Source organism: Rhamphochromis longiceps, linkage group LG3, assembly GCF_057381845.1.
Source record: "Rhamphochromis longiceps isolate RC_006_pf linkage group LG3, R_longiceps_female_GT1.1, whole genome shotgun sequence".
Taxonomy (NCBI): domain Eukaryota; kingdom Metazoa; phylum Chordata; class Actinopteri; order Cichliformes; family Cichlidae; genus Rhamphochromis; species Rhamphochromis longiceps.
Window position 1 is genome coordinate 40,087,596 of NC_140559.1, and position 57,355 is coordinate 40,144,950.

Below are 57,355 nucleotides of genomic sequence, written 5' to 3' on the forward strand. Positions count from 1 at the left end.
CCCCGGAGCTCCCTGTTCTGAGTGACCTCCTGTTCCAGGTGAGGGGGTCACTGTTCCATCTTTTCCCAGTAGGGCTCAGGGTGACAGCCTGTACCGTGAGAGGGAGAGGCTCCATGCCTGGCCTGATCTAAAAGTGAGAATGCTGCAGGAGTTTTGTGCGCCATCCACCAGGACTGCCTACTGCTTTCTTCGGGGGCTGTTTGCCTCCTGGTGTTCGGCCCACCAGCTGGACCCCTGCACAAGGAGGCAGCTGGGAGCCAGGTTGCCCTGTGCCATCTCTGTGCTTTGGCACAGAACTTCTTGCTTATTCGGCCGTTCAGGAAGTCAGACCAGCCGTTTGTGAGCTTCCACTATGGAATTCTGGTCAGACCCTTGTCTAAGTCTCGATTGTCCCACAGGGTTGTGGAGGCCATTCAGCAGGTGTATGCCTCTTCGGATGTTCCCCTCCCTTCCAGAGTGCGGACCCACTGTGTCACAATATTAAAAATTTTAATCACTTTCAGCCAATAATCAATATACATATATTTTTTAATTAAAATCATTAACCTATCACAGAGAGAGCTATGTGTGCATGCAGCTAAATTTGTCCACCCCTACAAACAGTCACGTGTTAGAGAGCACAGCTCATGCAGTGAAAACCTTGTGTGCTGTCCATGGTGCTGAAATTATATCAGTTTAATGAATTTAATATCACTACTTATTAGTCGTGTGCAATACTGCAAGATTTGGTATCAATCTAATACCAAGTAAATACCAGGGCTATATAGGGGAGACCGGGGATAGTTGTAACGTGGGTCAGTTGTAACACTTCCAATTTCTCCAATCAGGGCTAAGTTTCAAATGATGTGACTCATCCTGTACATGCCCAATTCAGTTCTGCTATCACATGTGAAAAATCAGCACATTTTGTCAAACACAGATAATTTAACATGAAAAAAAGTAATTTGTATGCCAAAAAGTAAGTTTTTCTACTTTATTTCAATTTCTAATAGCATTATCTGCTTTGCAGTTAAACTCATCAAACTTAAATTATGTTATTTGTATGTCTATGGGGATATATTCTGTGTAGGTCTTTAGTGCTAATGTTTTAGCCGTTGGCTGTAATGTTAGCTAGTTCATGGCTATAGGAGTCTGGGTCAGTTGTAACAGCAACAGTCTGAGTTAGTTGTAACAATAATGCAGATGTTACAACTTACCACACTATTACTTTAACTTATATTAAACACTTTGGGGCAATGACATCAGCAGAGAGAGGCTCACTGGTCGCTTTTGTATATGCGGTTAATGCCATTGGCAACACAATTCCTCCACTGTTTGTGTTCCCACACATACATTATGCAAACCACTGTGTCAGAGATGGACCAGTAGGAAGTACTGGTAGTGGAAATAAATCAGGATGGGTGCAAGAAACAGATTTCCTCATCTTTCTGAAGCACTTTGCAAACCACACCAAGGTAAGCCATGATAAAAAGTAATGGAATTGCGATGCTGGTGAACAACTACATTTTTTCAGCTTCATTGTTATGTTCAAAATTGGTGCAAGAGCTGTAGGTTATAATGCCCACTGAGCCAATGAGGCCAAACTCAAGGAAGACCAACCAAAATGAATGAAATATTCAGTTGCAGAAATTTCCATAATTTGTCTTTTTTGAGGGGTTGAAATATGTTCAAAAGCTAGATTTCTGCATTCTGTCACACACACACAGCTACATAAATGGATGTAAGTGCATTCATGTGTTGAATAAACAAAGATTACATGTTAATGTTTTGTTAGTACCCTTATTTCATTGTGTTACATTTTACCCCAGGATATGTTACAACTAACCCAGACTATGGGGTTAATTGTAACATTTCACTGTTCGTGTTTGAGACCATACCATGCAATGGGTAATTGTGCTGCAGAGAAAATAGCTGCACTATTTAATAGCAGAGACATGTAAATACTTTGCATTACATTTTGAATCCACTACCTTAAAAGAGCTTCAATTTACAGACAGAAATGTCAAAAATGTTACAACTATCCCCGGTCTCCCCTACTGGTACCAGTACCAATACTTTTTAATAATTACCATCATCAGTGTTGCTAATTCTGAATGAATTTTCATGACCTTTAAGACAGCCAGGTTGCTTCTTAGATGAAACTGCAGCAGTGCGTACAGGAAAGAAACAGAAAGTAAAGTATCGAGTTCATTACACTCGTAAGGAAAAAGAACGTGTTGGTTGACCAGGAGGACTGGGAGACCATGACAGATACAATAAATTATAAATGGATTATGTCTCCCTCTATTGGCCACCAGCTGTAAACACAGCCCAGTGATTGTACTTGGAAGATGTGTTCAGAGTCTGACATGAGAAATATGGGAGAGGAACTATATCTGTATGTCCACACTGAAAGCTGAGGATTTTCTGGGGAAAAAAAGGGCAAAAGCTGTCACTTACAGTATGATTTCTGACACTTTTACAGCCAAGATTATGATACCTGGTAAAGGGTCTTTTAAAGGACCTTTGAACAATGATATCTGCTGTTTTTTGTCTGTACCATTCGGCACTGTATTTTTGTCTGACATTTTTCTAAATAAGAGTTTTCATCAGTTCTCACAGTGTGGTATTTTTCCTAGTACAGGTAGATCATATAAAATGTGCAGTCCACACAGAGAACAAGCGCAGTGCTACAGGGGCACACCTGACACTTTTGTATCCCTTGAACTAAGGAAATACTTTATATTTATATCTGACAATATCAGCATGTAGCTGTCAAGAGAACAACACTGTGCTGTTATTGTCTGCATTTCTTGTTGCCTGTTTGCTAAAACAAGTCATTTACTTTTTCTCTTCAACCACAGGCTGCTTTTCCTCTTTTCTGGGGGCTCAGGCAGAAATCATGAGTCATTTTCAGCTGATTAATAAATAGGATATAGCAGACAGTTAGAAAATACATTTTTATCCACATATAAGCATCACGGGTCACTCAGAAGAACAAAGACGTTTTGTCGTGATATTATTTGATTATTTTTAAAAGCACCACAATTATTTTACACACATCAAACTGTAAACAGCATAAAAGACACAAACATCACCTACAGAAAACAATTTGATCACACACAAAATGTTCTCTGTCATGGCCTCAGTGATGACATGAATAACATTGTAAAATCTGAACATTGACAATAAGTTTTTGTTTTCTTATAAATCAGCAGTATAATGCATCATAAGACAGTGTAATATTTCATTCCTGCTTTTTCTCAGAACAAATAATCAACTAATTTTATTACATGTACATGGGGATTTTCACAGTTCAGCATCAATCATCAAAATCTGCTGGGGCAGTCCCAACAGCACACAGAGGTCAACAACCTTTGTCTTCTCAAAACTAGGCGCCTGCTAATGTCTCTCTATCTGCTGTCTCCCTTTCTCGTGTCCTTGCTGCCCATTTCTTCACACACTGTGTTCTCCTTTCTGTCGCCTCTGCTTCTCACATACACCTCTGACTTATTCTCCCAATTCTGTGTGTCTGCTCTATGTGTGAGTGTTTAGCAGCTTGACCTATGGCCTACTTAAATGAATAACGAATATAATGCTTTACTATCGTTAATACAACTAAATCCCTGATACTAAAATAATCTATTCTTACACTTTAAAGATAACATGTAAAATTCAGCAGGAAGTGAGTGAACATCTTATAGAAATAAAACAAAGAGACTGAAACAAACTCACAGAACCAAATCATGAAATTGTGTCTTGATGGAAACAATGTCCCACACCATCCACCCTCCACTTATTACAACAGAAATAAACACAATAGGATTTTAATACAAAGATGAACCATATAATCAGTCTTCCAGTGTTGATATTAAACCAAGAGCATGTCATTGCTTACACTGACGTTGCTCATGTTGTTCGTGAGTCTTGAGTTTTGTTGAAATAATCTTTTTATGGACCTGAAACAAAATCAGAACAAATACGAGTTTGAAAGTGAAAAACAAAGAAATAATGTTGCCAAAGATGTGATGATGCTTTCTGACCTTTTACACGTTCATGCTTTAATCACACAGAACTGATCTCATCTATTTTATTCAGACATCACAACAGCAGCAGAACACAACTAAAGCCAATCGTATAAAAAGTGATTCAGCTCATCAGCTCCACAAACTTTAGCAATGATGTCACACATTTAACTGCACATGTAATCTGATTACTAATGACTCAGTGTGTGTAGAGTTCACATTTGCACCTGAGGCTGATTCAGGATTCACATTATTGTAGTCAGAGCTCTCCTCTGTGCCATCATGTCTGCCTGTAGTGATGATGGATTATTGTGTTTAATAACATGGAGACTGTCTTCCTCTAAAATGACACAAGTTACAAAAACATTCGACCAATTATTACATTTCATGTTTCTTGTACTCACTCCTTTTATCAAGACCTTCAAGCTGAAATCCAGATGTGACATTGTTGTATTCATCTGCTGAAATAATGAAGTTTGATCAGTCAGAATAAATATTTACATTTCTTACAGCTCTGCTATTATCAAAGTTTATACTGTTTGTACCACTTCCAGTGTTTCCAGAGCCTCTGATTGAGTCATAGACTGAAAGATCACCTACAAGTCATTGAAAATAAGAAAGAAGGAAGAAAAATATTATTTCTTTTTGTTTTTGTCACTGTTTGCTGGAAAACTGAGTGTTGAAAACTGTATTAAAGAGAAAAGTAATAATTTCTGGTCTCACCATGAAGAAGAGAGGAGTAAACCTGAGTTTCATTCTGGTTGGATGTTTGTTGTGAAGCAGAGCTTTGATTGGTGCTCTGAGACTGAGTGCGACTGAAACAAAAAAATGTAAGTTTAATGAGGAATAATTCAAAGTTAGCTTCATTTGAAGTTATATAAATGAAACTAAACTGCTGCACCAACCTGTTACAACAGGGTTCTGTAAAAAGCACAAAGATTATTACATCAGTTTGTTTAAAAGTGTCACAGCATTAAAAAAAATATTTTTCTTGTAAATTTTCAAACAGAAAGTCTCTCACCCTTTATCTGTTTATAGCAACACATCAGCAGCAGCACGACAATAATTCCACTAACAAGTCCGATGATGAACGGAACGATAAATGAACTTCTTTCACATCCAAAACCTGAAACTAGAAAATGTCAGATTTTGGATCTGAAATCTTAATATAAAGAAACAAAAACTGATGTTTATATTGAGATTTTCTGTTTCCTGCCAGAAACTGTCAGCATGACTCTGCTCTGTGGTTTCATGTTGTGACTCCTGTTCTACACTACTTGCAGTCTTACTTGTAGAATTGTTACAGAACTAATTGTGAATTTATGTTGATTTGGAGATTTGCTGAAAATAATTGTTTCACATTCACAATCCCACCTAGTCTCCCCTCCTTGGATCACATTCCTGACACTGATTCTCTAGACTCCACATTTTACATGACTACTCATATTCAACCATTTCCAGTAAGAACATTTTTACAATGCCAAAGAGGTTACCATGAGATATAATGCTGTTTGACCTTCATAGTAATCCTCAATCATCAATCGTTTTGATCAAAGCTGTGAAAGTTTTATATTTTCTTTGCTGTATTTAAAAAGTACTTGAAGATTGATTAATAAGCTGGTCCGTCTTTAGGACCTGGGAGTTTAAAGGGATCAATCTCAATCAGCCTTCTGCTAAAGGTGAGTGGCAGTGACTCAGAGTTATGAGACTGTTAATCATAGAAACAGTACCACTATTTTTGGTGGTATGTCTGTGTGTGTTTATTTATTTGATCAGATGATAGTTCAGAATTACTTTTATTCTTTTTATAGAAATTGTAGATCAATTGTTATTTGTTTGAATATATTATTTATTTATCCTGTTTATATCAGTATTGTCCTCAGGTGATGGAGCAGCAGGTCAGCATTGGCGTCTCTATACCAGCTGAAGGTTCATGACACAAAGTGGTGACAAACTGTCTACAATGAGGCTACTATCAGCTGCAGCTCTTTGTCTGACTAACAATGTAACATGCTTTGTAGACCATTGAATTCATCCTGTGCTGACCATTATGACATTTGTCAAATGGAGATCACACAACAAACATGACTTACTTGATACTGACAATGTGAAGGCTTCACTCCACTCTGTTGAAGAATATGAGTCATCTCTGCGTCGACTCTTACACATGTAGTCTCCACTGCTGGACTCAGAAACTCTGAATGTCACATCATTATTGTGTGTCCACTGTGTGGGTGTCCTGGGTCGTCTCCATTCATACTCCCACTCAGTGGTTTCACCTCCTTCCTGCACCTCACATGTCAGAGTGATCGTCTCACCTCTGAATATCTGAGGCCAGTTGGGTTGTTGTTTTACAACAACTTTATTGGAAACTGTTCACACATATTAACAGTTGAGATACAAACAGAAACATGAAATCAACACAGAAAACTCAACATTGTATGTTTGATAATCATGAGTGAATGTATATTTCAAACTAAATTACTGAACTCACTGGTTTTCTCAATGGTGACATCATCACTTATATCAGTGTAGTAAACTGGGTTTCCTCTTGTTCCTCTGCAGCTGTAGATTCCTCCTTCAGATACTCTGATATCTCTGTTTTGTTGATCTCTGATTTTACCTTCATAGATTCTTTGGGTTCGTCTGAACCACTCATATTTCCATCCATCAGAGCTCTGCACAGAGCAGGTCAGTGTCACACTGCCCCCTACTGGTATGATTGTTGTTCCTGCTGTCAGTGTGGCCCTGGGTTTATCTGCAATTAATTTACAGGAAAAAGTAGAATAGATTGTCACTTGTCTCAGGAAGAAATTTCTTACAACACTGATCACACTTTAAATATTCACTGAGTAGTTTTGTATAAATGAGTAATCAGCAAATCAGACATATTAGACTGTGTTACAAAATCAAATTCCCTCTGATTTATTACCTGCCTATATTATATAATTTCCTCCTCGCCCTCTGTGGGCGGTCTTCTTTCAAGGTCAGGTCCTCTGCCAGAGGCCTGGGAGCTTGAGGGTCTTGCACAGTATCTTTCCTGTTCGTAGGACTGCACTCGTCTGGACAGAGATCTTGGATGTTGGTTCCTGGGATCTGCTGGAGCCACTTGCCTAGCTTGGGATCACTGCACCTAGCGCTCCGATTACCTCTGGGACCCCTGTTACTTTCACCCTCCACATATTCTCAAGGTCTTCTCTGAGCCCTTGTTACTTCTCCATCTTCTTGTGTTCCTTTTTCCTGATGTTGCTGTCATTCGGTATCACTACGTCTATTACTAAAGCCGTCTTCTTCCACTTATGTACCACCCCTGTGTCCGGTTGGTTAGGCATCACCATTTTGTGCAGCTGTAACTGGAAGTCCCACAGGATCTTAGCTTGGTCATTCTTGATCACCCTACGGGAGGTCTCCCATTTTGGCCTCAGAGCTTCCAGGCCATACTCGGCACAGATGTTTCTGTACACTATGCTGGCCACTTGGTTATGGCGTTCCATGTGTGCCCTGCCTGCTAGCATCTTGGACCCCGCTGTTATGTGCTGGATTCTCTCAGGGGCATCTTTACACAGCCTGCCCCTGGGGTCTTGCCTGATGTGGCAGACCCCAGCCTCTATGGATCTTGTGTTCAGAGTCTGTGCCTGTGCTGCCCTGATTAGTGCCTCTGTGTTGTGTTTCAGTCCAGCTTTGTCCAGCCACTGGCAGGACTTCTGGATGTCATCCACTTCCTCTATCTGCCGGTTGTACATAACCTGCAGATACTATACTATATTTTCATCCTGTTTATTTATGTCATTATTGTCCTCAGGTGATGGAGCAGCAGGTCAGTATTGGCGTCTCTATACCAGCTGAAGGTTCATGACACAAAGTGGTGACAAACTGTCTACAATGAGGCTACTATCAGCTGCAGCTCTTTGTCTGACTAACAATGTAACATGCTTTGTAGACCATTGAATTCATCCTGTGCTGACCATTATGACATTTGTCAAATGGAGATCACACAACAAACATGACTTACTTGATGCTGACAATGTGAAGGCTTCACTCCACTCTGTTGAAGAATATGAGTCATCTCTGCGTCGACTCTTACACATGTAGTCTCCACTGCTGGACTCAGACACTCTGAATGTCACATCATTATTGTGTGTCCACTGTGTGGGTGTCCTGGGTCCTCTCCATTCATACCACCACTCAGTGGTTTCACCTCCTTCCTGCACCTCACATGTCAGAGTGATCGTCTCACCTCTGAATATCTGAGGCCAGTTGGGTTGTTGTTTTACAACAACTTTATTGGAAACTGTTCACACATATTAACAGTTGAGATACAAACAGAAACATGAAATCAACACAGAAAACTCAACATTGTATGTTTGATAATCATGAGTGAATGTATATTTCAAACTAAATTACTGAACTCACTGGTTATCTCAATGGTGACATCATCACTTATATCAGTGTAGTAAACTGGGTTTCCTCTTGTTCCTCTGCAGCGGTAGATTCCTCCTTGAGATACTCTGATATCTCTGTTTTGTTGATCTCTGATTTGAACTTCAGAGGTTGTTTGGGTTCGTCTGAACCACTCATATTTCCATCCATCAGAGCTCTGCACAGAGCAGGTCAGTGTCACACTGCCCCCTACTGGTATGATTGTTGTTCCTGCTGTCAGTGTGGCCCTGGGTTTATCTGATGTTATGAAAAAGGAAACATGTACATTTTTCATCCTCTTGACTAAAAATACAAGAAAATACATTTAAACTTTAAAAACTCCCCAGATGAAAGAACAAACTTTTTTCTCTGCACTTTAAGACAGTTTGATTTTCTGTTGCTGAATTGTGTCTATGTCAACATGATGCCAGAGCTGCAGTAACTCTTACATCACAAAGTAAGGATAGTAAAACTATTTGTCCATTTTCTGGCCTGAAGAAGTTACACTGAATGTAAACTAATGGAGTTCACTGCTGAAGGAAACACAATGATGTGTTAAGAGGGAAATGTTTGGTGTTTGTTTTATACTGTATAATAGAAAGAAGTCACCTTTTGTGAAGGTTTAAATGTTTCTTTTCCTTTTTAAAACTATATTTTTATCTGCTGTTGCTGTTATTATACATTAAAACACATACATGTAGTAATGATCGATTACAGCATTTGTGAGCAAAGTAACAGGTAAAATACAGCAGTCCTGGTTAAAGTTTCAAATTTCACAGCATGAAAAAAGTTTCCATAACAAAATTAATTAAAGATACTCTGTATTTTATACTATTTCTGAATATTTGAACACACATTATGAATAAATGCTACTGGTTACAGTGATAAAGCAGGGAGGTCTTCACTGATACAGTCAGAGACAGTAACTAACATCAAATATCAAAAATCACATCATTAATAATATCAGTAAATCAAACATATCCATCACTTATGTGGTTCTACATTCACACACACACACACACTGAACTGGACCATCTTCAGGTTCTGTGAGTGACTTTAAAGGGCTCAATCTCAGTATCCTCCTGCTGGAGGTGACTAGTGGTGGAGATTATGGTAGTCATAGTAACAGTAACAATATTTTTATGTTTATGTTATATTTTTAACTTCCCTCCCTCGATTCTCCTCCATCTGCTGCTTTGCTCTGGTGTCTTTTTTGGAGTGAAGCTGGTGTGGCTCCAACCATAAATGTTTTCAATTGAGCTCTAAATCTAATTGGTCATCATTGCTTTTTGTATTAAAAACAGTCATGTGTGTGTTTTATTTTAACAAATGGCAGTGTTTTATGAGAGGACAGGCCAGAATGACTTAAAAAAAAATACAAACTGTAGATTTATTGTTATTTGTTGTAAACTACTACTACTACTATTATTATTATTATTATTATTATTATTATTATTATTATTATTATTATTATCATTATTATTATTATTATCTCTGTTTATTTCTGTCAGTATTGTCCTCAGGTGATGGAGCAGCAGGTCAGCATTGGCGTCTCTATACCAGCTGAAAGTTCGTGACACAAAGTGGTGACAAACTGTCTACAATGAGGCTACTATCAGCTGCAGCTCTTTGTCTGACTAACAATGTAACATGCTTTGTAGACCATTGAATTCATCCTGTGCTGACCATTATGACATTTGTCAAATGGAGATCACACAACAAACATGACTTACTTGATACTGACAATGTGAAGGCTTCACTCCACTCTGTTGAAGAATATGAGTCATCTCTGCGTCGACTCTTACACATGTAGTCTCCACTGCTGGACTCAGAAACTCTGAATGTCACATCATTATTGTGTGTCCACTGTGTGGGTGTCCTGGGTCCTCTCCATCCATACTCCCACTCAGTGGTTTCACCTCCTTCCTGCACCTCACATGTCAGAGTGATCGTCTCACCTCTGAATATCTGAGGCCAGTTGGCTTGTTGTTTTACAACAACTTTATTGGAAACTGTTCACACATATTAACAGTTGAGATACAAACAGAAACATGAAATCAACACAGAAAACTTCACATTGTATGTTTGATAATCATGAGTGAATGTATATTTCAAACTAAATGACTGAACTCACAGGTTATCTCAATGGTGACATCATCACTTCTATCAGTGTAGTAAACTGGGTTTCCTCTTGTTCCTCTGCAGCTGTAGATTCCTCCTTGAGATACTCTGATATCTCTGTTTTGTTGATCTCTGATTTTACCTTCAGAGGTTGTTTGGGTTCGTCTGAACCACTCATATTTCCATCCATCAGAGCTCTGCACAGAGCAGGTCAGTGTCACACTGCCCCCTACTGGTATGATTGTTGTTCCTGCTGTCAGTGTGGCCCTGGGTTTATCTGATGTTATGAAAAAGGAGGAAAATTATATAAATATGCAGATGATTCATTAAAATTGCATAAAAACAATCAATCATACCTAAAACAGATCTGAAGATTTTCAGTTAGTGACTCTGGGTAAATGGATATGGCCCTGGGTCTATATGCTGTTATGAAAAAGCAGGTAAGAAAATATACACCTGATACAATGTAAATGTAAAATATCCTAAATTTTAAAAGATTTCTTCAAGTGACTCAAATTCCAACAAAACAAAATCTACACAAATATTTTCTTTATATTGTTTTTTCTTTCCTCTCAGTTTAAGACATTTCAAATTTTCTCTGATTTCTGTCTCAACATGGTAACAGAGCTGCAGTATAATGAAGGGAATGAGACACAGCAGGAGAGCACAGCTGGGAGTAATAGACTATGTGCACATTAGCATATGCTACTTCCGGTGGGGAAACTCCTGTAGGGCGCTTCGTTTCCGGTGTTATATTCGCTCCTTGTTTACTGCCGCTTTTTCCAAAACAAGTCAACCAAATTGATGAATCGAGGTGAGATTTACATTTCTCGAGATGTCTTGGGCATTTACGGAATATGTATGTAGATGCTGTTCATAGACCTGTCGATATTTTTCCCCCCGCGCCTCAGAGCAGAACAGAGAAAGGATTTAAATTCTATATTTCTCAGTATTTGTAAACAGCGGTCCCTCGTTTATCGCGGGTGTTATGTTCTAAAAATAACCAGCGATAGGTGAAATCAAGTAGCCAATTTTATTTTTTTGATGGTGGTAAACGTTTCGTCGACATTGTTGTGTTTGTTGGGGAAAAAGCAGTGTGACTGCACTTCAGAGTCACACTGCTAGCCATCGATGCAGCGATTGTGTACTGTGCAGCAGAGACGGCACAGAGGAGATCGTCTGCAGCGATCAGGACGCAGGACACAATGTGATGTAAAAAAAAAAACGTGCAAACTTGCACTAACAAATCTGCTAAACAGCGAGTTGAAAGGTGAACCGCGTCATAGCGAAGGACCACTGTAATTTTGAAGGTAAGTCACAACATACCCTTCATAAATACTAATGTATAGAAACCCTTACCAGCAATCATTCATTTTTTGTGTGGCTTTTTTCACGGTTTGTTAACATGCTGTGTAGGTGTGTGTTTGACTAGCTGATATCGACATAACAGGGAAACATCTGGTTTGACTATTCTTCACCTGTAGTTTGAATGCTGAACATTTGCCTGTTTAAATCATGAGACCAGTCACTATACAGAGATGTGCTTCTGAATGTGGATGATGTGTCTTCTGCTGCAGTGATGCAGTTCTGCTTGTGTTGAGTGATGTAAACAACTGATTGATCTAAACTCTTTAAACGTCAAAATTGATCATTAGATTTTTTTATGACACACAGTGGTGAGTGTTCCCACCTTCTGCTCTTTGTAACTTAACGTGATCTTTCAGTTTTTGTGTTTTGGACATGATTTTGGAGGATATCTTCGCAGTAGCGATTGACCGCAAAGTAAAGCTACCAGAAATGTACAACCCCAGATCCGGTCTCAAACCAGGAAGTTATCATTTTCTCGTGCACAGGGTCTATTAGGGGGACGAGACAAGGGAAACAAAACTAGAAACACTGACATGAGACGCAGACCTTCAAAGTAAAACAGGAAACACACCGACTGAACTCTAGACATGTAAACTTAACAGAGACTGAGACAGAACATAGAGACCTGAAACGTGGGACAGAAATGCACAGAGTAAACACAACATGAACACATAAAACAAAACCTAAGAACTAAAACCGTAACAGCCATAACTGATCCTGGGGTAATAATAATAATAATAATAACTACAATAATCAAAACAGCAAAGGACTCAGAACATAAAACATATTATAAAATACCAAAACACACGAGACTCAAAATGCTGAACCGTGACAACTGGAGCATCAGGGGCCAAATCACAAAACACGTTTATGAATGACTGAGCCACACATTTAATTTCTGACTGATTAACATATTATCATTAAAAATAAAAACAGTATTATCAAATATTATAACCCCATTATTGTTTATTATTTTTTAACTTTATAACACTTTATATATTCAGAAATAACTTGGCAGGTTGGGGCCGTAAATCACTTTGTAACATAAGTTTTTGTCATAATATTATCCCCCTCTGATCTCCAAACTTTGGGGAATCCATGTTGTTTTATTTCTTATGACATTTTTAAACTCACCAGTTTCCTGAATGATGACTGGATCACTTTCTACTGTGAGTAAATTTGTCCCTTTTATACGTCCTCTGCAGGCGTAGATGCCGCCTTTAGAGGTCACAAGTTCTCCCTTTGATTCACCAGCTACTTTGGTCTTCTGGTTAGAGTAAACACTGGGTTCTCTGAACCAGTCATATTCAAAGTCAGCAGAGTTCTTCACATCACAGGTCAGTGTGATGTGAAGAACAGCAAAACTCAGTGAGATAATCTGCACTACACACACTGTTGATGTTTTCAGATCAGATAAACATGAAAAGAAAATCCACATGTATGAAGCCACAGCTCTTCAGTAAATGTACAGTTTGTATCGTGGGTGTGTGCTTGATTGCTCACACAGTTAACATGGTTATATTAACATTTTAACCAATAAATCAATGAAATGTTTGGTTCATGATACAAAATATAACACAGAGGACGTCATTTAGAGCAACACAAGAAGAAGAAAACAGTTTCTCACCTTCAGTGTTTCCATGTCTGACTGTACCGAGCACTAAAATAATGAATGAAACATCATCAGACATTATACAACTGACAAAATCACAATAAATATATAAACTGAGTTTTTTTTTTAAATCTTCACATGGCACAGTTATTACTCATCACCAAATATATGTGTTTCTATTAGCTGTGAAACAGGCTGGAAACATGAAAAAAATCTAGTCTGCTGTGTTGAAGCTGTCAGGTAAACAGGTTAAAGCAGTGAAACACTGTAATTGTCACCAGTGAGAAACATTTTCCTTCATCGCTGCCATTCAAACAGTAAAGGTGTGTATTGTACTCACAGAATAACCCCAGCAAACAGAGCAAAGAGTGCCCCATCCTCATGTCCAGCCCTGCACGCTGATCTGCATCTAATCTCAAAGGTTTCGACTTTGCCTTAATAAAGAGAAGCTGCACTTCATGTAGATAAGACCAGAGTTTATATTCAGCTCCTTCTTCTATCGCCTCTCTGTGCTTCCTTCCTTTTACACCAACCTCAAACAGCTCCTGTAGCTTTGACCACAGCAGTCGTGTGACGTGTTCACATTTCCTGTCCACTGCAAACATTTAAGTTTCTTTCCTGTTTAGTGTTCCTACCTTTCTCTGTGATATACAAAGGTGCTCTGTTGCTTAGTTACTGACACACTTTGCAGGTCATAGTTTTATCTTTGTTGTCGTGTCCTGCCTCCACCCTTCAGTATCACAACTACAGACTCACTGATCTGTCTGACTGAATGTGAACAAATTTATCTTTGTCTCCTCTGACAGAAGAATATCCGACCAACATTCATCAAGTTTCTTTTCATCCTCTTTAACAAAGTTTGTTGCTTGGCTTTTTCTGCTCACGTTAAAGAACCTGATGTCTACAGACACACATGCAGTGCACAGATTAACCAGCGGGGATCAGCAACTCATGCAGAGCCCTGAGCTGAGACATCCAACATGGCTGACATCAGTCAACGAGCCTTCAACGATTCCTCAAAGATATTTTCACCAGTTTTCTAAAAGATTTGTGAACATTGTGAAAGGAAACTCAAAGTTTAATGTGTTAAAAAGAAACTTTAATGTTTCTATTTGAAGATAAACTGAGCAACAAATTGTACAAAAATGCCAGATGCAGCTAAAAAAGATTTTTTCCACCTCATGTGAAAAATATTTATTTTTTAGAAGGTTCAAAAAAACACACCAGCTTTTAAAAAGTTTTCATTTTATTTATGATTCAGGCTTTAGAGGGTTAATATCTGAGCTTCTAATAAACAAATAAACAGAGGTCTGATATCAGGACTGTAATAAAACAATTATTAGATTTCTGCCTTTTTTCATTGATGTTGCCACAGTCTGTCACAGCTCCACAGCTCTTCCTTGTCAGTGGGATGTGTTAGTCATCTTCCTCACCTGCTCCAGTCAGCTCAGGTTGGCACATTTGTTCTCCATCCTCAAATAGCTGCACATAAAAGGACCGACTGTTCATCCACTCACTGAGTTACAGCACACTGAGGAAACTAGCCTGACTGCAGAGAATCACCCTTGTAGTTTATCCACTTAATCCAGTCTTCTTCTGTCTCTGATCTTCTCCAGTGTTCAACCTGCAAACCTTCAGTTGTGCAAACACACACCTGCTGTGCAAACACACACCTGCCTGTTCACTCTCTACTCATCTGAGCTCTGTGTGATTACATTTAGAGAAAGTTGGCCCTGTTTTAGCATCTTGTTTTAGATTTTAGATTCTTATGGTTTTCTTTTTCAGATAATAATAATAAATATTAACTATTAACAGTAAATTAGCAATCAAGGCAATTTACACACCGAGGTGTTATTTATAGTAAAATGAAGATCAGTAAATATTTTCTCATGTTTTAAGGAGTGTGAAAACAACAAACCAGAACGTGTAAAACTCTGAGCTCTGTATTCTGCCTGTTTAACGTCTCACAGTCTCCTCATCATCTGTCTGTGCTGTCAGAGCTAAAGCATGTGATCTGGAAGGCAGCTCATATTTAGCTTCAATTGTTCTTCCTCATTTTAGTTCTGCAGGCTGATGGAAATAATGAAGTCACTGTAACGTTTAAGTGCAGAGATGGTGCAGATAAGCCTGCAGCTATGAGGTCACCAACAGTTACAGAAATATTCACACGTTAAAGAAAAAACTTTTCTTAAAGTGCAAAAAATGAACAAAAATATGAAGAAATTTCATTTTGTTTTCAATTATTAGCTTTGAATAAATTAACTTTGGTGCAAATGATTGTTTGATTTACGGATTTATTACATTGATTAATGAAAAATGATGAAGAAGAGGCACTATTTTATAAAGATAACTGAATATTTGATGATCATTACTGTTATTCCAGTACAGGCACATCATGTAAACATGTGTCATGTACACAGAGGTCAAAGTGAAATTCATACTGTGCTCTTTGTCTGTGCTCCTTGTTAACTCTTTGCTGTGAGCTGATAACATAAAACTAAACATCAGCTACACCGAAGACTTGAGGTTGAAACCACAGGCTGCATTTCCTCTGTTCATGGTGACCCAACCAGAAACCATGAGGCCTGTTAGTGGATAAAAAATAAGCCTGTGGCAGAAAAGATGGTGACCACCAACAGTCTTTCACACACATGTAGGCCAGTCAGAAGAGTAAAGATGTTATTCTTTGCAGTTTGATCTTGTGATACTGTTTGATATTGATTCTTGAATAAAACATAATCAATGCATTTCTTTGCAGATCTGAATTTATTTAAAATTTCTTTCAGTGTTTTAAAAGTTTTACATCCGTCAGAAATATACAACATTTTCCACTTGCAAAAACTTCAAGAGATTTATTCAAAAACACAAACACAGGTCAAAAATAACCTGCACTGGTGCTCAACAGCTTTAAATGTTATCAAATCTTTAACTGAGGTTGTTGAGTTTGACTGTACGCTGTGTATTCAGACACATGATGGCAGTGCTGAGAAGTAAAACAGAAAGACTGTAACAGCAGCACAATAATCACACACTCAGAGTAAATGCATAAAACAACAAGAACAAAAAACACTTTCAGCTGTGATTCAGTCATTCAATTTATTTCAAACACATAATAAACTGAATTATTGCTGATCAAATAAACAAAAATACACTAATATAATAATCAAAAACACAGGAGCACTGAGGCCTCGATCCTGTAGGATAATATTTTAACTGGTAATTTAAAGATTAATTTAAATTAATCTATTTTAAAGGCTTAAAGAAAGATAAATTAAAAACATTCAGTCTATACCTTGAATCTCTGCTAAAGGGCAGTATGCTCACTTATATGGTGACACGATCTCCTCAGCACACTCTGTTCACACTCCAAAACTTTGCAGCATCCCAAAAACACCACAGTCCACAGCCTCACATCAGAACAAAGGAGAGAAGAAGAAGAAGAGCACCTGCTGCTACTTCCTTTTTTATACCCTCTGTTTGATCCCCTGGGTCCTAAAGCCATTACACTAATCACAGTAATAATAATGAGCAATAACACTAATAACATTTCAAACACTTTAACGACCTGAATTATTGCTGATCAGATAAAATAAAAATACAATAATAACAGTAAGTTATGAAGAGCTGTAAGAAGCTCACTTCTTTTTCATTAGTAGCTGAGAACCAGCATAAAGTTGTATTACTGCCACCTACACAGCTGTGATGGTAACAGCAGACTCCAAACACTGTTCGTCTTTCAGACTCAGAGTCTGTGCAGAATTTCTCTCACACCACCATTTATTAACCCTGCAATAAAACCTCTAAACTCTCTGCTTCTGCATCCTAATTCACAGATTTAATTAAATCAGGGAACACAGGACTGCATGACATTTTATTAGAAACTAAAATGACATAAAGTCAACAAATTAGTTACAAATGGTAACAGGACAAAATGAAAAGTCACCAGTGTAGTTGTAGTTGCTCTCCCACTTTATAGGACAAAGACATGATTGATAGTGAAGAGGGAAACCCATCTACAGCACAGCTGAGCTATTAGAGTAAGGTGACCACTTGTTGACTTGTAAAAGACTATATGACATTTTTTATTTCACCATTCATTAACTGCACAGAGATGTTATTGTTTAAATATGTTTTCTTCATGTAAACAGTATTATAAAGGTTCTTCATGACTGGCACAAGTGTCCTCTTTTTTGGAAATCAAATTATGGTCACCCTGTATTAGAGGATATGATCAGCACTGTTTATCACCGTCATGCTGATTTTGCAGAAAAATGCCAACCAGGCTCAACCCAGCTGGTTAAGTTTACACCTGACTGACCTGTGCCTCCTCCTCACTGTGACTAAACAATCAGACTCTGCAGGGTCAGACAGATGTTTTGTTGCTGTCTTGTTCTTGGTTGAACCTGTCTGGATTTTTAGCTCTGATGTTTGTGTCGTATTAATGAATTTTAATACTGCTACTTCTCTGAGTCGTGCTGACCGTGATTGATGCAGAGCTTTAATTCTCGGTGATGTTCTGTCTCCATGCAATCTGTCATATGAGATTTAGCCCATGTACAAGTTATCTTTTCATTTAACTATCAGCACATAGAGAGATGATCTGATTAGTTTGTGGATAATTTCATACAGGAAACAAAAATCAAACATAAACATGAAATGTTCAAATGTAAAAAGATTTTATTTCTACCTTCTAACTAAAAGATGCAAAAAATGATCAGAAACACAAAAATACACATGAAATACATTCAAATGTATTCACTGCCTATGATATAATTCTTATTTATATAATGTAAACAAACACAGTTAAAGTATTTGTTGGTGCCCATATCAGTATTTACACTGCAAACACTGACTGTAAATTGTGCTGTCAGATATTAAACATCACATATTTCTCACTGCTGTTGGAACATGTTAGATACAGTCAAGGTTTATTACAATTTTTTTATAAAAGTAACAGAAGATAAAGAGCATGAATATTGAATATGAATACACCTCCATTTGGTTTATACTGAATTATATGATATTATGATGTAATATTGTAACTGCACATAAAGCTGAGCATGTCTGATATTTGGGCAGCAGAGGAGCAAGAGTGGCTTCATAAAAAGCTTCTTCTTGGCTTTGCTGCTACAGCTCTCCTCACTGACCTGTAAGACAAGCACAAAGAGACAAAGTGATTTCCAACATGTAAAGATATTATGAGCTGAAGACATTTAATAATGTGAAGAATAAATCAGCCTGCATGGCAGCAGAATTACTGAGAGAGCTTCCTGATGTGACTTCAGAATAAACTGCTGCATCAGCTGCAGGACTTGATGTTCCTGTGAATGAAGAGAAGATCATTGAGAACAATAATATCATTAACCAGGAGGAAACTGGATGTCTCCACTGATGCAAAGATAAAAGAGAAGATTTTAAATAGCTGACAAAGTGTGAATACATAAATATAAATATTAAAATAAACAGATTTACATTGTAAGAGCAGATAAACATGTTGAACAATATTCAGTGGAGATGATGGCAGACTTTGCTCACCTTTGTTTTTCTTGGCTTTTTCTTTTTTGGGCTGTTTGACCTCAGCATACATCAGACTGTCCTCTAAAAGAGACGTCAGAGCTCAGCACACATTTGTTCAGCACAGATATGATGACAAGAACATTACAGAGTAAAAAACATGAGAGAAACTATTTAGTTGGGGGACATATAGATGGACAATACCATACTGTACAATAACAATATCATTCTGTATATGAAGCAGACAAACTTACACTAAACTCTGAACGGCCCTCGATGTGTATAAGATTCAGTCTGCTGATGTGTAGTGGTCGTATGTAGTAGCTAAGCTTGGTCAGTGAATAACTAAACTCCATGTTGACCTATAATTACCTGCAATATAACGATGTGATGACACATTCAAGTACAAACGCTGAATGAGACTGTTGTGACTGTACCTGCAGCTCCCGTCTTCACCTCAGAGTAAACAGCACTCTGCTCTGGTTTATGATGCTTCTCTGTTAAGATGATCAGATTAATGAAAATAATTAAAACATTTTAAACACTTTAAAAACTTCCCAGGCTTTTTTCTACACCGTGTTTTGTGTACTCACTCTTCTTTCTAAGGTTTTGAAGTTTAATAAGAGAGTATGTGACGTCTCGAGGTTCATCTGCACCTGAAATGTAAAAATGTTTGTGAACACATCACATTCAATTTCATTAGTTGTGTTTAAGTCAAATCCAGGACTGTCAGATATTTTCAGAGCATGAACCCATCATGGTGTTACTGTTTGTGTTGGTCTGATATGAAACAATAACATTTGTGGATTCTTTCAGTCGAGTTAAAGATACAATCAGGTTGTAAAATCCTGTTTGTTTCTGATCTTTTGTGCATGTAGTCAGTTGGTTATTTGGATGTTTGTCCAGCTGGATTTTGATAAATGTTCTTTGAAAAGCTGCTGAGCACAAACTGAACCTAAGAAATGTTCCTGTTAATGGAGACTGAATGAAAAGTCAATATTAATAATGATAATAAAGATCGGTTTAAGTGCTGACCAGGATGAACAGAGTTGTATTCATGAGTTTCATTCTGGTTGACTCCATGATTTGTGGAGGAGCCCGGACTGTGACTCTCAGACTGGATCCACCTGAAACAGGAAATAAACACAATAAACTCAAAAGTAACTGATGTTTGTTTAAAATAATAATAAAAAGTATATAACCAACCTGGTGAAGCAGGAATCTGTGAAAGAGACAAATGTTATTACACATGTTTGTCATGTATAAATTGTTCCACTGATATTTTGTGTCATGAGATCAGAATACATGTATATGTGTGAATAATTAAAGTGTGTGTAGTAAATAAACTCTCTAATACAGCATGAAAAGAAGAGGCTCTTACACTTGGACTGTCTGCAGAGATACAACAAGAGCAGGAGAATAATAACGAGAGAGACTCCACAAACCAGTCCAACCATCAACCACACAGGAGATGAAAATTCTGCCAAAGATAGTGACAACAAATAATAAAGTTTAATTATATTTGATATTTTATAAGATAATTTTATAATAAATCCAGTTCATCGATTTTCCTTGACTTGAAACCACTTTGAGTCAACTCCTGCTGTGTTTAAATGACTTGACTCCCCACAATGAACACATAAACACAAGTCTCTTAAATTTCCTCTTAAATGTTGACTTCAGTAAATCTGCGTTACAAACTTTTACTATATAAATATGTCAAAGAGTCAAATCTTAATATAAAGAAACAAAAACTGATGTTTACATTGAGATTTTCTGTTTCCTGTCAGAAACTGTCAGCATGACTCTGCTCTGTGGTTTCATGTTGTGACTCCTGTTCTACACTACTTGCAGTCTTACTTGTAGAATTGTTACAGAACTAATTGTGAATTTATGTTGATTTGGAGATTTGCTGAAAATGATTGTTTCACATTCACAATCCCACCTAGTCTCCCCTCCTTGGATCACATTCCTGACACTGATTCTCTAGACTCCACATTTTACATGACTACTCATATTCAACCATTTCCAATAAGAACATTATTACAATGCCAAAGAGGTTACCATGAGATATAATGCTGTTTGACCTTCATAGTAATCCTCAATCATCAATCTATTCAATATTGTTGCTGAATCCAAACTCACCAGTTGTGTTAATCTGAATTTCTTGGCTGTCCTCTGTGTAGTAAACTGGGTTTCCTCTTCCTCCTCTGCACCTGTAGAGTCCTTCCTGTGAGACATTGATTTGTCCATTTGATGTGGGGACAACATCCACTGTGGTATTATCTCTGTACCAGTAGTATTTCCATCCAGATGATGATGATGATGGGTTCACAGAGCAGGTCAGGGTCACACTGCCCCCTACTGGAACAGTTGTGTTATCAGCTCTCAGTTTGGCCTTTGGTTTATCTGCAGTTCAGTTTAGAAAAAGAACAAAAGTCAATGACTGAATCGTGTACATACGGATGTTCACTGTTCATAGACACAAACTACATCTTTCTTGGCTGCTACCTCAAAGCAGATTGTGCGCTGTCAGTCCTGTGTGCTGCATGTGACTGAATCAAAACCGTTTAAATAACTAGATGTAAATGGTGAACATCAACAAATCTTGGTGATCTTGAAGAGATACAAATTGTACAATCGTTTTGATCAAAGCTGTGAAAGTTTTATATTTTCTTTGCTGTATTTAAAAAGTACTTGAAGATTGATTAATAAGCTGGTCCGTCTTTAGGACCTGGGAGTTTAAAGGGATCAATCTCAATCAGCCTCCTGCTAAAGGTGAGTGGCAGTGACTCAGAGTTATGAGACTGTTAATCATAGAAACAGTACCACTATTTTTGGTGGTATGTCTGTGTGTGTTTATTTATTTGATCAGATGATAGTTCAGAATTACTTTTATTCTTTTTATAGAAATTGTAGATCAATTGTTATTTGTTTGAATATATTATTTATTTATCCTGTTTATATCATTATTGTCCTCAGGTGATGGAGCAGCAGGTCAGCATTGGCGTCTCTATACCAGCTGAAAGTTCGTGACACAAAGTGGTGACAAACTGTCTACAATGAGGCTACTATCAGCTGCAGCTCTTTGTCTGACTAACAATGTAACATGCTTTGTAGACCATTGAATTCATCCTGTGCTGACCATTATGACATTTGTCAAATGGAGATCACACAACAAACATGACTTACTTGATACTGACAATGTGAAGGCTTCACTCCACTCTGTTGAAGAATATGAGTCATCTCTGCGTCGACTCTTACACATGTAGTCTCCACTGCTGGACTCAGACACTCTGAATGTCACATCATTATTGTGTGTCCACTGTGGGGGTGTCCTGGGTCCTCTCCATCCATACTCCCACTCAGGGGTTTCACCTCCTTCCTGCACCTCACATGTCAGAGTGATCGTCTCACCTCTGAATATCTGAGGCCAGTTGGGTCGTTGTTTTACAACAACTTTATTGGAAACTGTTCACACATATTAACAGTTGAGATACAAACAGAAACATGAAATCAACACAGAAAACTTCACATTGTATGTTTGATAATCATGAGTGAATGTATATTTCAAACTAAATGACTGAACTCACAGGTTATCTCAATGGTAACATCATCACTTATATCAGTGTAGTAAACTGGGTTTCCTCTTGTTCCTCTGCAGCTGTAGATTCCTCCTTGAGATACTCTGATATCTCTGTTTTGTTGATCTCTGATTTTACCTTCATAGATTCTTTGGGTTCGTCTGAACCACTCATATTTCCATCCATCAGAGCTCTGCACAGAGCAGGTCAGTGTCACACTGCCCCCTACTGGTATGATTGTTGTTCCTGCTGTCAGTGTGGCCCTGGGTTTATCTGCAATTAATTTACAGGAAAAAGTAGAATAGATTGTCACTTGTCTCAGGAAGAAATTTCTTACAACACTGATCACACTTTAAATATTCACTGAGTAGTTTTGTATAAATGAGTAATCAGCAAATCAGACATATTAGACTGTGTTACAAAATCAAATTCCCTCTGATTTATTACCTGCCTATATCATATAATTTCCTCCTCGCCCTCTGTGGGCGGTCTTCTTTCAAGGTCAGGTCCTCTGCCAGAGGCCTGGGAGCTTGAGGGTCTTGCACAGTATCTTTCCTGTTCGTAGGACTGCACTCGTCTGGACAGAGATCTTGGATGTTGGTTCCTGGGATCTGCTGGAGCCACTTGCCTAGCTTGGGATCACTGCACCTAGCGCTCCGATTACCTCTGGGACCCCTGTTACTTTCACCCTCCACATATTCTCAAGGTCTTCTCTGAGCCCTTGTTACTTCTCCATCTTCTTGTGTTCCTTTTTCCTGATGTTGCTGTCATTCGGTATCACTACGTCTATTACTAAAGCCGTCTTCTTCCACTTATGTACCACCCCTGTGTCCGGTTGGTTAGGCATCACCATTTTGTGCAGCTGTAACTGGAAGTCCCACAGGATCTTAGCTTGGTCATTCTTGATCACCCTACGGGAGGTCTCCCATTTTGGCCTCAGAGCTTCCAGGCCATACTCGGCACAGATGTTTCTGTATACTATGCTGGCCACTTGGTTATGGCGTTCCATGTGTGCCCTGCCTGCTAGCATCTTGGACCCCGCTGTTATGTGCTGGATTCTCTCAGGGGCATCTTTACACAGCCTGCCCCTGGGGTCTTGCCTGATGTGGCAGACCCCAGCCTCTATGGATCTTGTGTTCAGAGTTTGTGCCTGTGCTGCCCTGATTAGTGCCTCTGTGTTGTGTTTCAGTCCAGCTTTGTCCAGCCACTGGCAGGACTTCTGGATGTCATCCACTTCCTCTATCTGCCGGTTGTACATAACCTGCAGATACTATACTATATTTTCATCCTGTTTATTTATGTCATTATTGTCCTCAGGTGATCGAGCAGCAGGTCAGCATTGGCGTCTCTATACCAGCTGAAAGTTCATGACACAAAGTGGTGACAAACTGTCTACAATGAGGCTACTATCAGCTGCAGCTCTTTGTCTGACTAACAATGTAACATGCTTTGTAGACCATTGAATCCATCCTGTTCTGACCATTATGACATTTGTCAAATGGAGATCACACAACAAACATGACTTACTTGATGCTGACAATGTGAAGGCTTCACTCCACTCTGTTGAAGAATATGAGTCATCTCTGCGTCGACTCTTACACATGTAGTCTCCACTGCTGGACTCAGACACTCTGAATATCCAACCATTATAGTGTGTCCACTGTGTGGGTGTCCTGGGTCCTCTCCATTTATACTCCCACTCAGTGGTTTCACCTCCTTCCTGCACCTCACATGTCAGAGTGATCGTCTCACCTCTGAATATCTGAGGCCAGTTGGGTTGTTGTTTTACAACAACTTTATTGGAAACTGTTTACACATATTAACAGTTGAGATAAAAACAGAAACAGAAATCAACACAGAAAACTTCACATTGTATGTTTGATAATCATGAGTGAATGTATATTTCAAACTAAATGACTGAACTCACAGGTTATCTCAATGGTGACATCATCACTTATATCAGTGTAGTAAACTGGGTTTCCTCTTGTTCCTCTGCAGCGGTAGATTCCTCCTTGAGATACTCTGATATCTCTGTTTTGTTGATCTCTGATTTGAACTTCAGAGGTTGTTTGGGTTCGTCTGAACCACTCATATTTCCATCCATCAGAGCTCTGCACAGAGCAGGTCAGTGTCACACTGCCCCCTACTGGTATGATTGTTGTTCCTGCTGTCAGTGTGGCCCTGGGTTTATCTGATGTTATGAAAAAGGAGGAAAATTATATAAATATGCAGATGATTCATTAAAATTGCATAAAAACAATCAATCATACCTAAAACAGATCTGAAGATTTTCAGTTAGTGACTCTGGGTAAATGGATATGGCCCTGGGTCTATATGCTGTTATGAAAAAGCAGGTAAGAAAATATACACCTGATACAATGTAAATGTAAAATATCCTAAATTTTAAAAGATTTCTTCAAGTGACTCAAATTCCAACAAAACAAAATCTACACAAATATTTTCTTTATATTGTTTTTTCTTTCCTCTCAGTTTAAGACATTTCAAATTTTCTCTGATTTCTGTCTCAACATGGTAACAGAGCTGCAGTATAATGAAGGGAATGAGACACAGCAGGAGAGCACAGCTGGGAGTAATAGACTATGTGCACATTAGCATATGCTACTTCCGGTGGGGAAACTCCTGTAGGGCGCTTCGTTTCCGGTGTTATATTCGCTCCTTGTTTACTGCCGCTTTTTCCAAAACAAGTCAACCAAATTGATGAATCGAGGTGAGATTTACATTTCTCGAGATGTCTTGGGCATTTACGGAATATGTATGTAGATGCTGTTCATAGACCTGTCGATATTTTTCCCCCCGCGCCTCAGAGCAGAACAGAGAAAGGATTTAAATTCTATATTTCTCAGTATTTGTAAACAGCGGTCCCTCGTTTATCGCGGGTGTTATGTTCTAAAAATAACCAGCGATAGGTGAAATCAAGTAGCCAATTTTATTTTTTTGATGGTGGTAAACGTTTCGTCGACATTGTTGTGTTTGTTGGGGAAAAAGCAGTGTGACTGCACTTCAGAGTCACACTGCTAGCCATCGATGCAGCGATTGTGTACTGTGCAGCAGAGACGGCACAGAGGAGATCGTCTGCAGCGATCAGGACGCAGGACACAATGTGATGTAAAAAAAAAAACGTGCAAACTTGCACTAACAAATCTGCTAAACAGCGAGTTGAAAGGTGAACCGCGTCATAGCGAAGGACCACTGTAATTTTGAAGGTAAGTCACAACATACCCTTCATAAATACTAATGTATAGAAACCCTTACCAGCAATCATTCATTTTTTGTGTGGCTTTTTTCACGGTTTGTTAACATGCTGTGTAGGTGTGTGTTTGACTAGCTGATATCGACATAACAGGGAAACATCTGGTTTGACTATTCTTCACCTGTAGTTTGAATGCTGAACATTTGCCTGTTTAAATTATAAGACCAGTCACTATACAGAGATGTGCTTCTGAATGTGGACGATGTGTCTTCTGCTGCAGTGATGCAGTTCTGCTTGTGTTGAGTGATGTAAACAACTGATTGATCTAAACTCTTTAAACGTCAAAATTGATCATTAGATTTTTTTATGACACACAGTGGTGAGTGTTCCCACCTTCTGCTCTTTGTAACTTAACGCGATCTTTCAGTTTTTGTGTTTTGGACATGATTTTGGAGGATATCTTCGCAGTAGCGATTGACCACAAAGTAAAGCTACCAGAAATGTACAACCCCAGATCCTGTCTCAAACCAGGAAGTTATCATTTTCTCGTGCACAGGGTCTATTAGGGGGACGAGACAAGGGAAACAAAACTAGAAACACTGACATGAGACGCAGACCTTCAAAGTAAAACAGGAAACACACCGACTGAACTCTAGACATGTAAACTTAACAGAGACTGAGACAGAACATAGAGACCTGAAACGTGGGACAGAAATGCACAGAGTAAACACAACATGAACACATAAAACAAAACCTAAGAACTAAAACCGTAACAGCCATAACTGATCCTGGGGTAATAATAATAATAATAATAATAACTACAATAATCAAAACAGCAAAGGACTCAGAACATAAAACATATTATAAAATACCAAAACACACGAGACTCAAAATGCTGAACCGTGACAACTGGAGCATCAGGGGCCAAATCACAAAACACATTTATGAATGACTGAGGCACACATTTAATTTCTGACTGATTAACATATTATCATTAAAAATAAAAACAGTATTATCAAATATTATAACCCCATTATTGTTTATTATTTTTTAACTTTATAACACTTTATATATTCAGAAATAACTTGGCAGGTTGGGGCCGTAAATCACTTTGTAACATAAGTTTTTGTCATAATATTATCCCCCTCTGATCTCCAAACTTTGGGGAATCCATGTTGTTTTATTTCTTATGACATTTTTAAACTCACCAGTTTCCTGAATGATGACTGGATCACTTTCTACTGTGAGTAAATTTGTCCCTTTTATACGTCCTCTGCAGGCGTAGATGCCGCCTTTAGAGGTCACAAGTTCTCCCTTTGATTCACCAGCTACTTTGGTCTTCTGGTTAGAGTAAACACTGGGTTCTCTGAACCAGTCATATTCAAAGTCAGCAGAGTTCTTCACATCACAGGTCAGTGTGATGTGAAGAACAGCAAAACTCAGTGAGATAATCTGCACTACACACACTGTTGATGTTTTCAGATCAGATAAACATGAAAAGAAAATCCACATGTATGAAGCCACAGCTCTTCAGTAAATGTACAGTTTGTATCGTGGGTGTGTGTTTGATTGCTCACACAGTTAACATGGTTATATTAACATTTTAACCAATAAATCAATGAAATGTTTGGTTCATGATACAAAATATAACACAGAGGACGTCATTTAGAGCAACACAAGAAGAAGAAAACAGTTTCTCACCTTCAGTGTTTCCATGTCTGACTGTACTGAGCACTAAAATAATGAATGAAACATCATCAGACATTATACAACTGACAAAATCACAATAAATATATAAACTGAGTTTTTTTTTTTTAAATCTTCACATGGCACAGTTATTACTCATCACCAAATATATGTGTTTCTATTAGCTGTGAAACCAGCTGGAAACATCTAGTCTGCTGTGTTGAAGCTGTCAGATAAACAGGTTAAAGCAGTGATACACTGTAATTGTCACCAGTGAGAAACATTTTCCTTCATCACTGCCATTCAAACAGTAAAGGTGTGTATTGTACTCACAGAATAATCCCAGCAAACAGAGCAAAGAGTGCCCCATCCTCACGTCCAGCCCTGCACGCTGATCTGCATCTAATCTCAAAGGTTTCGACTTTGCCTTGATAAAGAGAAGCTGCACTTAATGTAGATAAGACCAGAGTTTATATTCAGCTCCTTCTTCTATCGCCTCTCTGTGCTTCCTTCCTTTTACACCAACCTCAAATAGCTCCTGTAGCTTTGACCACAGCAGTCGTGTGACGTGTTCACATTTCCTGTCCACTGCAAACATTTAAGTTTCTTTCCTGTTTTGTGTTCCTACCTTTCTCTGTGATATACAAAGGTGCTCTGTTGCTTAGTTACTGACACACTTTGCAGGTCATAGTTTTATCTTTGTTGTCGTGTCCTGCCTCCACCCTTCAGTATCACAACTACAGACTCACTGATCTGTCTGACTGAATGTGAACAAATTTATCTTTGTCTCCTCTGACAGAAGAATATCCGACCAACATTCATCAAGTTTCTTTTCATCCTCTTTAACAAAGTTTGTTGCTTGGCCTTTTCTGCTCACGTTAAAGAACCTGATGTCTACAGACACACATGCAGTGCACAGATTAACCAGCGGGGATCAGCAACTCATGCAGAGCCCTCAGCTGAGACATCCAACGTGGCTGACATCAGTCAACGAGCCTTCAACGATTCCTCAAAGATATTTTCACCAGTTTTCTAAAAGATTTGTGAACATTGTGAAAGGAAACTCAAAGTTTAATGTGTTAAAAAGAAACTTTAATGTTTCTATTTGAAGATAAACTGAGCAACAAATTGTACAAAAAATGCCAGATGCAGCTAAAAAAAGATTTTTTCCACCTCATGTGAAAAATATTTATTTTTTAGAAGGTTCAAATAAACACACCAGCTTTTAAAACGTTTTCATTTTATTTATGATTCAGGCTTTAGAGGGTTAATATCTGAGCTTCTAATAAACAAATAAACAGAGGTCTGATATCAGGACTGTAATAAAATAATTATTAGATTTCTGCCTTTTTTCATTGATGTTTCCACAGTCTGTCACAGCTCCACAGCTCTTCCTTGTCAGTGGGATGTGTTAGTCATCTTCCTCACCTGCTCCAGTCAGCTCAGGTTGGCACATTTGTTCTCCATCCTCAAATAGCTGCACATAAAAGGACCGACTGTTCATCCACTCACTGAGTTACAGCACACTGAGGAAACTAGCCTGACTGCAGAGAATCACCCTTGTAGTTTATCCACTTAATCCAGTCTTCTTCTGTCTCTGATCTTCTCCAGTGTTCAACCTGCAAACCTTCAGTTGTGCAAACACACACCTGCTGTGGAAAAACACACCTGCCTGTTCACTCTCTACTCATCTGAGCTCTGTGTGATTACATTTAGAGAAAGTTGGCCCTGTTTTAGCATCTTGTTTTAGATTTTAGATTCTTATGGTTTTCTTTTTCAGATAATAATAATAAATGTTAACTATTAACAGTAAATTAGCAATCAAGGCAATTTACACACCGAGGTGTTATTTATAGTAAAATGAAGATCAGTAAATATTTTCTCATGTTTTAAGGAGTGTGAAAGACAACAAACCAGAACGTGTAAAACTCTGAGCTCTGTATTCTGCCTGTTTAACGTCTCACAGTCTCCTCATCATCTGTCTGTGCTGTCAGAGCTAAAGCATGTGATCTGGAAGGCAGCTCATATTTAGCTTCAATTGTTCTTCCTCATTTTAGTTCTGCAGGCTGATGGAAATAATGAAGTCACTGTAATGTTTAAGTGCAGAGATGGTGCAGATAAGCCTGCAGCTATGAGGTCACCAACAGTTACAGAAATATTCACACGTTAAAGAAAAAACTTTTCTTAAAGTGCAAAAAATGAACAAAAATATGAAGAAATTTCATTTTGTTTTCAATTATTAGCTTTGAATAAATTAACTTTGGTGCAAATGATTGTTTGATTTACGGATTTATTACATTGATTAATGAAAAATGATGAAGAAGAGGCACTATTTTATAAAGATAACTGAATATTTGATGATCATTACTGTTATTCAAGTACAGGCACATCATGTAAACATGTGTCATGTACACAGAGGTCAAAGTGAAATTCATACTGTGCTCTTTGTCTGTGCTCCTTGTTAACTCTTTGCTGTGAGCTGATAACATAAAACTAAACATCAGCTACACCGAAGACTTGAGGCTGAAACCACAGGCTGCATTTCCTCTGTTCATGGTGACCCAACCAGAAACCATGAGGCCTGTTAGTGGATAAAAATAAGCCTGTGGCAGAAAAGATGGTGACCACCAACAGTCTTTCACACACATGTAAGCTGCTCAGAAGAGTAAAGACGTTATTCTTTGCAGTTTGATCTTGTGATACTGTTTTGATATTGATTCTTGAATAAAACATAATCAATGCATTTCTTTGCAGATCTGAATTTATTTGAAATTTCTTTCAGTGTTTTAAAAGTTTTACATCCATCAGAAATATACAACATTTTTAATTTGCAAAAACTTCAAGAGATTTATTCAAAAACACAAACACAGGTCAAAAATAACCTGCACTGGTGCTCAACAGCTTTAAATGTTAGCAAATCTTTAACTGAGGTTGTTGAGTTTGACTGTACGCTGTGTATTCAGACACATGATGGCAGTGCTGAGAAGTAAAACAGAAAGACTGTAACAGCAGCACAATAATCACACACTCAGAGTAAATGCATAAAACAACAAGAACAAAAAACACTTTCAGCTGTGATTCAGTCATTCAATTTATTTCAAACACATAATAAACTGAATTATTGCTGATCAAATAAACAAAAATACACTAATATAATAATCAAAAACACAGGAGCACTGAGGCCTCGATCCTGTAGGATAATATTTTAACTGGTAATTTAAAGATTAATTTAAATTAATCTAATTTAAAGGCTTAAAGAAAGATAACTTGAAAACATTCAGTCTATACCTTGAATCTCTGCTAAAGGGCAGTATGCTCACTTATATGGTGACACGATCTCCTCAGCACACTCTGTTCACACTCCAAAACTTTGCAGCATCCCACAAACACCACAGTCCACAGCCTCACACCAGAACAAAGGAGAGAAGAAGAAGAAGAGCACCTGCTGCTACTTCCTTTTTTATACCCTCTGTTTGATCCCCTGGGTCCTAAAGCCATTACACTAATCACAGTAATAATAATGAGCAATAACACTAATAACATTTCAAACACTTTAATGACCTGAATTATTGCTGATCAGATAAAATAAAAATACAATAATAACAGTAAGTTATGAAGAGCTGTAAGAAGCTCACTTCTTTTTCATTAGTAGCTGAGAACCAGCATAAAGTTGTATTACTGCCACCTACACAGCTGTGATGGTAACAGCAGACTCCAAACACTGTTCGTCTTTCAGACTCAGAGTCTGTGCAGAATTTCTCTCACACCACCATTTATTAACCCTGCAATAAAACCTCTAAACTCTCTGCTTCTGCATCCTAATTCACAGATTTAATTAAATCAGGGAACACAGGACTGCGTGACATTTTATTAGAAACTAAAATGACATAAAGTCAACAAATTAGTTACAAATGGTAACAGGACAAAATGAAAAGTCACCAGTGTAGTTGTAGTTGCTCTCCCACTTTATAGGACAAAGACATGATTGATAGTGAAGAAGGAAACCCATCTACAGCACAGCTGAGCTATTAGAGTAAGGTGACCACTTGTTGACTTGTAAAAGACTATATGACATTTTTTATTTCACCATTCATTAACTGCACAGAGATGTTATTGTTTAAATATGTTTTCTTCATGTAAACAGTATTATAAAGGTTCTTCATGACTGGCACAAGTGTCCTCTTTTTTGGAAATCAAATTATGGTCACCCTGTATTAGAGGATATGATCAGCACTGTTTATCACCGTCATGCTGATTTTGCAGAAAAATGCCAACCAGGCTCAACCCAGCTGGTTAAGTTTACACCTGACTGACCTGTGCCTCCTCCTCACTGTGACTACACAATCAGACTCTGCAGGGTCAGACAGATGTTTTGTTGCTGTCTTGTTCTTGGTTGAACCTGTCTGGATTTTTAGCTCTGATGTTTGTGTCGTATTAATGAATTTTAATACTGCTACTTCTCTGAGTCGTGCTGACCGTGATTGATGCAGAGCTTTAATTCTCGGTGATGTTCTGTCTCCATGCAATCTGTCATATGAGATTTAGCCCATGTACAAGTTATCTTTTCATTTAACTATCAGCACATAGAGAGATGATCTGATTAGTTTGTGGATAATTTCATACAGGAAACAAAAATCAAAAATAAACATAAAATGTTCAAATGTAAAAAGATTTTATTTCTACCTTCTAACTAAAAGATGCAAAAAATGATCAGAAACACAAAAATATACATGAAATACATTCAAATGTATTCACTGCCTATGATATAATTCTTATTTATATAATGTAAACAAACACAGTTAAAGTATTTGTTGGTGCCCATATCAGTATTTACACTGCAAACACTGACTGTAAATTGTGCTGTCAGATACTAAACATCACATATTTCTCACTGCTGTTGGAACATGTTAGATACAGTCAAGGTTTATTACAATTTTTTTTATAAAAGTAACAGAAGATAAAGAGCATGAATATTGAATATGAATACACCTCCATTTGGTTTATACTGAATTATATGATATTATGATGTAATATTGTAACTGCACATAAAGCTGAGCATGTCTGATATTTGGGCAGCAGAGGAGCAAGAGTGGCTTCATAAAAAGCTTCTTCTTGGCTTTGCTGCTACAGCTCTCCTCACTGACCTGTAAGACAAGCACAAAGAGACAAAGTGATTTCCAACATGTAAAGATATTATGAGCTGAAGACATTTAATAATGTGAAGAATAAATCAGCCTGCATGGCAGCAGAATTACTGAGAGAGCTTCCTGATGTGACTTCAGAATAAACTGCTGCATCAGCTGCAGGACTTGATGTTCCTGTGAATGAAGAGAAGATCATTGAAAACAATAATATCATTAACCAGGAGGAAACTGGATGTCTCCACTGATGCAAATGTGACAGGTGAGACCTGGAGACTCGGGACCGCCCCTGGTGGGCGGAGCTGGTCTTTGCTCCTTTCATAAGCGCAGGTGTGGGCAATTGGGTATTCCTCTGCAAACCTGAAACTGCGAGTGCTTGGTCCGAGTTGGGCAAGTTGGTGTTTCTTAACTATGAAAGTCTGATACGGGTCTTCCCCTAAACTTCTGTTAGAACGGTAGGTTACACAAAAATGTACCACTTGAGCTCTGGCTGTTGGCAGAGGTTTACAGTTATTTGCACCCTTGTAGGTGGGAAACATTGCTCCCGCGAGAACGGTATAGTGGACTTCATCGCCACTGACCCACATTTATTAGGGTGTGACACGAACTTGTGGACAGGTAACAAAACCCATTCAGTTGAGGAATATTCCTGTGTTTTACTGTCCAGCTAAGTGATCTCCTGCCTTTTATTTACAGAGTACCGAGCTGCTGCTTTGCCAGGTGGATCTCTGGCTGCGGGCAAAGGACCCGACACTTCAGTGTGTTTTAATTTGTTTTAAACTGGTGTAAGTCAACAGACTGACTGTTGCGGCTGTCGATGTTTTTGTTTTTTTTGTTTAAATCTTTTCTGTATCAGTAGGCACCACAGATATGGATTCTTTTAGTATTTTAACCCTTTTTATTTATATATATATATATATATATATATATATATATTGTCAGCCACCTCCTGTACATGGATGACATCAAGCTGTATGCCAAGAGTGAACGAGACATCGATTCACTGATCCACACTACCAGGCTACCAGGCTATACAGCAATGACATTGGAATGTCGTTCGGACTGGAGAAGTGTAGTCGGATGGTAACAAAGAGAGGGAAGGTAGTCAGAACTGAGGGGATTGAACTACCAGAAGGCAACATTGCAGACATAGAGGACAGTTACAAGTACCTGGGGATCCCGCAGGCAAATGGGAACCATGAAGAGGCCGCTAGAAAGGCTGCAACCACCAAGTACCTGCAGAGGGTCAGGCAAGTCCTGAGGAGTCAGCTGAATGGTAAGAACAAGATCCGGGCCATCAACACATACGCCCTGCCCGTGATCAGGTACCCTGCTGGGGTAATAGGCTGGCCAAAGGAGGAGATAGAAGCCACTGACATAAAGACAAGAAAGCTCCTGACCATGCATGGAGGGTTTCACCCCAAGTCCAGCACCCTGAGGCTGTACGCTAAGCGGAAGGAAGGGGGCCGGGGACTGGTGAGTGTCAGCACCACAGTCCAGGATGAGACAAGGAACATCCAAGAATACATTGGGAAGATGGCCCCAACTGACCGAGTGCTCAGTGAATACCTCAGGCAGCAGAAACCCAAGAAAGAGGAGGGAGACGAGGAACCATCATGGAAGGACAGGCCCCTGCACGGTATGTACCACCGGCAGATAGAGGAGGTGGCTGATATCCAGAAATCCTACCAGTGGCTGGACAAAGCTGGACTGAAAGACAGCACAGAGGCACTAATCATGGCAGCACAAGAACAAGCTCTGAGTACAAGATCCATAGAGGCTGGGGTCTATCACACCAGGCAAGACCCCAGGTGCAGGCTGTGTAAAGATGCCCCAGAGACAATCCAGCACATAACAGCAGGGTGCAAGATGCTAGCAGGCAAGGCATACATGGAACGCCATAACCAAGTGGCCGGCATAGTGTACAGGAACATCTGTGCCGAGTATAACCTAGAAGTCCCGAGGTCAAAATGGGAGATGCCCCCAAGGGTGGTGGAGAATGACCGAGCTAAGATCCTGTGGGACTTCCAGATACAGACGGACAAAATGGTGGTGGCTAACCAACCGGACATAGTGGTGGTAGACAAACAGAAGAAGACGGCCGTAGTGATCGATGTAGCGGTTCCGAATGACAGCAATATCAGGAAGAAGGAACACGAGAAGCTGGAGAAATACCAAGGGCTCAGAGAAGAGCTTGAGAGGATGTGGAGGGTGAAGGTAACGATGGTCCCCGTGGTAATCGGAGCACTAGGTGCGGTGACTCCCAAGCTAGGCGAGTGGCTCCAGCAGATCCCGGGAATAACATCGGAGATCTCTGTCCAGAAGAGCGCAGTCCTGGGAACAGCTAAGATACTGCGCAGGACCCTCAAGCTCCCAGGCCTCTGGTAGAGGACCCGAGCTTGAAGGATAAACCGCCCGCAGGGGCGTGCTCGGTGTTTTTTATATATATATATATATATATATATATATATATATATATATATATATATATATATATATATATATATATATATATATATATATATATATATATATATATATATATATATATATATATATATATATATATATATATATATATATATATATATATATATATATATATATATATATATATATATATATAAATATTAGTCGCAGACGGTGAAGGCGCTGCAGGGAAAACAAATCCTTTTTTGTCTCCCCGCTTTTGCATGCACAGCTCGAGTGAAGACTGCACCGAAGATTTGACTTTTTTTCTATAGTGTTTTACCCATTTGGGGTCATGTGTGAGTTGCCGTCCATTTTTAACCTGTGTGCTATGTCGATTTGTTTTTAAACGGTTCCCTGCAGCGCTTGTCCTGTCTCACGGGCAATCGTACAGTTTTATCGTTTTTAATGAGGTAACGTTTTTAATTGTTTTTAGGTGCCGCTGTTACACTGTTTCTTTTATTTTGTATCAAAAATTAAACTCTTTTAAACTGACTGTGCGCCTACGGCTCTGTCCTATTTTAAATAGGTACCTACCACGGGTCACACAAAGATAAAAGAGAAGATTTTAAATAGCTGACAAAGTGTGAATACATAAATATTAAAATAAACAGATTTACATTGTAAGAGCAGATAAACATGTTAAACAATATTCAGTGGAGATGATGGCAGACTTTGCTCACCTTTGTTTTTCTTGGCTTTTTCTTTTTTGGGCTGTTTGACCTCAGCATACATCAGACTGTCCTCTAAAAGAGACGTCAGAGCTCAGCACACATTTGTTCAGCACAGATATGATGACAAGAACATTACAGAGTAAAAACATGAGAGAAACTATTTAGTTTGGGGACATATAGATGGACAATACCATACTGTACAATAACAATATCATTCTGTATATGAAGCAGACAAACTTACACTAAACTCTGAACGGCCCTCGATGTGTATAAGATTCAGTCTGCTGATGTGTAGTGGTCGTATGTAGTAGCTAAGCTTGGTCAGTGAATAACTAAACTCCATGTTGACCTATAATTACCTGCAATATAATGATGTGATGACACGTTCAAGTACAAACACTGAATGAGACTGTTGTGACTGTACCTGCAGCTCCCGTCTTCACCTCAGAGTAAACAGCACTCTGCTCTGCTTTATGATGCTTCTCTGTGAAGATGATCAGATTAATGAAAATAATTAAAAGATTTTAAACACTTTAAAAACTTCCCAGGCTTTTTTCTACACCGTGTTTTGTGTACTCACTCTTCTTTCTAAGGTTTTGAAGTTTAATAAGAAAGTATGTGACGTCTCACGGTTCATCTGCACCTGAAATGTAAAAATGTTTGTGAACACATCACATTCAATTTCATTAGTTGTGTTTAAGTCAAATCCAGGACTGTCAGATATTTTCAGAGCATGAACCCATCATAGTGTTACTGTTTGTGTTGGTCTGATATGAAACAACAACATTTGTGGATTCTTTCAGTCGAGTTAAAGATACAATCAGGTTGTAAAATCCTGTTTGTTTCTGATCTTTTGTGCATGTAGTCAGTTGGTTATTTGGATGTTTGTCCAACTGGATTTTGATAAATGTTCTTTGAGAAGCTGCTGAGCACAAACTGAACCTAAGAAATGTTCCTGTTAATGGAGACTGAATGAAAAGTCAATATTAATAATGATAATAAAGATCGGTTTAAGTGCTGACCAGGATGAACAGAGTTGTGTTCATGAGTTTCATCCTGGTTGACTCCATGATTTGTGGAGGAGCCCAGACTGTGACTCTCAGACTGGATCGACCTGAAACAGGAAATAAACACAATAAACTCAAAAGTAACTGATGTTTGTTTAAAATAATAATAAAAAGTATTTTACCAACCTGGTGAAGCAGGAATCTGTGAAAGAGACAAATGTTATTACACATCTTTGTGATGTGAATTGTTCGATCAGAATACATGTATATGTGTGAATAATTAAAGTGTGTGTAGTAAATTAACTCTGTAATACAGCATGAAAAGAAGAGGCTCTTACACTTGGACTGTCTGCAGAGATACAACAAGAGCAGGAGAATAATAATGAGAGAGACTCCACAAACCAGTCCAACAATCAACCACACAGGAGATGAAGAGCTGTCAGCTCCTGACAGTTACAAGAAACAATAATTATTCATTAATGAATTATATGTATTTATATATATATATATAATTTTACAAAATTGAGCCAGGCGACTTTGAGACTTAAATCAGAAAATCGAATGTTGCCTCTCAGTCATCAAACTCATTTATAAAAATCCATCAAATGCTTTGATCCTGCTCACCTTTAACTGACATCCAGCTCTGTGCTGACTCTCTTCCTGAGTACTGACACTTGTAGAAACCTTCATCAGACTTTGACACTGCAGAGATCTTCAGCTCCCCTCGGGGATCATTTTCAATAAGTTTGTCATTGTGATAGAAAAACACATTGGAAAGTATTTTTTGTGTTCTCAAACTGCAGCTCAGACTAACAGAAGCTCCCTCAGTCACAGGATGAACAGGACTCACCAGGATAGGACCATTACCATCATCTGTGACACAATCACACACAATTGTTTCAGTCACATCAGCTGATGCACACTTTTAGAAAAAGCTGACAAACAATAATAAGAACAGATTGTACAAATGCTTTTCATCATCAACATCTGATCTCGTGTATTTAAAAAAACGCTATTTCTCCAGATAAATTACACACATACAGCAAAGCTGGGAAAAATGTTCATGTGACGTTTAAATCATCCAAATCCAAGAAGTAAATGTATAATAACATACTCTGTACAGTGATGTTGACTGCACTGCTGAACTCTCCTGATCCAGACTCACACCAGTACACTGCAGTATCTGACTTTGATGTGTTGATGTCACATGTGGATCCAGTCATTCTCCTACAGTCAGAGTACAGTCGGCCGTCCTCAGAGAACTTCCTCACTCTCCACTCAGGGAAGTTTCCCTCACAGGTCAGTGAGACAGAGTCAGAGGTGAAGTGTTGCACTCTGTCAGGACTCACTGTGAGAGACGCTGCTGAATGAACATCTGGAAACAACATGCAGTGAAGAGACAAAGCTCACAGATGTTAGGATTCAAAATATCACAGTGAAAATATTCTTTTACTTTAATGTTTAAAGGTCAGTGCTAAAAGACGCAGTGTTCGTATAATTTTCACCTTCAATGCTAAACACCCCCCCCCCCCCCCCCAAAAAAAAACCCCCATCAATTTATACTTTTTTGCTGTTGCATTACTTGAAAAAAGATAGAATCAAACTGACCTGCAGACCAGACAAACTTTGGTTGACTGTGATCAGTGTGATACTCTGGGTCTCCTCTTCCAGCTCTGCACACATATCCTGCTGTGTGTGTCTGTCCATGAATGATGTAGGAGTCCTGTGCAGTCCCACTGCCATCAGGTAGCAGCTCATAACTGGAGGATTTCTCTGATAGATCAGGAACAGCTTTATACCAGTAGAAGCTCCATCCTGCAGACGGATGTTCAACCTCACAGTTCAGAGTTACTGAGGCTCCAGGACTCAGCCATGATGGAGACACAGTGAGGACAGGACGGGGTTCATCTGTTCAACAAAGATTTTCTCTCAATCTTTCGTCTCTTAACTCTGAATTCAATGTCACTAAAATGTTGACTCACAAATATTTATGATGAACTTTAAGAGTGAGACTATCTAAACATGTCAAATATCTCAACATGTACTAATAAAAACACATTTTTACAAACTGTTTCTATTTCCAGGTTAAATGAACTATGACTCTACTTACTGTCAGAAACTGTCAGTGTGACTGAATCACTCCACTCTGTTGTTTCATGCTGTGAACTTTTCATTCTGCCCTTACAGCGATAGTTTCCACTGTTGGATGATGAAGCAGATCTAATCCTGTATTCATTTTGATTTGGAGCTTTTATCCTGCTGTTTGTTTCCCACTCATAATCCCACTCAGTGTCTCCTCCATGGATCTCACATCTAACAGTGATCGTCTCTCCTCTGTATATCTCAGACCAGTTTGGATACAGAGTCACAACAGGCCTGTTTGAGGCTGTTACTGTTCAAGAAAGTACAATAAAAACACATGAATGTCAAAAATGTTAATGCCTTTTGTTCTTCATCTTCCTCCTTAATCAGGAGTTTATTTGACTTTATGTTAAACTGACCAGTTTTCCCAATCCTGACTGACTGGCTGTCCTCTGTGTAGTAAACTGGGTTTCCTCTTCCTCCTCTGCACCTGTAGAGTCCTTCCTGTGAGACACTGATTTGTCCATTTGAGTGGAAAACTGCATCTTGTGTGGTCAGGGCTTCAGAGGATTTCTCATCTCTGTACCAGTAGTATTTCCATCCAGATGATGATGATGGGTTCACAGAGCAGGTCAGGGTCACACTGCCCCCTACTGGAACAGCTGTGTTATCAGCTCTCAGTTTGGCCTTTGGTTTATCTGCAGTTCAGTTTAGAAAAAGAACAAAAGTCAATGACTGAATCAAACCAGTTTCAATAACTTGGTGGAAATATGGAAATAATAAATATCACATAACTTTAATGGTGAAGCTGCAACAAACTGTACAACTATCACACAAATACAACACTAATCTTTCATATTTAATTTGCTGCATTTCTAAGTTAAAAACACACATGAGGAACAATCAGTGGATTTAATGTTTCTTAGTGGATGTGGTGGAGCAGCTGAGACAGATCCAGCATTTGTTCTGCATTTCATCTTTCATGTATTAGAGCTGCACAGCAGAGAAGTTACTCTCATATGTTTTGTTCTCTTCACTGTGAATAAAAAGCTGCTGTTCAGGTTTTTGTTGTTGGAATAAAAACTAAACATTTTACTGACCAACATGAAAGACAGTTATAAAGCTGTAAGAAAGAAGAAGTGCTTTTTCCTTATTTAGATACTCTGGATGAAAGATCTTACATGATACAGTCAGTGTGATGATATCACTCCACTCTGAGAAGAAATAGTCCCTTCTGCCCCGGCAGCTGTATCCTCCACTGTCAGACTCAGTAGCTCTGATGATTCTGTATTCATTGGATGTTGGAGGTGTGTTTAACTTGGCTGCTCTCCATTCATACGTCCACTGAGCTCCTTCACCTCCCTGAATCTCACATCTGACAGTGACTGTCTCACCGCTGTATATCTGAGTCCAGGATGGCTGCAGGGTCACAGTGGGCTTACTGGGAACTGTTCACAGAAAAATATCCAGTTAGAGACAAATAGAAACATGAAGATAAAAAAAATAAGACTGAATAAATTCTTCTATTTGTCAGGAGTTGTCTCTCATTTCAGGGTTATTAAACTCACAGTTGTTGAATGAAATTGTTAGCACAGAACACAACATAACATCTCTCAGTTTGGCAGAAATAAAATAATTGAACCCACGAGTTTCTGTAACTGTGACGTCACTGCTGTCCTCTGTGTAGTAAACTGGATCTCCTCTCCCTCCTCTGCAGTGGTACAGACCTCCTTGTGAGACACTAATAACTCTGTTTGCTTCATTTCCTCTCATGAGCTGAGCTTTAAAAGAGACTGAATCACGTCTGAACCAGTCAAACTTCCAGCCAGCAGAGCCCTCCACAGAGCAGCTCAGTGTCACACTGCCCCCTGCTGGTATGATTGAACTTTGTGCTGTCAGTGTGGCTCTGGGTTTACTTGCTGTATAAGATACAGAAAAAGTTCATCTTTAAATTGTTGGTTGTCTAAGGAGGAAATTTCTTACAGCACTGATTATGTGTTAAACATTGACCAATTTAGAAAACAATGTGTAATTTTTCTGCATGTGAGACTTCGACTGCCGAGAAAAGTTTTTTTTTTTTTTCAAATCAAAAATAGTTTGAATGCCTCATCTCTGTTTTCTGTTCATTACTGTTTTAATAGTTACAGTGCCGTGAACAACTTCTTTACTTTCTGTCAGAGTGGGAGGAGAGTGTTTGAAAGAGAAGTATGTGTGTGTTTTTAAAGTCGTCTTACTACAAATATTATTAAAAAGTTATTTGAAAAAATCAAGTTCACACACAAAAGCTGACTGGAAGTTATTTTCTATCATTTAACATTTCATTTTAAATGTTGTACACAGCTACTACAACAGCAAAATAAAATGTTAAGCTGACGTTCATCACTTTCATGTATTTGTACAATTTTTAAAATTATAACACATTATTTGTTTTAATTCTTTTATTTATGCAGAGATGGGTGAACTGTTAACTGTTAGTGATCTGAGCCCAGCAGTAAAACTGGGACATCTGAGCTTCTGTTGTTTACCTGTGTTTGTTTGTTTGTTTGTTTGTTTGTTTGTTTGTTTGTTTTGTTTTGTTTTGTTTTTAAATAAAGTGAGTGAAAAACAGCTGAATCACAGACAGAAACTTATTTTTAAAGAATGAACATAAACACACTTTTCTCCACAAAGTCGTTATCTGTACATATGAGACTTTTTCAGGAAGAAGTTGGAATGAGTTTGATTTGCTTTCATAAAATCACTTTGAGGCTAACATGCAAATCAATGAGTTCAATAGAAATAAAATCAAAAACCTTTCTATCAAACCCACTCGTGTGTGTGTGCTTCAGATTAATTTTAATCTACGCCAGTATTTGATGAGATGATTGAATGACTTTTATTCTTTTTTTAAAGAAGTTTCATATTTGTTTTCATTTGTTGAGGGAGTTTGAAGAACTATATTTGTATCCTGTTTGTGTCATTCTTGTCCTCAGGTGATGGAGCAGCAGGTCAGCATTGGCGTCTCTATACCAGCTGAAAGTTCGTGACACAAAGTGGTGACAAACTGTCTACAATGAGGCTACTATCAGCTGCAGCTCTTTGTCTGACTAACAATGTAACATGCTTTGTAGACCATTGAATTCATCCTGTGCTGACCATTATGACATTTGTCAAATGGAGATCACACAACAAACATGACTTACTTGATGCTGACAATGTGAAGGCTTCACTCCACTCTGTTGAAGAATATGAGTCATCTCTGCGTCGACTCTTACACATGTAGTCTCCACTGCTGGACTCAGAAACTCTGAATGTCACATCATTATTGTGTGTCCACTGTGTGGGTGTCCTGGGTCCTCTCCATTCATACCACCACTCAGTGGTTTCACCTCCTTCCTGCACCTCACATGTCAGAGTGATCGTCTCACCTCTGAATATCTGAGGCCAGTTGGGTTGTTGTTTTACAACAACTTTATTGGAAACTGTTTACACATATTAACAGTTGAGATACAAACAGAAACATGAAATCAACACAGAAAACTTCACATTGTATGTTTGATAATCATGAGTGAATGTATATTTCAAACTAAATTACTGAACTCACAGGTTATCTCAATGATGACATCATCACTTATATCAGTGTAGTAAACTGGGTTTCCTCTTGTTCTTCTGCAGCTGTAGATTCCTCCTTGAGATACTCTGATATCTCTGTTTTGTTGATCTCTGATTTTACCTTCATAGGTTGTTTGGGTTTGTCTGAACCACTCATATTTCCATCCATCAGAGCTCTGCACAGAGCAGGTCAGTGTCACACTGCCCCCTACTGGTATGATTGTTGTTCCTGCTGTCAGTGTGGCCCTGAGTTTATCTGCTGTTATGAAAAAGAAGGAAAGAAAATATTTACCTGATCCAATATACAGGGAAAACACTGCTTATGTTTTCATAATATGTTTTCATTTCAAATTCCCACAAAATAAAATCAACAAATTTCTCTTCACTTTCATAAACTTCAGATGTTTGCATTTTTTCTGTCTCAGATCTGCAGTAATTCAGGTTGTAGATCTCTAAATAAACACAGTATAAATGTTTGTCCAATCTCAGGCCTGAATAAGTCACTGTAAACGACCACGGCAGACCCAGTGGCATTTTGATCATTTTTATTGTTCTGTGCACATCAACACCCCAACCACAGGACCCAGTACAATATTTAAGTCGTCGGGGTGTGATTGTGGATGTCGTGTGGTGCGTCCGCCTTCCCTGCACAGAACCGCAGGCCCCGCACAGTCACACTGAATGTAAACTAATGCAGTTCACTGTTGAAGGAAACACAATGATGGGTTCAGAGGGATCTGCCTAGTTTCAGGTTTAGACAACAGAAACATCATCACCTTAGATTTTATGAAGCTTTTGATGTTTCTTCTTTTCCCTACTTAAAATCAATTTAATCCAATTTTTTTTTTGTTATACATTAAATAAACACATGTCGTAATAATAAATTACAGGCTGTGAGCATAGTAGTACTTGTGAGCAAGTAACCAGTAATGTACAGTAGTTCTTGTTAAAGTTTCAAGTTTCAAGGACAACAATTATTAAATGTATTCAGAATTTTATAATTTTTTCAACAGGAATCATCACATTATTGGTCACTGAGGGCTTACCTAACACAGTTATAGAGACAGTGTTACTGTTCTTTGTAACACGTGGGTGCTTCCTGAGACCAGAGCACTGGTATTCACCACTTTGACTTGTTGTTGTAATTTGTGATCTGTGGTCTGTGTGTTCACTGTAGAGGATAAATGCTTGACCATCCATGTTTACTGTGTAATACCAGTCAGTGTCTTCTCCTTCATTCATGTCACATTTGAAGGTAACAAACTCTCCGATGAAAAAACTGGACCACCTGGGTTCAATAGTTAGCAGAGCAGCTAGAATCCAACACAAACACAAAGTTAACAATCTGAAACACTTTTGCACGACACAATCTGTGACAGTATGTTCATACACTGTTCATACATTGATTAGTTAATAAATATAAAACATAAGTCAACTGTGATTAAGATTTATTCAGTATTTTGCGATTAATCTTTACCAAATAAATTAAAAGACAGAAAAAAAGTGAAAACTGTTCAGTCACCTTGAGCGTGTCCAGTGCAGACGAGTGTACAGAGCACTACAATAAAGACAGAAACTTCAGACATGATCAAACTAAAGACACTCAAATATAAAATAAATCAAACACTTGCAGTTGTACCAGTGGCTGCTATGATTTGTATGCATCAAATTATCACTGATGGAGAAACAAACCTTTCTTAGATAAACTAAACCAGCTCCACTCTGATCTGAGTCAGTGCACTCAAATCTAATCCAGTCTACAAACAACCACGTTGGTAACAAACATGAGAGTCCTCTGATCACATGACCTGAAATGGTACAAATGACTGATGCTCTGTTCTTCTTACTAAAACATGTTTATGGATCAGTATGAATCAAACAATAGAAGTCAGTGATGTACTCACAGAATAGGCCCAGCTCACAGAGCAAAGTGGCTCCCATCCTCACATCCAGCAGTGACACGTCTGAAAACTTCTACAACTTTCTGTAAAGAGAGAGAGTGAAGCAGCAGCACAGCAGACACCAAAGAGCTGTGAAGGAAACAAAGAGGTTTTAAAACTTCTCTCTGCTTCCTTCCTTTTACACAGAAATAATAACTTAACAAGGTCTGACCATGTCTGCCAGATTTTTATGAAAAGGCCTTTAACACACAGACTAAACTGACCAATAACAGACAGACAGTAAGTTTCATTACACATATGTGAGCTGACTGAGGGTTAAAGAGTAAATGAGGAGAACACAAGTCCAAGACTTGTTTTAAGTGTGAAAAACATTTATTTTATTTAAATATTGTTAACATAAAATAATAATACTAATAATTCTCATAAAATGTTTTCAGTGAGAACAGCTGCAGTAAAATCAGATGATAATAACTCATTTGGAAGGTTAAATATTTGGATACAGCACAGCCACAAACACAGCAGTTATATGAATGTTGTAAGTGGTGAAACAGGAAGAATGTAGTTTTAACATTTGTGCTTTAAACCATGTTTAGTTTAGTTTAGTTTAGTTTAGTTTAGTTTAGTTTAGTTTAGTTTAGTTTAGTTTAGTTTAGTTTAGTTTCCTGATCTATGTCTGTTTTTAGATTTAACACTGCAGCAAAGTTTTACAGAGAATAGTCACAAGAGAAAATAACCAGTGAGCAGCAGTTCACTGGGTGAAAATAACTCAATGTTAGAGGAGAATGGCCAGACCGCTCATTGCAACCGAGATATGCAGAACAGTGTCTTTGAATGCACAACATGAAGTAAATGTCATATAGCAGCAGATGACCACACCAGCTGCCATGCCTGTCAGCTAAGAACAGGAAACTGAGGCTATAATTCAAAACCAAAATCTGACAACATGAGTTTGTAAAAACATTGTCTGATCTGATGAGTCTCAGTTTTTGCTGCAACATTCAGATGGTAGGGTCAGAATTTGGCATAACATCATGAAAGCATGGATCCATTGTATCAGAAATTAGGCTGACTGATACTAAGTGTCTTTTACAGAGAACAGATGCAAGAGTGTCTGATCATGCAAATCAAATTTATTTCACTTTCATCTGCAAATAAAGTTATGTCCATGTTTCCTTTTTTAGGCTGTGGGACTGTAACCTTTAAAGTTTAAATTGATCCAGTTTAAAGTTTCAGAGCCTCAGAAATCAACAGCTGCACTGAGAGCGCACTCAACAATAAAACATTTAATGGGAATAAAAATGTTTGATTCATCGCTCTGTGCTCTACATCTTCAGGTTAATGAGTTTCTACTGCATTCATATCTTATGTTTGATATCATTTATTTATTTTAACCACTATTTAACAATATCTCTGCAGCAGGTGGCACTATGTGTCCCTCCAAACTATCAAAGCTCAGCTGATTGACAGAAGCAGGATTCAGCTTCGAGAGCAGAGTCCTGCAAATGTGTCGACTGTGTAGACTTTTCATTGGGACAGAGAGGGGGAGGGACTTTCACCCACCCAACACATGCTTTGTGCATCCTCTAAGGTCCTGACTGCACGCTGTTTGAAGTTGATGATGTCAGCGTCTGAAACAGGAGCTTTGCTGACCTCTGACCTTTCCTACTAAAGTGTTGAACATTATGATCATTCAGCTGTTAGTGAGGGGAGGAGCTGCGTGCCTGTCTGTCTGCAGCAGTGCTGTCAAATTATGCCTCAGCTGGAGGAAGCCAAGACAAGACTACTGATATCAACATTGATATGTTGATATCAATGTTGAATGAGCAGAATGAGCAGAATGAGCATCTTCATTCTGTTTTAGTAATGATTACTAAGGAAGTGTCAATTTTGGACAACCCTACTCTACACACGTACAATGATAAAACTACTCTGATATGTTCTGTCTCTGAAGTTTCACTGCAGATATTTGCGTTTCTAAAATGCAAACATCTGCAGTGATCTTTACTCTTCTTAACATTAAAAAGTAAAAATAAAAATCTAATTATTTATTGAGTAAAGAGAAAAATAACGTCTCACCATCAGCATTAACGTAGAAAAGATTGCTGAGTAATGAAGTAAAGATTAAACAGCATCAGGATCAAACTGAGAGAAAATCAAACAAAACAAACAAACTTAGAGCATTGTTTTAAAAGATTCTTATTCATATAACAGTTGCTGCTCAGCAAAATATTTCTGTGAAAACAAAATTTTATTTGGTAACAATTTTATTTGAAACATGAAAAACTGTTTTAAAATGATAGTTATAAAAATAACTATTGTTTACAAAAAATATTTATAAAAGTCATTGCAAAAAATGTACTTACACAATAACCCCGTCATGCAGAGCAAAGAGTGCCCCATCCTCACATCCAGCCCTGCTGCACTCTGATCCTCAGCTGATCTCAAACACTTTGACTTTACATCAATAATAAAAAGAGAAGCTGCATTTAATACAGATAAGAGCAGAGTGTTTCTTCTGACTGTGGCCTCTCTGTGCTTCCTTTCCTTTTATACAAACCTCAAACAGCTCCTGTAGCTTTGACCACAGCAGTTGTGTGACGTGTTCACATTTCCTGTCCACTGCAAACATGCAGGCTTGCTTCTTGTGTTTGCTTCTTACCTTCTGTTGTTTCAGGTCAGGGGACATATTTTACCAGCTCATAATTATATTTTATTCTCAGAGACTTTTATATGATTTGTGCAATGTCGTGTCGTGACTAGAGATGGGTATCGTTTAGGTTTTATCCGATACCGGTGCCAAACCGGTACTTTTGAAACGGTGCTGGTGCTTAAACGGTGCTCGAACTGGTGCTCGAACCGGCGCTTAAACAATGGAAAAACACAAACTTTGTCCAAAAACCTCTCATGTTTAGCTGTTTCCCTCTTTTTCTTTGGTCATTTTAGCCTTTTTGGCCAGGGTGAACGGAGTATCTGCCATCAAACAAGAAGACAGCCGCATGTAACTACGACGGCGTTTGCTAGTTCACCTTACATGCATTAATGTAATAACGTGGTTAGCCTACTCAACGTAAATTACACACGAACAACATTAAGCTACTCACGCAGAGAAGAACGGCTGCTGCTGCATCATCATCCTCATCATTTCTGCTACACTGGCAGGGCTAGGGGCAGGACTCTCCTCTTCGGGTTCTTGCGGGATGTTACTAACTCCGGTCCGATGACAGGCACCACACCCATAGTAGGTACGGTGCATTTCTCTGCTTTAAAAAAATGCTATGCGTCGCCAGGTGTTTCATCAGAATTGCGGTGTTACCTCCTTTGCACAGTATCAGCTTAAAGCACTTGTTGCAGGCTGCTGAGTTTGCATCTTTGGCTGTGAAGTACAGCCAGACTTTTGACCGCTTCGCCTTGGGCATTTTTAATCTGTAGCTCTGCTCTAAAAGAACGTACGTACCTGGGCCCGCCTACTATCCTTGGAAAGGTAAAATGATTGGCTAGTTGAGGCAAGTTCTCTCCTAAAATCTCTGGTTAGAATTCCTGAATAAGCCAGAAGTTGACAGTCAGAATTTTTTTTGTGGAACGCTTCCTCAACTCAGATCTCCCACTCTGAAAGTCTGAGCAGACCAGCATACTCGGAGTTAACGATCCAAGATGGCGGCACTGAACATAAACAGGAGTAAAACTGTTATGGTTCGAGGTCGTTTGACCCAGCAGTTTGAGTTTTTTGTGTTTTTGTGATTTCTTTGTGTTGTGATCTTTTAGTTTTCTATTAGTTAGTATTGAGGTTAGACCTGGTTTTGCATCCAAGTTTAGTCATATTTCTGATCGATGTTTTCTTGTCGCTGTGTCATTCCCTGTTTCCTGTCTGAGTCATGAACTCTGTGTTTGTTCCTTAGTCATGTCCGTGTCTCGTCTCCTTGTTCCCTCGCCACGTTCCCCTCGTACTTCCATGTCGCCTCTGTCAGTCTTGTATGTCCACGTGTGTTGTGTCCAGTCATGTCACTGTTTTCGCCTCCCATTTTTGCTTCTATGTCCCCATGTCTGTTTCTTCCCTGGTTCAGGTGTCTTTTTCCATTTTTTCTGTTTTATTTTGACAGTATCACGTCCTGTGTGTGGTTTGTCTTGCTCGTGCGTCATTATGTTTATTGCAGTTGTGTTTCCCGTGTGTTCCACTTCCCTCGTCAGCCTCTTGTGTATTTTTGATGTGAGTTTTCATTCGTTCGTTGGCAGGTCATCTTTTCACCATGTGCCATGTTTCTGTTCAGTCAAGTCTCAGGTATTCATGTCCATGTTAGCCACATTCAGGTTTCATGTTCACTGTGTCTAGTGTTAGTTTTCCCCAGTTTAGTTTACTGTTAACATCATCCTAGTTTCTGTTTCGTTTTGTTTATATTGTTGATCCAGCCTAAAGTAAACGGCTTGTTTTTTGTTAAGTTCATTCCTGTCTCAACCGTCTGCTTTTGGGCTCGCGCCACTCTCCAGTCATCTGGCCATGACAAAGTCTGTACTGCCACTGTGGTGTATTTTTGACTCACTAAAAAAGCCATGATTAGGTTTGAGCACCAATTAGTCAAAAAAACAAGTATTATGCTGCACTGCTATTCATACCTGCGTGGCTCTAATTTACCAAGAACCAAAACAAATCCTGTTTCCTAGCTTTTTCTGCAACATGCTAACTCGAGAGTGACGTCACTCCCAATTTCCAACATCCGAGTTCAGAGGTGTCTGAACTCCGATACAGCCTTTATCCTTAATCCTGTCAAACACTTTCTTACAAAGGTTATAATTAAGGTTTGGTGCAGTATCATCTACACATACAAACATGTTGACATCCAGGTGTTTTAGATTGTTTAACAGCAGGCGTGTTTCTTCTTCCCATCACTTTTCTGTTTGAAAGGTAAAATACATTAACATATAATTTCATTTTTTAGCTTATTTGCAGCTTACACATTTTTGTGTTATACTGTGAGGAACTGACATGTTTGGAAGTTGCAGTAAGAAGAAAAACATGTCTGTATATGATGTTGTGGACAGAGAGAGTGATGGATGATTTTATTTATTTCAGAGATAAATGAACGTTTACAGCACGTCCATGCAGAGACTCTTAAAGACATGAGCGTGAGAAACAAGCTTTTCACCGTTTCTCTTGATGCCCACATGCTTTATTTATCCTTTAGTCCAGCATGTGTCATCACCACAATAAAGCTACTTTTAACCTGTTTTCACACATTGTCATACCTGCACATTTCCACTCTGCTGTGTTGACTTTAAAGAAAATAAACCGCAGGCTTCATTTCCTCTTATGAGGTATCTGACTTGCAGCAGATAAAAATAAACCTGTTGGAGAAAAGACTTAACCAACAACTATCTCTTACACATGTAGGCATCAAAGTCTGTTCAGAGGAAGAAAGACGTTATTCTGTATTGTCTTATTTGATCTTGTAGTTTTACTGCTTATTGCTTCTTAAATAAAACAGATCACTATATTAATTTTCAGGTATGCTGAAAAGATTTGCATTTATCAAAATAATCTACAGTTTTCTCCACTCTGTACGAGTGCAATGTATGGTGTCCAAACAACCAAGTTTACCAGCAGAGTATGAGGAGGAAGCAGAGGGGCGGGGATCAGGAAGGTCAGGTGGTTATCAGGAGGATAGGAAAGAGCAAAAGGGTTGGGTATAGTTTCTGGATTTCCATCATTAAAAAAAAAAAAAAAAAAGTGCACGAGAAAAAGTCTCAACATGATGTAAGACAATGTCACACCAACAGGGGGCAGTATAATCTGAACTTTAAAGCCATGTCTGCTGATTCAGAGCTTGAAAACAACGTTTAAATAAAGGAGATGAAAGAAAATAAAATTAGTAAAATACACAAAAGGTAAGATTGTGTTAAAGCTGCATGTTGGCCATGCCTTGTTGATGTCCACTTCTCTTTATGGACCTGAAACAAAGAACAGAACAAATACAACTGAAAAACTGACAAAGACTAAAAGGTGCTGAAGATGTGGGGCTGCTGTCTGATGACATGTGTGTTGCAATAACCTGTCAAAACACAGATCAGTACAAATGATTAAACTTGTGATGGTGCTTTGTACAGTTTATTTAACATGTTGTGTCGCAACGTTAGAAATTATGAATCACTTTCAGCCAATAATCAATAAGAAACGTTTCACCCTTTCTGTAGCCACACAACAACAGAAGGAGGATAATTAGCATGAATCCATGTTGTTCATGTTGTTTCTGACTCATTCGATGTCACAGCTGCTCACTGATTCTGTTCTGTTGCTGCTGCTCTCCCTGCTTCAGGTTTTACATGTTTGCATGTCATCAGCTGATCTCAGAACAGCAACATGACACTAAATATTAATGATGTGTGAGTGCAATCCCATGTGTTTCATTTATAAATTTCCTCCAAATTAACTGTGGGAACAATAAATTATAAATGGATTAATGTCTCCCTCTATTGGCCACTGGTTGTAATTACAATCCAGTGATTGTACTTGGAAGCTGTGACAAGCTGGGATAAGGAGCTGTATCTGTATATCCACACTGACACTTAAAGCCTGTCACAGGACCTACCTTGAACACTGATTCAATTCAATTCAATTCAATTCAATTTTATTTATATAGCACCAAATCACAACATAAGTCGCCTCAAGGCGCTTCATAGATACAGAGAAAAACCCAACAATCATATGACCCCCTACGAGCAAGCACTTTGGCGACAGTGGGAAGGAAAAACTCCCTTTTAACAGGAAGAAACCTCCGGCAGAACCAGGCTCAGGGAGGGGCGGCCATCTGCTGCGACCGGTTGGGGTGAGAGAAGCAAGACAGGATAAAAGACATGCTGTGGAAGAGAGACAGAGGTTAATAACAGATATGATTCAATGCAGAGAAGTCTATTAACACATAGTGAGTGAGAAAGGTGACTGGAAAGGAAAAACTCAATGCATCATGGGAATCCCCCGGCAGCCTACGTCTATTGCAGCATAACTAAGGGAGGATTCAGGGTCACCTGGTCCAGCCCTAACTATATGCTTTAGCAAAAAGGAAAGTTTTAAGCCTAATCTTGAAAGTAGAGATAGTGTCTGTCTCCTGAATCCAAACTGGAAGCTGGTTCCACAGAAGAGGGGCCTGAAAACTGAAGGCTCTGCCTCCCATTCTACTTTTAAATACTCTAGGAACAACAAGTAGGCCTGCAGAGCGAGAGCGAAGTGCTCTAATAGGGTGATATGGTACTACAAGGTCATTAAGATAAGATGGGGCCTGATTATTTAAGACCTTGTATGTGAGGAGCAGGATTTTGAATTCAATTCTGGATTTAACAGGAAGCCAATGAAGGGAAGCCAAAACAGGAGAAATATGCTCTGATGTCGCGCTGATGTGGAGAATAGATTACTTCAAATGTTCTGTTAGCAAGATAAGATAAGATAAGATAAGATAAGATAAGATAAGATAAGATAAGATAACCTTTATTAGTCCCACATGTGGGAAATTTGTTTTGTCACAGCAGAGAGTGGACAGTGCAAAGTTAATTAGCAAAAATTAGAGAATACTGGAAAACAATAAGAATAATATACTGTACACAACTGTACAGAATAGAATAGAATGAAATAATGTAAAATATACAATAGGATAAAAATAGAATACAAATGCTATATACAACTGAGTAAAAATATAACTTTGTCAGAAAACAGTAATGCACTTAGTCTTATTGCACATGTGTGTGTTTGATCAGCTGCAAAAGTCTTTGTTGTGGAGTCTGACAGCGGTGGGGAGGAAAGACCTGCGAAATCTCTCCGTCCCACTCAGTGGGTGCTGCAGCCTGCCACTGAAGGAGCTGCTCAGTGCTGTCAGAGTCTCCTGCATGGGGTGTTGGGTAGCAATGAATTGAAAATAGAATAACTAGGCTTTCTGATGTGGAGAATAGATTAGATAAATAATGCAGAGCATATTCAGGTAATGCCACCAGGCGGCACCCTGGTAACTGTTATTGATGCATTTACATACACATGTATAATAACTTGCATCTTGACAGTTACAGGATAGAAATACAGATACTCAGAGTTGCACTGATGACCTCTTTGTTTTCTCTTTCAGACAAAAAGAAAATAGAAGAAAGAAAAACAGTCACCAGTGTAGTTATAGTTGTTCACCTACTTTATAGGACAAGGTCATGATTGCTAGTGAAGAGAGAAAACCATCTACAGCACATACTGAGGTGTTAGAGCATATGACCAGCAGTGTTTATCACCATCATGCTGACTTCAGGGGAAAACACTGAGCTAGCTCAACCCAGCTGGTTTAGTTTACCTGACTGAGCAGGAGCCTGACCTGTACCTCCACCTTACTGTGACTAAATGTTTGTGTTTGTGTCATATTTTTAAATTCTTGTGCGATCAGTTAATGATCAAAAGGGAGCGTAATGGGAAGGTTTAATCCTTCTACTTCTTTCAGTCATGCTGACCATGGTTGATGCAGAGCTTTAGTTCTCTGTGATGTTCTGTCTCCATCTTTCATATGAGATTCATCACATGTACAAGTTATCTTTTCCTTTAACTGCATCCTGTGACAGCAGCACACAGAGAGCTTCTCTCTGTAAATGTTCTACTTCAGTCCTCTGTGTCAGATACATGCAGACTGCTGTCATGCTCTGAACTGTTAGTGACCGCTTTGCAAATAATGCATCTGTTTATTTCAGGTTTCCATGGCAACACCATTACAAACTGTTTAAGTGGTTGTTTTGTTACTTTGTGAATAATCTCATACAGGAAACAAAAATCAAAGATAAAATGTTCAAATGTGAAAAGATTTTATTTCTCCTTCAAACTACAAAAGCACAGAATGATCAGAAACAAAAATATACATATATGCACGTTTAATAAGAAATAATTCTTATTTATATAATGTACGAGATCTTTGGACAAACACAGTTAAAGTATTTGTTGGAGCCCATATCAGTATTTACTTGTGAAACACTGCAAACACTGACTTTAAGTTGTGCTGTCAGATACTAAAGATCACATATTTCACACTTTGTTCTCACTGCTGTTGGAACATGTTAGATACATTCAAGGTTTATTACAAAATCTTTATACAAATAACTGAATATAAAGAGCACGAATACACCTGCATTTGTTTTATGCTATAAGAGAGCAATATGTCTGATATTATGATGTAATATTGTAACTGTACATAAAGCTGAGCATGTCTGATATTTGGGCAGCAGAGGAGCAAGAGTGGCTTCATAAAAAGCTTCTTCTTGGCTTTGCTGCTACAGCTCTCCTCACTGACCTGTAAGACAAGCACAAAGAGACAAAGTGATTTCCAACATGTAAAGATATTATGAGCTGAAGACATTTAATAATGTGAAGAATAAATCAGCCTGCATGGCAGCAGAATTACTGAGAGAGCTTCCTGATGTGACTTCAGAATAAACTGCTGCATCAGCTGCAGGACTTGATGTTCCTGTGAATGAAGAGAAGATCATTGAAAACAATAATATCATTAACCAGGAGGAAACTGGATGTGTCCACTAATGCAAAGATAGAACTAGATTTTATTAACCAAGTAATTAGTACGCATGAAGACCTAAATAAAAATATTAATATAAACAGATTTACATTTTAAGAGCAGATAAACATGTTGAACAATATTCAGTGGAGATGATGGCAGACTTTGCTCACCTTTGTTTTTCTTGGCTTTTTCTTTTTTGGGCTGTTTGACCTCAGCATACATCAGACTGTCCTCTAAAAGAGACGTCAGAGCTCAGCACACATTTGTTCAGCACAGATATGATACAAACATGTTGGATACACATGAATTTAAACTTTTTACAACTACAGTGAAAGAAATCTAAGTAAAAATCATTTGTTGCCTGTGACACTTCAGCTTTGCATGTGTGTGTTTTGTGATTGAGGTCTGGGTCAGAATCTGTGGATGCTGTGATTCAGTAAAGCTGAAACACTGATTAGTAAGTGAATAACTAAACTCCATGTTGACCTATAATTACCTGCAATATAATGATGTGATGACACGTTCAAGTACAAACACTGAATGAGACTGTTGTGACTGTACCTGCAGCTCCTGTCTTCACATTAGCATAAACAGCACTCTGCTCTGGTTTGTGATGCTTCCCTGTTAAGATGATTGAATCCACAAAGAAATTTAATTAATACATTTTTAAACATTTCAAAAACTTTCCAGGCTTTTCTTCTACATTGTATGTTTTGTGTACTCACACTTATTTCCAAAGTTTTCCAGTTCAATATTAGAGTAAATGACATCTGGAGGTTTATCTGCACCTGAAATGTTCATATTTTAGTTACACAATTGTAAACCAATGACATGGTGCCAGTTTCCTTAAATGAAAAGGCTGTTTCATCTCTAGCTGCTCTGTGCTTTTCACATGATGTACTGCACCAGTGTTTCAGTGGCTCACACATGAAAACCAACATGACAGATTTTTCAAAGATAAATGAAAAAACAGAAAAACCTTTTACAGAGTTTCATTAGTTGTGTTTAAATCAACAACAGGACTATCAGATATTTTCAGAGCATGAACCCATCATGGTGTTACTGTTTGTGTTGTTCTGATATGAAACAACAACATTTGTGGATTCTTTCAGTCGAGTTAAAGATACAATCAGGTTGTAAAATCCTGTTTGTTTCTGATCTTTTGTGCATGTAGTCAGTTGGTTATTTGGATGAAACTGAACCTAAGAAATGTTCCTGTCAATGGAGATGAATGAAGAGTCAATATTAATAATGATAATAAAGATCGGTTTAAGTGCTGACCACTTACTCGAGGTCTCAGTGTCAGTCATTTCCTGTTTTATTCTCCCCTGTATCTTGTGTCATTCTGTTAACATGTTTTCCATTAGTAACTAAAACACAGTTTTCAGGGTTTTCCATCAGATCCAGTAGTACTATTTTAGTATTTACTCAGCCGGAGTTCCAAGTGATCCGAGGTGATCCCAAAATGTTACGTCAATAGCGTACATGCCACCGATTGACTGGTCAGTGGCATCACTTGATGAGTTACGAGAGCGTCTTGTTGATGAAAAAAAAAGCCATTTTTGAAACCCGGCAACCCAGAAATGGCTACACAAGCAACACCGTGGCCCCGAGTCTATAGAAAGCCACAGACCGAGCAACAGGTATATCATCGCCGTGATGTTCACCTTTGTTGAATCATTTGTGACAAATACTAATTAAGTCATGGGGTGCTCGACCACGTCACTATGACGATGACCACACACACGTTAGGTGGTACTTGAGCGTGATGGAAAACCAGTCGATCTGAGTAATTACTAATGGAAAAGAGGCTTTAGTTAGTTAACACCTGTTACTCATCATCTCATTATCATGTGTTTTATAAACTGCCTCAGTTTTCCTTTGCTTTGTCACATCTTTCCTCATAGTTTGTTTTCCTAAGAATTGTAGAAATGTGGTTTCCAACTTTTATTTAAATTTGGATTTGTACTGAGTTTAATTTCTACAATAAAGTCGTCATTTAGTTTAGTAACCCTGAAAGATTCCTAATGTAATATGAATAATAATAAAAACAGAAAAGAGGCTCTTACACTTGGACTGTCTGCAGCGACACAACAAGAGCAGGAGAATAATAATGAGAGAGACTCCACAAACCAGTCCAACAATCAACCACACAGGAGACGAAGAGCTGTCAGCTCCTGACATGGTTACTGTGACACAAAACAGAAATTAATTATTAATAAATTATAATCTTATAAATAAATGCATTTATAAAATAGAGCAGAGTGACTTTGAGACTTAAATCAGACAATCTGGGTCTGGGTGCAGTTCCCCCCTCCAGGGGCAAGGGTACCTAGACCCGGTTTGTAGAGTAAGCTTGGGGAGTGTGATCGTGTGTACAGCGTCTCTTTATGTCTGTCTCCACGTTGGTTGAGTGTGGAGTAAGTGCATATGAGAGCATGAGGGTGGGAATGGATGTTTGTGTCTGTGTGTGCCTGTATGTCTGTGTCTATATGTCAGGTTGGGTATCAGACGCCACCTCTCTGGGGACATCTCAGGCCCTCCAAGGTTTGGAGGCCTATCTCCCCCTACCACCACTTCCCCTGCCAGTGGCGGACTCCCTCAGACATCGGTGCGTTGGTGGTTCTTTGTGTCCGGGGATGGGCGTCCAGGTACACACCGGCTCACTCCTTGGCGGCCGCTTATCGGGGCCTGGAGCCTGGGGCTCGCTCGGGCCACTTCGGAGGTGGGGTGCCCCCGGCCTCTCGGCCTGGGGCTCGGTCACTCTGGCACAGCTGGCTGCCGGCGGAGCTCACGGGCGCGTCACTGCAACTCCCCCTGGCTTCTGCTCCGCGGCTGCTGAGTGAGCCCTCATCTGGGACTCTCCTCAGCTCTTACTGGGACAGTGGCGCGGCTGCCCCTCTGTTGGTCTTCCTTGGTCTCTTGTGTTCTGGGGGCCTCTGGATGTCTGGAGTTTTGATCTCCTCCACACCTGCTTCACGCCCTGGAGGACGGGGCTGTGGCCCCCCCACACCTTCGAGCAGATTATTACATGAAGGAACCTTTTAAAAAACAAAAAACAAGCGCGTCCATGCTCACAGGTGTACACACGGGTGATCACACCCACAAACTACACCCTTTTTGGCTCCTACCTCAAACCACACTGTGTTCTGTTGATCTTATGTGCTGCACAATAATGTTTAATATTTAGTATTTACTGTCATATTCCCATATATCATTGTGATGTTGTTTATTCTATTACTCTTGTTCTCTTCTGCTTGTTTTCTTTTTTCTTTCTCAGCAGGTGATCCAGGTGATCGATATATGCATTTTTTTTTCTCTGCCCGTTCTGTTGGTTTTTGTCTTTTGCCCTTCTCCCCCATCCCTCTTCTCAGCTGTTTTTCTTTCCCTCTTTCTTTCCCCCAGTCAAGTCTGTCCCGTATTCAGTAAGTGAAAATAAAATAAACAAACAAAAAA

General features: G+C 38.7%; 4 protein-coding genes across 4 annotated transcripts in view; all 4 read right to left on the reverse strand.

Annotated features, from left to right (window-relative positions):
• Positions 1 to 3,930: 3,930 nt before the first annotated feature.
• LOC146674650 (Fc receptor-like protein 4) lies at positions 3,931 to 8,718 on the reverse strand. The gene is made up of 12 exons (XM_085401105.1): positions 8,418 to 8,718; positions 8,017 to 8,295; positions 7,844 to 7,846; positions 6,499 to 6,762; positions 6,089 to 6,376; positions 5,026 to 5,136; positions 4,910 to 4,925; positions 4,728 to 4,819; positions 4,550 to 4,600; positions 4,409 to 4,462; positions 4,232 to 4,294; positions 3,931 to 3,938 (listed from the first exon to the last, which is right to left on the reverse strand). The coding sequence occupies exons 1-12, from the start codon at positions 8,716 to 8,718 to the stop codon at positions 3,931 to 3,933; spliced, it is 1,530 nt and encodes a 509-aa protein (XP_085257231.1).
• Positions 8,719 to 18,429: 9,711 nt separating this feature from the next.
• Positions 18,430 to 44,510, reverse strand: LOC146674651 (Fc receptor-like protein 5). Its single transcript, XM_085397244.1, has 19 exons — positions 44,388 to 44,510; positions 44,006 to 44,041; positions 43,530 to 43,796; positions 42,476 to 42,742; positions 42,075 to 42,353; positions 41,902 to 41,904; positions 39,312 to 39,590; positions 38,921 to 39,196; positions 22,632 to 22,895; positions 22,231 to 22,509; positions 22,058 to 22,060; positions 21,184 to 21,447; positions 20,420 to 20,518; positions 20,245 to 20,260; positions 20,003 to 20,165; positions 19,632 to 19,695; positions 19,476 to 19,535; positions 19,060 to 19,122; positions 18,430 to 18,845 (listed from the first exon to the last, which is right to left on the reverse strand). The coding sequence occupies exons 1-19, from the start codon at positions 44,422 to 44,424 to the stop codon at positions 18,721 to 18,723; spliced, it is 2,844 nt and encodes a 947-aa protein (XP_085253370.1). The 5' UTR covers positions 44,425 to 44,510; the 3' UTR covers positions 18,430 to 18,720.
• Positions 35,300 to 38,185, reverse strand: LOC146674652 (uncharacterized). Its single transcript, XM_085397228.1, has 8 exons — positions 37,928 to 38,185; positions 37,435 to 37,680; positions 37,149 to 37,253; positions 36,997 to 37,012; positions 36,826 to 36,917; positions 36,384 to 36,446; positions 36,228 to 36,287; positions 35,300 to 35,875 (listed from the first exon to the last, which is right to left on the reverse strand). The coding sequence occupies exons 1-6, from the start codon at positions 38,031 to 38,033 to the stop codon at positions 36,430 to 36,432; spliced, it is 582 nt and encodes a 193-aa protein (XP_085253354.1). The 5' UTR covers positions 38,034 to 38,185; the 3' UTR covers positions 35,300 to 35,875; positions 36,228 to 36,287; positions 36,384 to 36,429.
• An 8,789-nt stretch (positions 44,511 to 53,299) lies between the features above and the next one.
• LOC146674653 (Fc receptor-like protein 5) overlaps positions 53,300 to 57,355 on the reverse strand; it is an 18,732-nt gene continuing 14,676 nt past the window's right edge. Inside the window, exons 8-12 of the mRNA XM_085401106.1 lie at positions 55,969 to 56,066; positions 54,625 to 54,687; positions 54,461 to 54,520; positions 54,070 to 54,132; positions 53,300 to 53,851 (exon numbers count right to left, since the gene is read on the reverse strand). Coding sequence (XP_085257232.1) covers positions 53,727 to 53,851; positions 54,070 to 54,132; positions 54,461 to 54,520; positions 54,625 to 54,687; positions 55,969 to 56,066 — 409 coding nt within the window. The 3' untranslated portion in view covers positions 53,300 to 53,726. The remainder of the gene's footprint in view (positions 53,852 to 54,069; positions 54,133 to 54,460; positions 54,521 to 54,624; positions 54,688 to 55,968; positions 56,067 to 57,355) is intronic.

What these genes read in the sequence shown, in the direction of transcription:
- LOC146674652 (XM_085397228.1), bottom strand. Translation starts at nt 38,033, where the DNA reads ATGACTGGATCCACATGTGACATCAACACATCAAAGTCAGATACTGCA. An exon ending in TGCAGTCAACATCACTGTAC is followed by an intron (nt 37,681 to 37,927) that starts AGAGTATGTTAT and finishes GTGTCACAGATG; the next exon opens with ATGGTAATGGTCCTATCCTG. An exon ending in GAGCTGGATGTCAGTTAAAG is followed by an intron (nt 37,254 to 37,434) that starts GTGAGCAGGATC and finishes AACTGTCAGGAG; the next exon opens with CTGACAGCTCTTCATCTCCT.
- LOC146674651 (XM_085397244.1), bottom strand. Translation starts at nt 44,424, where the DNA reads ATGGGAGCCACTTTGCTCTGTGAGCTGGGCCTATTCT. An exon ending in TGTCTCTATAACTGTGTTAG is followed by an intron (nt 42,743 to 43,529) that starts GTAAGCCCTCAG and finishes TTTTCATAACAG; the next exon opens with CAGATAAACTCAGGGCCACA. An exon ending in TCAAAACCTTAGAAAGAAGA is followed by an intron (nt 19,536 to 19,631) that starts GTGAGTACACAA and finishes TCATCTTAACAG; the next exon opens with AGAAGCATCATAAACCAGAG.
- LOC146674650 (XM_085401105.1), bottom strand. Translation starts at nt 8,718, where the DNA reads ATGAAAAATGTACATGTTTCCTTTTTCATAACATCAGATAAACCCAGG. An exon ending in CTCTGGAAACACTGGAAGTG is followed by an intron (nt 4,463 to 4,549) that starts GTACAAACAGTA and finishes TTATTTCAGCAG; the next exon opens with ATGAATACAACAATGTCACA. An exon ending in TGAAGGTCTTGATAAAAGGA is followed by an intron (nt 4,295 to 4,408) that starts GTGAGTACAAGA and finishes TCATCACTACAG; the next exon opens with GCAGACATGATGGCACAGAG.